General features: G+C 41.4%; 11 protein-coding genes and 2 pseudogenes across 11 annotated transcripts; 3 read left to right on the plus strand and 10 right to left on the minus strand.

The window, feature by feature from the left end:
• Positions 1–701: 701 nt before the first annotated feature.
• On the minus strand, positions 702–1,935 carry LOC137133155 (trace amine-associated receptor 13c-like). Its single transcript, XM_067516428.1, has 2 exons — positions 1,766–1,935; positions 702–1,515 (listed from the first exon to the last, which is right to left on the minus strand). Exons 1-2 carry the CDS (start codon positions 1,933–1,935, stop codon positions 702–704), a joined length of 984 nt encoding a protein of 327 aa, XP_067372529.1.
• Positions 1,936–3,296: 1,361 nt separating this feature from the next.
• On the minus strand, positions 3,297–4,652 carry LOC137133156 (trace amine-associated receptor 13c-like). The gene is made up of 2 exons (XM_067516429.1): positions 4,410–4,652; positions 3,297–4,104 (listed from the first exon to the last, which is right to left on the minus strand). Exons 1-2 carry the CDS (start codon positions 4,577–4,579, stop codon positions 3,297–3,299), a joined length of 978 nt encoding a protein of 325 aa, XP_067372530.1. The 5' UTR covers positions 4,580–4,652.
• A 4,811-nt stretch (positions 4,653–9,463) lies between these two features.
• LOC137132942 (trace amine-associated receptor 13c-like) lies at positions 9,464–10,594 on the minus strand. The gene is made up of 2 exons (XM_067515972.1): positions 10,434–10,594; positions 9,464–10,295 (listed from the first exon to the last, which is right to left on the minus strand). The coding sequence occupies exons 1-2, from the start codon at positions 10,592–10,594 to the stop codon at positions 9,464–9,466; spliced, it is 993 nt and encodes a 330-aa protein (XP_067372073.1).
• A 9,712-nt stretch (positions 10,595–20,306) lies between these two features.
• Positions 20,307–21,410, plus strand: LOC137132943 (trace amine-associated receptor 13c-like). Its single transcript, XM_067515973.1, has 2 exons — positions 20,307–20,479; positions 20,600–21,410. Exons 1-2 carry the CDS (start codon positions 20,307–20,309, stop codon positions 21,408–21,410), a joined length of 984 nt encoding a protein of 327 aa, XP_067372074.1.
• Positions 21,411–23,135: 1,725 nt separating this feature from the next.
• On the plus strand, positions 23,136–25,012 carry LOC137132944 (trace amine-associated receptor 13c-like). The gene is made up of 2 exons (XM_067515974.1): positions 23,136–23,308; positions 23,440–25,012. Exons 1-2 carry the CDS (start codon positions 23,136–23,138, stop codon positions 24,254–24,256), a joined length of 990 nt encoding a protein of 329 aa, XP_067372075.1. The 3' UTR covers positions 24,257–25,012.
• Positions 25,013–26,084: 1,072 nt separating this feature from the next.
• On the plus strand, positions 26,085–27,947 carry LOC137132945 (protein KRI1 homolog; annotated as a pseudogene).
• A 1,663-nt stretch (positions 27,948–29,610) lies between these two features.
• Positions 29,611–31,002, minus strand: LOC137132946 (trace amine-associated receptor 13c-like; annotated as a pseudogene).
• A 5,132-nt stretch (positions 31,003–36,134) lies between these two features.
• Positions 36,135–36,992, minus strand: LOC137132948 (trace amine-associated receptor 13c-like). The gene has a single exon (XM_067515979.1). The coding sequence runs from the start codon at positions 36,990–36,992 to the stop codon at positions 36,135–36,137; it is 858 nt and encodes a 285-aa protein (XP_067372080.1).
• A 1,654-nt stretch (positions 36,993–38,646) lies between these two features.
• LOC137133442 (trace amine-associated receptor 8a-like) lies at positions 38,647–39,829 on the minus strand. The gene is made up of 2 exons (XM_067517102.1): positions 39,660–39,829; positions 38,647–39,463 (listed from the first exon to the last, which is right to left on the minus strand). Exons 1-2 carry the CDS (start codon positions 39,827–39,829, stop codon positions 38,647–38,649), a joined length of 987 nt encoding a protein of 328 aa, XP_067373203.1.
• Positions 39,830–50,450: 10,621 nt separating this feature from the next.
• On the minus strand, positions 50,451–51,632 carry LOC137132950 (trace amine-associated receptor 4-like). The gene is made up of 2 exons (XM_067515985.1): positions 51,460–51,632; positions 50,451–51,273 (listed from the first exon to the last, which is right to left on the minus strand). Exons 1-2 carry the CDS (start codon positions 51,630–51,632, stop codon positions 50,451–50,453), a joined length of 996 nt encoding a protein of 331 aa, XP_067372086.1.
• A 5,330-nt stretch (positions 51,633–56,962) lies between these two features.
• LOC137133489 (trace amine-associated receptor 4-like) lies at positions 56,963–58,147 on the minus strand. The gene is made up of 2 exons (XM_067517154.1): positions 57,972–58,147; positions 56,963–57,791 (listed from the first exon to the last, which is right to left on the minus strand). The coding sequence occupies exons 1-2, from the start codon at positions 58,145–58,147 to the stop codon at positions 56,963–56,965; spliced, it is 1,005 nt and encodes a 334-aa protein (XP_067373255.1).
• Positions 58,148–62,850: 4,703 nt separating this feature from the next.
• On the minus strand, positions 62,851–64,042 carry LOC137133439 (trace amine-associated receptor 4-like). Its single transcript, XM_067517098.1, has 2 exons — positions 63,867–64,042; positions 62,851–63,673 (listed from the first exon to the last, which is right to left on the minus strand). Exons 1-2 carry the CDS (start codon positions 64,040–64,042, stop codon positions 62,851–62,853), a joined length of 999 nt encoding a protein of 332 aa, XP_067373199.1.
• Positions 64,043–65,712: 1,670 nt separating this feature from the next.
• LOC137132389 (trace amine-associated receptor 13c-like) lies at positions 65,713–66,898 on the minus strand. Its single transcript, XM_067514715.1, has 2 exons — positions 66,726–66,898; positions 65,713–66,526 (listed from the first exon to the last, which is right to left on the minus strand). The coding sequence occupies exons 1-2, from the start codon at positions 66,896–66,898 to the stop codon at positions 65,713–65,715; spliced, it is 987 nt and encodes a 328-aa protein (XP_067370816.1).
• Positions 66,899–69,012: the final 2,114 nt, after the last annotated feature.

Genomic DNA, 69,012 nt, shown 5'->3' on the forward strand with positions numbered 1-69,012 from the left:
GAAGACAGATGATACAAATGGTGTCACACTTGAGTGTTGAGGATGGCAGTGGCTATCTCCATGGTTACTTACTCAGCCCCCTGCTTAGCACATCTTTCTAGAGGTATTTGCCACGACAGTTCAGAAACACATGCAGAAAGTCTTACGCAGCTGCAGACTGCATGACAGATGTAAAACCTGCTTCCGTAAAGTTTCCGGAAAGACAGGAAATGTCAATGGTAAAAAGAAATATTCAATCTGCTCAGCAGTTAGCATCTATGCCGTAAGCCATTCTGAATTGCAAATCAATGGAACTACACGAAGAAAGAGGAAAAAGAATAATTTACTAACGTCTAATTTTTGCTACACTAGATATTTCAACATATACATGAAAACACATCATCTAATACACCTTAATAAACGTAAAAATCTCAGCACAGAGCTTCAGCAATGTATTTTAATTGGTGTCTTTATTAGTAAATCAGAGAAAATTAATGTACACTATCATAAATAACTACCTTCTTACTGTCTTCTGCTCTCAGTGTGTTGTTAAAATAAATGATTACTATGTACTAAGAGTAGTGGGACTTGTCTACACTCCTGCTGTGTCATACAATAAAAATGTTAATGATATAAACACATTAACGCATAATGATTTATTTAGTTTTGTTTCTCATTAGCACCACTTCTAATTATAATGCACTGCTCCCTGATGTTGGCCTCTACATTATTTTAGCATAACAGGAGTCAGGCCGCAGTATCTGCAGTGTAACAATGATTTTGACCGATTTTCTAAACCACGGGTAGAAAAAGGCGTAGATCACAGGATTTAGACAGGAGTTAAAATACAACAGCCAGACTCCCGAGGGTAAGTATGAACTGCTGTCTTCTACGCGCTTACCTAGAAGGGATGAGGAGTAATACGGGCAGAAACATATTAGAAACACAACTACTACCACACCAAGTGTCTTGGCTGCTTTCACCTCTGATTTCTTAGCAGTTGGTGAGTGTTGTCGTGCGACAGCTGCAATGTGGGAGTGCATGGCACGAGCCTGAGACACAGCGACTACAAAGACCCTCATATACAGAACTATGATGACTGTAATGGGAACAATAAAGGTGAAAACACAGTCAGCAATTCCTCTGATATAGTTAAGGACAACTACACACTGTCCATAACAGGGGTTTTGGGAATCATGTGGTCTCAGAAAGTCCTTTAAAATGAGACCGTTATAGAGAACAGAGCAGATCCAACATAGACAAACACACACTTTGGTTCTGTCCATTGTAACTCTGGTGGTGTAGTGCAGAGGGTCACAAATAGCCACATAGCGATCAGCTGATATGAGCACCACATTTCCAACCGAAGAAGAGGTAATTGTGAAGCTTAAAATGTAATACAGAGCACACATGAGGTCGCCCAGGAACCAGCAGGTTTCTGTGAAAAGGATTTCAACTGGTATCAACAGGAGGCCAACAAGGAGGTCTGAGAAAGCCAGAGAGAGGGTGAGGAGGTTGGTGGGGCTGTGGAGCTGCCTGGAGAAAGAAAAATATCACAATAATAATTCAAAGCAGTACAGAAGTAGTAGCAAGGCTCTTCTTAGGGTTAAGACATTATTCTGAATTGCCTGCTTTAATTATGTTTCACCACAATATCTATGACTATATCTTGGATTATTTAGAAGATAAGAAATACATAATTATCAATTTTTAGAAAGCCATCAAAAGGCATAGACATTTTTCAGTGTGCAAATGTAAGATTGTAATGCTGAGAGTGTATCTCTGCCTGAAGTAGGAGATGGAGATGATGACCAGCAGGTTAAGAGCTGCAGTGAGCACAGAGACCGAGGACAGTACAAGGGAAACAAGCGCGGCAGCAGAATGAGGCAGCGTAGGTTTCCTGCAGGAATTGTTGAGCTGTGGAAAGCAGAGTTCTGAACCTTCTGTAACCTCCATCGTATGGTAGACAGCAAGTGCCAGGTCCTGTAGGTCTTCTGTGTCACCTTTTCTGTGATGCAGCTTATGTAGCTCTCCTCCACAGGTGCCCCACCCTTCTTTCTTGCTACGTTACTGCTTTTTTTCTGCAGCAAAGAAGTCCGTCATCTCCACTTTGCTCTCTGGGGTCAGCTCAAGCTCAGTCTGACCCTATGGCCCGTGGACGACTGCCTTTACGAACTGAGGGGTGTTATTTGTAGAATTTTGAGGAAAATAATAAATTTGATCCATTTTTGAAATAAGGCTGTAACATAACAAATTGTGGAGACAGTTTAGCTCTGGGATACTTTCTGTGAATGGGAAGCAGTGTAACACGCTTTGGATACCACAAGGTAGAAAAGCGGACCATTTGCCATTTCCCCAATGCCTGATGAGTGGCTCCAGGTTTGTTAAGTTGGGCTGTTCATTTTAAATTGCAAGGTGGATGTCTATGGACAGTCTGAAGCTGTAGGCTGATAGCAACAAAAACAGTGAGGTCAAGTAAACAGCTTTCAAAAGACCTCACAGGAAACTGGAGAGGGATATAAAAATATTTCAAAACACAAGAGTCGTACTGACTGCAAAGACCCAATTGAGCAGCCTGCCTGACTTCTATAGAGTTGATTTACTCAGAAACAAAACTATTAGTGTTTTAGTGTCACACAGGTCTAGTTCTTACTAAATCGCTGGGGGATGGTTTTAAATAAGAGTTTTGACTTTGAGACCATAAAATGGAAGAAAGTCTTATTGGCTCAGTTCTTAGTTATGTACGGTCCTACATGTTGAGATAATACACACCAATGAGACATGCTATGTGATAGCATATTTAGCCTGTTGTGCTTTGGTTGTTCTATCCAGTGACACAAAGTGAAATATGTTATGTTAAGGACTTGTAATTTCCAGAGGTGTATTCAGAATATTGTAGCATGTATTACATGGTCACTTGCATTTAATATATTCTGCCCTTATAATTATATACTTTGGTACAAATCATCCACATTTCTAAATTCGTCAACACTGTCCTTTAATATAATATGTAAACAATATTAAATACACTTCATTGTAGTGTGGACTTTATTACCTTTAGTTCTGTTGTTTAAAATTATAAAGGCACAACAATTTCATTACAATATTAGAAATTTCTCTCGAGCGTTCACTCAAATGTATCCATATCCAAAGGTGGAGGTTCCTTTTAAATTGAGTACACTACAAACACACAACAAAACATTGTACAGAAACAGAGCTTTAGATTAAGTGAAAATAAAATCCTCCCCAATTGATTCCACCATTGCATTCATAATAAAACGTGTTCACATGGAGCCATGAGTAGAATGTGCACCTCTCTAGAGCATGTTGGCCTCACAGGATTCAGGTTGCAGTATTTTAAGTGTAACAATGAGTTTGATAGATTTTCTAAACCAGGGGTAAAGAAAGGCATAAATCAAAGGGTTTAGGCAGGAATTAAAATAGTACAAATATATCACAAAAGCAGCAGAGGAAGAATGCAGCAAAGTGTCTTGGCCTGTAAGACTGACAATATAATATGGACAGAGACATATTAGAAACACACCTACAACAACACCGAGAGTCCTGGCTGCTTTCAGTTCAGACTTTTTCGCTGTGACTTTCACTGAACGTTGGAGTGAGACAGCACCAATGTGAGACCTCATGGCTCGAGCCTGAGACACAGCCACCACAAATACTCTCATATACAGAACTATGATGACAGTGATGGGAAGGAGGAAGGAAATAACAAGATCCGCTAGTCCAGCAATGTAGTTAATTAAAATAACACACTCTCCAAAGCAGGAATTATACCTCCCTGGCTGTTTCAGGTTATCCTTTAAATATAAACCTGTATAGATAATAGAACATATCCAACACAGGCAAACGCAGATCTTGATTCTCCTCTGGGTAATTTCAGTTGAGTAACGTAAAGGTTTACAAATAGCCACATAGCGGTCAACAGAAATGAGCACCATGGTTCCTACTGAGACAGAGCCAATAATGAATGCTAGATACTGATAAAGGTTACACATGAGGTTACCAAGAAACCAGCAGCCATCAATTTGACAGAACATGAGAAGGCCCATAAAGAAATCTGAGACAGCCAGTGACAGGAGGAGGTGGTTGGTGGGAGTGTGGAGCTGCCTGCAGAGAAAGATCGGCAATTTATGTACCATTATTTATTATAGCAATCATATTTGAACACAAAACATTTACGTTAGACATTTTCTTATATCCTGATTTATTTTTTCAATTATTTACTTAAAGTAGAAGAGATTAGGACGTATAGTAATCAGAGACATTTATGATTTAGATTAAAGCAGATTGAACAAAGACTCAAATACATAACTATTATTTTACTATTTTTACATTATAACCCTAATTATTTTTGTACCACGACTTTTAACTGTGAGCTACCAGTTTGATTAAGTAATGGAATATGTAGATACTTGAAGTGGGAGATAGAGATGATGACCAGCAGATTTAGAGATGCAGTGAGCAAAGAGACAGAAAACAGCAGAACGTAAGTCAGCATGGTCTGAAAGTGAGGACGCTTCGGCTTCATACAGGAGGCGTTGATCTGTGGAAAGCAGAGTTCAGTTTCCTCTAAGGTTTCCATCACCAGAGAGGAGAAGCTGCTGAGCTCTGGCAGTTTTCTCTTGCACAGGTGACTTATCTCTGTTCTCCTCAGTGGCCCCTCCCTTTTCTTCGGAGGGCTCGCAAAATGCACATTTTCATCTGATGGCTACACGTATTTAAAAAAAATTATTCAGGAATTACTGAAGTTGTAGCATATTCTCCTGAGGAGGATAAGAATGTATTAATGCCTGTTTTATCAGTGGTCCATCCAGCACTTGTCGAGAGATTTCACATTTTCCACTAATACATCCACAGGATGTTTATGTTGTCAAGTATCTTGTTTCACTCCTACTGCCCCAAATGCGTCCTTGTTTGAGCCCTGTCAACCTAAAGACTTTTTAAATGTTACCAAAACCCATGGTATTTTACCCTAACTTTTTGGGAGTTTGAAAAAAAAAAAAGATTTTTTTTATGGGTCATAACGGAAAAAGCAATAGATGTTCTTATCAAGATTTTGTTTATGTATGTATCAATGTATCCAACTCACTTGACCCAGGCACTTGTTTTAAAGAATGTTTATTGTAGGTTCATCAAGCAAGCAGAATGCAGTGGTTGATGATGAAGTAGTGTTAACAAAAGCCACAAAAAAAATGTATTTGAACTTTTATTTACAACAAAATCAGCACAACACACTTTACAGATCAGCCTGTTTTGTTGCATCGAAAGCATTGCTTGGTCCAGTCCTTTTGCAGCACATGCTCATGTATGGGGGAACTGTTTGCGTTCGTGATCGTGCGAGCTTTCAGTGTAGTGCAATGGCAATATTGGTTTTAGGAAAAAATTGGATCTGGTCAGTTCTTTCATACAGGTTATGCAACTCTGCTAATAATATGGGACTATAAGGTCTTTAACATCCGATGGAGCTTGACATTTAAAGGCTTTCTATAGAAGGATGGGGATTTTAATTTATATTGTGGATCATATGTGGAGTCAATGTAGAAAAGCTAAGGAATCAGAAATATGATCTCTGTTTTGCTAACTCCAGTCAGTACTCTGTAGCACTTTAGATTGATTGGAGAATTTATAGGGAGTTGTTGAAGAGTTGATCAGAAAGGCCAGCTCAGTCCTGGGGATGCCTCAGGAAGGGAAGTTGTTAGGCAAGCTATCACTCTTGTTAGAGAATTAATCTCACCCCACACAGTAACATCTCTGAGCAGCTCCTTCAGTCACATCCCAAGTGCCTGAAGGAGCAACATCGTAGGTCTTTTCTCCCTTCTGTTGTCAGACTTTACAACCAGAGCCGCTTCCATTTACATTCACATTTAGCAGACGCTTTTATCCAAAGCAACTTACAAATGAGGTACAAGACAAGCAAAAATCTAAGTCAAGGATAAAACATCACAACAAAGTCCTATCAGTGAAGTGTTTACAGTGTTTAAAGAGTTTTGCTTGGTGTCTTCTGTGCGCCAGGACCGGGATTGTAGACCTTTATGAAGGAGTTGAGGTAAGCAGGAGCTGTTGAGGTGATCACCCTGTGGGTGAGAGACAGAGCTTTAAATCTGATGCGAGCAGCTACAGGAAGCCAGTGTAGAGATCTGAAGAGTGGTGTGACATGAGTTCTTTTTGGCTGATTAAAAATGAGGCACGCTGTCGCATTTTGGATCATCTACAAGGGTTTGATTGTGGATACCAGAGACCCCATTAACAGACCGTTGCAGTAATCAATATGAGATACGACCAGCATCTGCACAATGAGTTGGGTTTTATATTCCGTGAGGTAGGTTCTGAGCTTTCTGATATTGTAGAGGGCAAAGCGGCATACTCTAGAAACCTTGAAGTTCTTTAAAGTCCTTAAGGCTCAATTGGTCCTCAATGATGACCCCACATTTTTGGCCGACTTAGTGGGGACAATCACTGTAGATCCAATGTTGATGCTGATGTTGTGTTGTGTCGAAGGTCTGGCTTGGAAGACAAGGACTTCTGTCTTGGAGAGGTTGAGACAGGCAGAAATGCTTAATGAGACAGTGGAGTCATCCCGTGGAAAGTACAGGAAGACCTCTGTGTCATCAGCATAGCAGTGATAGGAAAGGCCACGTGAGTGGATGATAGAACCCAGGGATGTAGTATAGATGGAGAAAAGAAGAGGACCAAGAACTGAACCATGCGCTGGTAAAACATGTCCCTGCCAGGATACCTTGAAGGTTCGTCCTTATAGATAAGACTGAAGACAGGCTAGAGCTGATCCAGATATGTTCAAGTCAGAGAGTGTGGACAAAAGGATCACAGTGTCAAAGGCTGCAGATAGGTCAAGTAGGATTAAGACAGAAGACTGACCTGCAACTTTTGCAGCTAGAAGAGATGGAGTGACCCCTCTTGAAGCCAGACTGGCATCGAGGAAGGCTTTCTTTGAAACAAAGTCTGAGAGTTGATGGGAGACCTGAACATCCAGTCCTCAAAGATGATTAGAGGGGGGTCGTCTTCAGTGAAGTGGGAGAGTAGCATGTCAAGCTCATCTCAGAAGTTCCCCAGCTGTCCCGGTGGTCAATATATCACAATCACATGGACTGTAATCCTTATGTCATCATATTCCAGAGATGACTGTCTGGGAAAACTTCCATGTGTCAACGACGAGAAGTCTAGTTGCAGGCTCTGTGTTAGGACCAATAATTTTTACTTTATATATGTCTCCTTTAGGCAAAATAATTAGAAAACACTCCATAAATTTCCACTGTTATGCTGATGATACTCAGCTATATTTATCTATGGAACCAGATGAAAATAATCAGTTAATAAAGCTTCAAGCCTACGAGACATAAACGCCTGGATGTCCCACAATTTTTTACTTTTAAACTCAGACAAAACTGAAGTCATAGTATTTGGGCTCAAAAATCTCAGAGATATGATGTCCAACCATATTGTTACCCTAGATGGCATAAGTCTGGCCTCCAGTACTACTGCAAGGAACCTTGGAGATATTTTTGACCAGGATTTGTCCTTTACCTCTGTCCTTTTTTGTCCTTTACCTCACACATAAAACAAATCTCCAGAACAGCCTTCTTCCACCTACGGAACATTGCCAAAATTAGAAGCATCCTGTCTTAAAGTGATGCTGAAAAACTGGTCCGTGCATTTGTTACCTCTAGGTTGGACTACAGTAATTCCCTACTTTCAGGATGCCCCAGTAACTCCCTAAAGAGCCTGCAATTAATCCAAAATGCTGCTGCAAGAGTGCTGACTGGAACTAGCAAGAGAGATCATATTTCACCTTCACTAGCTTCTCTCCATTGGCTTCCTATTAAATCTAGAATAGAATTTAAAACCCTGCTTCTTACATATAAATCTCTGAATGGTCAGGCTCCATCATATATAGAAGATCTCATAGCACCATATCATCCCAGTAGACCACTTCGCTCTCAGAATGCAGGCCTACTTGTGGTTCCCAGAATTTCAAAAGGTAGAATGGGAGGTAGAGCCTTTAGCTATCAAGCTCTTCTCCTGTGGAACCAGCTCCCAGTTCAGATTCGGGAAGCAGACACCCTCTCTACTTTTAAGTCTAGGCTTAAAACCTTCCTCTTTGATAAGAACTATAGTTAGTTACAGTTATGCTGCCATAGGCTTAGACTGCTGGGGGACCAACCCCCCGATTCACTTAGCTCCTTTCCTCCTCTTGTCCCTCTCTCCTCTCCTCTCACCCCACAATTGTCACCACTGTATGTCATTAACTCTGTGTGTTCTCTCCCGTAGTTGTCTTTGTCCTTCTCTGTCCCCCTCTCTCTGTCCCTTTCTGCAGGTGTCCCCCGGCTTTGAAGCTGTGTGTCTTTCAGCGTGCAGCTACTGGTCCTACCAATCTGCCCGATGTTTTGTTGTTGCTTTTTGCTGCTCTGTTCTTTTCTCTCTCCCCCTTCCACTCACCCCAACCGGTCGAGGCAGATGGCCGTCCATCCTGAGCCTGGTTCTGCTGGAGGTTTCTTCCGTTAAAGGGAGCTTTTCCACTCCACTGTTGCCTATGGCTTACTCAGGAATTATGTCCCTTTTCCCATCATACATCAATACATCTGTATTGTAAATTGTATCTCTGCTGATGTTTAATCACAATGATTCTTAAACACTATATATTAATGCTTTTTATTTATAATCCCTTCAATAAAAATATGCTAAGCAGGAAAGTTATTATTATGATAAATGGATGTTTGACTTCAGAATCTAGTGACTACTTTTCTCTGTTAAGTGAGACCACAATTCTTTCCTAACCCTAAAGTACTGTGATACTATGAGTGTTTGATCATTTGTATCACAAAAGAAATGTTTGCTAAACTGCAATGATAAGAGGTTTTGCCTCTATTATCATACCCGTGTGATTTGAGGAATAAAGGAACAGCACAGTGTAGAACAGTCTTACTTACTTACTTATGGGTCTTATTACATTGCTCTTTTAAGCTCTGATACAGAAAATAAGTGTCAACGACAAACAAAGCCTGTGCTGTATTTGCTTTAAGGCCACAAGTTCAGAAATAGTTAAATGTAGCCGTCACTCTATAAATCCAGTATCAAAATCACTGCCTTATTGAAAATAAAGTGAAGATATGTTTAATTTCCCAAAACGTGTCGTACGATGTCTGTAGAAGCCACACAAACAGACTTAGTTCATCACTATGCATATATTTTAGTTTTTTAATGCTGGGAAAGCAAAATGTAATTTGAATAAGTTTATACACCAATAGAGAAGTGCATCAGTAGAGGTCTGGCAGTAAGATTAAAGCTGGGCTTTGGAAGAGGACTAAAAAAAAACAGGATTTTCTCTTCCTTACAATATGCAATACAATACAAATGGCCTTCCTTTCATTTAGCAAGTTTAATATTGATATGTTTAACATGGTTGATATATCAACAAGCTTTCTTTACTTAAGTAAAGGCCCCATTTCTATCACTCCACTGTATCTCTTAACATATTGGTGTCATGGGAACCAGGCCTTAAAATTTTAAGTGTAACAATGAGTCTAATAGATTTTCGGAACCAGGGATAGAAAAAGGCATAGACTATGGGATTTAAACAGGAGTTAAAATAGAACAAACATATTATAAAGGCAGCAGATGAAGTACTGAGCAAGGTATCCTGGCCTAGAAGTGTAGAGCTGAAAAATGGGCAGATGCAAAAAAGGAAAACCACAATAACTACACCCAGAGTCCGGGCCGCTTTCATCTCGGACTTTTTACTACATACATTCACTGAACACTGGACTGAGACAGCTGCAATGTGAGACCTCATGGCTCGAGCCTGAGACACAGCCACCACAAATACTCTCATATACAGAACTATGATGACGGTGATGGGGATGATAAAGATGAGGATGAGATCTGCAATTTGTTCAACGAAGGTGATGATTAGGAGACACTGTCCCGTACAGGAATGATACCTGCCTGGTTGTTTGAGGTTTTCCTTCATCAGGACACTAAGTAGGAAGACAGAAGAGATCCAACACAATAAAATCCAGTATCCAACTCTTTTTGGAGTGACTTTGATGGCGTAATTCATAGGGTCACAAATAGCCACATATCGATCGACTGATATCAGCATCATTGTTCTTATTGAGCTACAGGTCATAGTGAAGTCAAACACACCATACAGAGCACACATGAAGTCCCCTAGTAGCCAGCAACCATCTATGAGCATAATTTGAAACAACATTACGAGGCCTATAAAGAAATCTGAGACAGCCAGAGACAGGAGAAGTAGGTTGGTGGGAGTGTGGAGCTGCCTGGAAAGGAAAGAGAGCAACATGCTTATCATTTCTAATATCATTCCAGCCGATCGTGAAAACTGAAGGAAAACCATTTCAAAACCGTGTTTAAAGTAATATAAGTTTACAGTTTACAAATTATTAGAACGTGTCTACTTGAAGTGGGAGATGGAAATGATGACCAGCAGGTTGAGAGTCACAGTGAGCAGAGAGATGAAGGACAGAACAATGTCAATAAGAACAGAGACAGAGAGAGGACGCTTTGTCTTCCAGCAGGACGTGTTGAGCTGTGGGAAGCAGAGTTCAACTTCCTCCATCATCACAGAGAAGTGAAGCTACTGAACTCTCTGTAATAACATATATATCTTCTTTGTCCCTCCTCTAACATTTCCTCTTACTACCAAGTTAATGTTCCTCCTCCTATTCTCAGTAGATTATTGATGATATTCACAATATTTTTGTGTGTACCTGAAAAGAAACAACCAAACCTGGTTATCATCCACTACATCTGCATATTTTTTGATTTTAGTAATACAATCATAAAGTTGCACAAATCATTTTTCTCACTTGGCTACTTACTGTACCGAGTTTAATTTTACAGAACAGTCTCCTCTAGTAGTCTGTACAAGTGGGCAAAAAGGACGACATTAATATTATTTCTATTATATTATTAGACACGCAAAATTAGCCGGAGGACGCTGGGGTGGATGAATGGGTCAGCAAAGCACTTTCACGCAGGAGACCAGAGTTCAACTTCAGTGTGAAACAACTACTTGGTGCTTTGTTATAGGAAGTCATGTAACATACATTATGTGATGAAGCGGTGCTCAAAGCGCAACACTTAACCAGATTGATTTAGCACCTAACCCTGATGCCTTTGTGTCCAACCCTAAGATAAAGTGATATATCTGAACAGTTTTGATTCAGCATTGGAGTGTTTGGGGCTGAAACATTTCATGAAGCTATATATTTATTTTGGCGCCAATGGCACCCACCATTTTGGTACGTGGCAGCAAAATGAGTGCAAACGCCTGCCGAAATCAGGTGGCAGGTATCAGGAAACGTTTTTGTTGGACCCAGAAAAGAGCAGAGCATGGAGGAATTGGAAAGCAACAATAGTTTACTGGGGAACCTAACAAAGTAACACTGATTCTGTGAACAGCGGCATCCCCGGTAACACTGACTACGAGTCTTAGGACGATCTGGCAGAGGAGAACCGATGAATAGGGTTTATATGGGGGAGGCAACAGGTGAGACTGATAAGGAGCCAGGAGAGAGATAGAAAGGCAGGAGAGAATCAGAGCTGATCACCAGGGCAATCAGCCGTGAATCAGCCTCACAACTGTGACAGTGTGACTGGCAGCCTGCTAATTGCTTCTACAGACTTGTGGAGATCTGGAGTATTAAAGCCACAAATCATATAACCCAGCAAACTGATTTCCTCTCTTGCAGATGCTTATTGTCAGCTTTTCGTGTTTACAGCTGGATGCTGTTTCCATTCCCTTATTAGGAAACGGTAAAAGGAGTAAGACAAATAATTTTTTATCAACATTATATTAATTGCACATCCAGCTACTACAAGTGTTATCAGAAATTCATGTAGAATCAAACTGTCTCATTTTCTCTCTCTCACACAGGTTTGTGTATAAAGTGGATAAAATCCTTTAGCCTCCAATATCCAAAGTTGAATCCTGTGAACTGCGATTTTCTACCTTATCGTTTCCCAGACAGACTGGCCATCCTGGACTGTACAGTAAGTAGAGGGACCTGTGGCAACCTAGAAAGAGAAATCTAAATCCACCAACACACTGAGACAGAGACTCGTCCACCTACCGTAACTTGCGGAAATCTTTAACACAAGACGAGTAACCTGGTGGATGCAGTCCAATGCAGTGAGTGTGAAGAAACTAAGCAACACCCCAGGACCAGAACCAACAGTGTGCCTACATCTGAACTTTGAGAAAAAACATGTACGTATTTCATATGAGACAGGAGAACGCAGAGCTATATGTGTTCACATGGAAAAGCATCTCCACAGGAGGCATCAGGCACAAACTGTCTTGACTTTTTCATGCTGCCCTTTCATCCCATCTCAGTAATATTAGGATCACATGAAAAACCCACCAAGGATTTTATACCAAATGATCCCCTCCTAGGGGGACATAGGGTTTTAAGAGTTGTGATCATTATATCCTGATGACTCTGCCCCACTCTCACCTCCTGTTGTGTTTAGTCAAGGTGACAAAACAAGGGTCTACTCTGGAGGATATAAGTGGGTCTTCCTAGCTAATTTCCCTCAGACTGAAGAAGCGGCTTGGATGAGTAGAAACATTTTCAACCAAGAAGAAAGACATTGAAAAGACTAAACCTTTAGATAACTGAACCTGGATGACTAAGAAAATCCACTGTCTTAGTCTTATAGAAATAATTTCAACTACCTTTGGAAAAGTAAAGCTAAACAATCTTAGACAAAATGTGTATGGTTTCAGGTTAGAACTGAGATCTAATGTGTACTATGAATTCAGAACAGACTCTTTCTGAGCAGAAACCAAAAACAGAAAACGTAAGTCAGAAAATATTTTTTTTCAGACACATTTCCCGTAACTTATCCTTGTCTCAGAATTTGAAGTGTAACAATCCGTGCAATTGATGTAATTGCTTAAAGCGGTGAAAAGAAAAAATGCTTCCTTCCCCCCCGCTGCGGTCTGCCAACGAACGACGTCTGGTGGTCCCAGCACTGCACAGAAGACACCAAGCAAAACGTTTAAGCACAATGATCCCACGATGGTGGACCGAGCTACCAAACTCTGTGCGCTCAGCTGACCCTGTCCCAATATTCAAAAAACTGCTGAAAACAGAACTCTTCCACATCTTCCTATGCACTTAAATCTATTTTTTTTTAAAGTTAAAAATTCCTTTCTGCTCTTTCTCGCACTTGCATCTCGTGAACTGTGAACACTTTTCTGATAGAACTTTGCTTTGATGTTTTCTCCTTGACTTAGATTTTTGCTGCCTTGTACCTCACTTGTAAGTCGCTTTGGATAAAAGTGTCTGCTAAATGACTAAAGGTAAATTTAAAAATGCATTATCTGTTGGGACGAGACAGGACCTTAAAATGATTGTATTACAAAGGCAGCATATGCACAGCTTCACAAATAGTACCAACTGATATGAGCACCATGGTTCCTATTGAGCTCAAGCTACTAAAGTCTACAGCACAATACTGAGTGGAAAGCGCTTTGGATAAAAGTGCTGTATAAGTGGCCATTTACCTTTAACCTAGTTTGCTTCAAGTTGAAAATAAAGAACTGGTGCTTTTATTGCTTGTGTAATTGGTACAAAATATATCATCAATCACAACAACCCTCACAACAATGCTCACACTTCAGTCAGAATATTATTTCCCTGCTATATATAGTGACAAATGTTGTATTTCTGCAAGATGTACGTAATGCAGTGTCTAAATGACAAAGCAGAGCATTCACCAAAATAAGAAAAACAGTATTTGTTTCTCAGAATTATAACTTAGCCACAAGGCAACAACATATGTTATCTTTTGGTGGGATTCGGTAATCACATCCTTTGGTGAAAAAAGGATTATCTGTTGATGTGTATGAGTTATATAAAAAACTGAGAAAGTTTTGAAAGTTGTAAGAGAAATGATGTCCTCCAAAACACGACCATTAAGAGTTTACTTTGATTTGTTGGTTTTCTTTGCAATGGTTGCATCATTTGTTGGCGGTGAGGGTTGTTTTCCTACTTTAACACCTCTGATTGCAGTAGTGAGATCAGGTGATGCTAATGAAGGCAGGTGTGAAAAACTCCGAGCCACACTCAGAGGTACACAGCCATTAGCGGCAGCTAATTGGATGCACACTGAGAGTTGGTCAAAGCCCAACACACACACACACACACACACACACACACACACACACACACAGATGACAAATGACAAATGACAACATCAAACACAACAATGTATTAGCCGTCCCAAGGTAGAGTGTGTGTTTTTTCTGAATCAGGTCAAATAATAACCATGTTTGTGATCAAAATGTAATTAAAAAAAGTAAGTTTGGTTGTTTCTAACCTTTATATCCATTTGTTGCACTGCTTCAAGCAATAATGAATCACATGTTGCAGTCTTGTGGTTGCATCACAAAGTTGAAAGGTGGTGATCTTAACTACAAATTTTACTTTGAGTATATTAGAGTATCATTGCATCATATTTCAGTGCACTGATGCTGCATCAAGTGCCCTGATGAAATCATCTGACACTAACGAAAGCAGGTGTAAAGATGCGAAACTTAGCAGCAACTAAAAAAAACTACACAATGTTCAATTTAGGCAACTTGAATATGAAAAGAAGCAATAAAAAAATCCCCAAAGAACTAATAACTCATGTGGCCTAGAAGTAGGTGCACACTGAGAGTGCGTGCTGTGTGCCAGCACAGGCAAGTCTACATGGTCAAGGGACCACAAGCTAATGTAGCTGGGAAAAAATGCACGTCTAAGTTAAAAATTAGTAATCAAACAGGACACAAAATTTAGACCCCATAAGCATCGCAATCAACATTATTAACACTTTTGCTCTTATGTTACAAAACCGCTCCAGAATTCCCTTGCAAAAGTATTAGACCACTGCATGGAATCTGAGGAAGATGAAAAGCAGATTTAAACCAGTTGGTTTTTGAAAGTTTGAAAACCATCATTTTCTTTTCACTTCACAACTATGTGCCACTTTGTGTTGGTCCATTACATAAAATCCCAATAAAATAAATTTATGGTGGTAATGTGACAAAACCTAAAAAAAAAAAAGTTCAAGGGGATACTTTTGCAAGGCACTGTAAACTTATCAACAAACTCAAGAGGGGGAAATTCAAACTCCTGTGAATAAAGATGGACAAGGAAACATAACTAAACAGCGGAAGGTCCAACGATCATTCACCGTACTGCATTGATGGAGGTTAGTGACTAGGTATAAAATCTGAAGAATCTTTGGAGTCCAACGACGAGTACGAGCAAAAATGGCGTGTAGCAAGTGATGTAGAGTAGACGTCTGAGTCCAGTGGTTAGTGGGAACAGGGGTCACATGCAGCAGCCAGGGGAGCTGAATTGGTTTTTAGAGGCTTGGTCTGTTGGTTAAACTGAGGAGATGTCAGAGTCCAGCGTAGACTACAAAAGAACCATTGTGAAACAGGTGGGTGGATGAGAGGACTGCAGGCTTGGTGAGTGGAGAGGCAGCAGAGTTGTGTAAATGTCGAGCAGGTGAGTAGGGAAGGTGTTAGAGTCAGACAGGTTAACAACAAACTGTAGCAGGGGCCCTGTGATCTCAGAGCGACTGGTCAGTAGTGTGAAATCTGGGGCCTGTTGGTCGGCACAGGCTCTCTGTCAGCCGGCTCACCTCCTCTTTGGGGGAGGGGGGAACTGCTGGGGTGAATGCCAGCCGGGGTTGGATGGGGTCAGGTTACAGCACAATCGACCAGGTAAAGGTGTGGACTTAGAGGACGTATGGTGGCTGGATGGAGAAAAGCTTTATTACACAAAGCTGTGGGATGATGACGGTAGTAACCAACTTTAAATAAATAATTTCACTATTGTTATTATTTTACAAGGGATGTTTTTACGTCTAATGGAGCAATTATTCACAATAATGTGACTGATTATTTCAGCACAATGCATTTACATAAAATCTGAATATTTCAGTTATTCGATGTACTGTCATGAAAACAACCATGTAGTTTTTGTAATAAATATCATAAAGATTATGGTTCTAAGGAAAACTGAGCAAACAACCACAGTTTTGTATCAACAAAAAAAAAGTAACTTATACCTTCAATCTGTGAGTGAAAGGGCAAAAAGTACAACGCTGGAAGTAGAGGCGGGAAAAAAAGGATGAAAATAAGGACGTGATGCAATTAGCAAGAGGCAGCGACATCAGCGGGGGGGGGGGAGGGCGGTCGGTCGAAGGTTAAGGCAGAAGCTATATATATGTCGGTTGTCTGACATGGATTTAGTCAGAAGCTGCCAGGGCTGCAGCTTCTGCTCCTCCTCTGTCTCAGGATGGAGGACCAGAACAGAGAAGAGCTCTGCTTCCCGCTCCTCAACGACTCCTGCAGGAAACCAAAGATCAGGCAGCCGGAAGCTGTCATCATGTATTTGCGGCTGTTCATCTGTGCGCTCACTGTGGTTCTCAACCTGCTCGTCATCGTCTCAGTCTCACACTTCAGGCAGAGATCAACTCAGCTACATTTACAATTGATTGTGTTTCATGACTGTGAACAATCTGATGCAATTAACTTCACATCTTTACACTAGACGTATTTTATACTTTGCTCACAATGTTTTTGAATGTTAAATGTCCAGATGTGCCACATGTAAAGCATGTCACTCTACATCACTGTCTGATATTCCATGAAATTTCTTTGTCTCCCTGCAGGCAGCTGCACACACCCACCAACCTCCTCCTCCTCTCTCTGGCTGTGTCAGACTTTCTCTTTGGGCTCGATTCAGTGTTAAACGCTTACAGCCAAACAAACTGTTGGTTTCATGGTGACCTCATCTGTTCTCTGCGTGTCTATGCCAGCTCAATGGTTCTCGGTGTCTCAATAGGAAATATGATACTTATATCAGTCGACCGCTACGTGGCCATTTGTGAGCCTCTGCATTACGCCACCAGAGTCACTGTGACAAGAGTTAAAATGTGTATTTGCATGTGTTGGATGTTTTCTGTTGTTTACAATGCTCTGATTCTAATGGACTTATTTTCGAATCCAGGCCGTTATAGGCCCTGTTACGGACAGTGTATGGGGGGCACTGATAGCATTGCGCAAATATTTGATGCCGTTTTCTCATCTATTGCTCCAATCACTGTGATCATAATTCTGTACACGAGAGTGTTTGTGACGGCCGTGTCTCAGGCTCGCGCCATGCGCTCTCATGTCGCAGCCGTCACACTCCAGCGTTCACGGGCTGTAACGACCAAGAAATCCGAGCTGAAAGCAGCCAGGACTCTGGGGATTGTCGTACTTGTGTTCTTGTCGTGTTTCTGTACATATTTCTTTCTGGCTTTTGTACCAGATTCCGATGTTGGCCTTTTACCTGCAAACATTGGTTTATTTATGTTGTATATTAGCCCCGGTCTGAACCCTGTGATCTACGCCTTGTTCTACCCCTGGTTTAGAAAAGCTCTCCGACTCATTTTCTCTCTTCAGATACTGCAGCCTGGCTCCCGTGAGACCAACATGCTGTGAGCAGACACTGTGCATTAGCTGAAATGTGATCTGCGCTATGGACAAAGAGATTCAGTTGTCCGTGGGTTTTAGTGACTGAATTCACAAATCCAAACAGTGAAATTTCTGCAGTTCCTAAAGTTAATCTGTTATATTTTCTCATGATTGAAGCGATGCCTTATTATTTCCAGTGTAACCAGACATACACACTCCCTGCTGCTGATATCTAACCTGTGTGTTTCCAGTCTGAGTCTGTCCTGTTTCTCATTCAGCTTCTGGTTACACACTGTTTTTTCCTCTGTCTGTTTTCACACTGTTCTGTTACACAAAACAAATAAGAATTAAACTTTAAAAAATGACAACTGTGATGAATGTGTTCCTCATATGTGCACATGAACAGACCCTTACTGAAGATATAAAGTGAAGTGAAATGGAAGCAGACGGTAACAGACTGGGTGGTTTAATGTAGGCCAATTCGAAAGAAAGGTGGCAAGACACAAAAAGGAGCAGGAGACTGAGAATGAGTTGTTCAGTCAGATGATGAAGCAGAGGTTGAAGACAGGAAGGACTGGTTTTCTTTACTTTAGAATTCAGACTTATAATAATGACGATAATAATAATAATAATAATAATAATTTCTGTTTGATAACACGCAGTTTGTTTCTGTGGTAACTATTGTGTTAAACAGAATTGTTCCAAAACTATACTTGAAGAAACACACTTTCCTGCTAAGGACCTTCAGCCTGAAATCATTTTGGAGGTAAAATGCATCTGTGTCTGAAATTGGTCATTAGAATCTGCCTGTGGTTTCAGGTCAAATTTCCAAAAAAGTAAATACGTTTTAATTCGATTTTTTTTAAAGCATGAAAAACTACTTCTAGGGGAGGAATCATATTTAATGGAGGTGTGCGACTTATAAATGAGAGTGACATTGAGCAACTTATTGACTACAGCTAGTTTACTGACAAGCACATTATTATTCTTTTCTCTCAGCTTTGAAACCAGTTGATCTTTGCCTTAAATACAGAGTGGAAATGTAAAACTAATAGTGGTTTGACTGAGCTAGTGTAGGACGTGTTAATCGGCTCAAAGCACAGAAGAGCAATAAGATTATTTACAACTTCACTTCAAGAGCCGTACCAGACACTCCACAAATGGTTTTTAATAAATGTGAGGACACCTTTTTTGAAGTTTACGGGTGGATATACACTGCTTGAATATAGCATTGACTTCTGGGGCATTGATCTGGTCACTTAAGTAGAAAAGGTGGTTGTTAATCGGTTTCAGCTGCTTTGGTGTTTAATGAAATTAACAACAGCTGCACTAGGTTCAAAAATATTACGTGACATGTCACAGAGTATAGCAGCTCCCCATCAGTGTGTGAGTGCAAATGGTTAAATAAGAAGCAGTGTAAAGGGCTTTGAGGGCCAATAGGTAGAAAAGTGCTCTAAGTGCAGACAATTTAGTCTTTGTTTTATATCATTCCTACCAGACTATGGGACCAAATGTTATCGATATTAGATTTCCTATATGATGGTATTAATAAATGAACACAAGTTCCAGAAAAATTGGTAAATTTTCTAAAATTCAATAATTTTAAATCTACAAAAGCAAAAAGGTGAGAATGTTTAACACATTTTATTGGATTATCCACGTTCTCATTTTATGATTTAAAGAATTTAAGTCATTCAGTATGCTGAGTACAAATTATTGTAAAAAAAAAAAAGAAAATTCAAGGCATCTTGGGAAATGCATATGAACCAAGGTTTGGAAACTTTGGCATTTGGTGGCATCATTCTTTCGGGTTTTATGGCTCCCTACACCCCTGAGAAGCCTAACGCTGCCATTTCTCCCTCCTTTCTAATCATGGACAGTCTTATGGTGGATGGATTTCTCATCACCCATTTCTCTTAGCTGAGCATGGCCTCTCTTTTTGGAAGTATATGTGTTTTCCTGGAGCAGAAATGTCCCCTTTTGTTGATAGTTATTCACAGGGAGGAGGCAAAATGATTCAAACCAATATTCAAAACCTTAATGAAATGGCAACTTTAAAGCAAAGCCACTTTTTCCGGAGTAGGCAGAGTTTTACAAAAGTGGTCAGACTTTCTTTCCCCAACACCTACGAGACTGAGTATAAAGGTGCATTTTGTGGTGTAGGCATGGCTCCTGGCATTTATGTCATTAGACCATAACACAGTGGTAGGAGAGCTGTAGCCGTCCCCCTTGTCCCCTTAATGTCCAGATTGTGGCTTTACTTTGCCCCAGTTTGTGCCTCTTATGTATTACGTACATTCAAATCACACAGATAGCCCTCAGGACCCTGAAAAGCAGTACACGCCGACCCCGTTCTAAATTATTAGTGGTTTGAGAACACTCAAGGGTTTGCGGGAATGACTATTTCATCTCAACAGAAATAAATGTGGTGACCGGAAATGACCTTGACTGGCTTTTATAGCCTCTTTTTGAAGGATAAAAAAGTAATGTGATAATGACACTGGATGCAGAGAAATTTTGACTATGAACACAAATATAAATGATAATGAAAAAATTCCCTCCACCTTCAAAAAACAGGAAAATTAAATACATGTTTGCGAGGCATTAGAATAATAACTGCCAAGGTGAACTGAAGGGAAAGCCCTGATGAAGAAAGATGAGGTAATTAAACCCCCCAAAAAATCAGTCACTGCTGCTGAAAGAAAAGTGTCTAGAGACGAGGAGGGAGGAGGGACGTGGACAAAAAAAGGAGATAAAGTATCTGACAGAAAGCTGCTAAACAACATCTTATCTCCTTTTCCTGATGATGGATCCACTCAAGGAAACTGAACTCTGCTTCCCACATCTCCCCAACTCCTCCTGCAGGACGGCCATTGGTTCTTACTCTGCATCCCTGCTCACTTACATCCTGCTGTCCTCCATCTCCCTGCTCACTGTGACCCTGAACCTACTGGTCATCATCTCTATTTCCCACTTCAAGTAGACACATTTTTAATAAATTTTTAAGAAAGCGCCTGAATAATGTGTGTACTGTTTTTATCTACTGAATTATTCATTTCATTAATTTGAATGACTCTATTTGCTGCTCTTTCTCTCCAGGCAGCTCCACACTCCTACCAATGCCCTACTACTCTCGCTGGCCGTCTCAGATTTCTTTATCGGCGTCCTCATGCTCTTTCAAATTATGCTCATAGACGGCTGCTGGTTCCTCGGGGATGTCATGTGTAGTCTCTATTGTGTTTTGGACAACATTATTGCCTCTGCCTCAATAGGCAACATGGTTCTCATATCCATTGATCGTTATGTGGCTATTTGTTTCCCTCTGCATTATCCTTCTAAAGTTACGCAAAAAAGAGTTCAGTTCTGTGTTTGTGTGTGTTGGACATGTTCAGCTCTAAGTAACAGTCTGTTGCTCAAGGATAACTTAGAAAATCCAGGCAAGTATAACTCCTGCTATGGAGAGTGTGTGCTTATAATTGATTACATTGCTGGACGTGTTGATCTGTTTTTGTCCTTCATCGGTCCTGTCACTGTCATCATAGTTCTGTATATGATGGTATTTTTTGAGGCTGTGTCTCAGGCTCGAGCGATGAGGTCTCACATTGTAGCAATCTCACCTCAAAGCCCGGTGAACGCTAAGAAATCGGAACTGAAAGCAGCCAGGACTCTTGGTGTTGTCATTGTCATATTTCTAATCTGTCTCTGCCCTTATTTTTGTGTTACTCTTACAGGCCAAGACACTTTGCTGAGTACTTCATCTTCTGCCTTTGTAATATGTTTGTTTTATTTTAACTCGTGTCTAAATCCTGTGATCTACGCCTTTTTTTACCCCTGGTTTAGAAAATCCACTAAACTAATAGTTACACTCGAGATAATTCAGCCTGACTCCTGTGAGGCCAAAATAACCTAGGTAGAAAAAATCTTAATGAATTTTTGCGTCCTCAAAAAGGGGTTTTTATTTCCATGCCAACATCCAATAAAGATAATTGTATACGCTGACATTTTCATGTGAAGAGAAATAATGTTACGTAGTTATGTCACTGACTTACAAAATCAAAACTATGTTTTAAAAACAGTATAGCCTTTATTTTTATCTAAAAGTTTACTTATTCAATTTACTATCTGTTGAATTTTCATCTATTAACTGGACCTCAGACTTTAAATGTAACTCAGAGTCCTGCTTGAGGATTTTCTCTGTGGGGTGTATTTACAGCGATGGAAAGCTTTCCTAAAAACCCAGAGCCAGCTGTATTTTCTGCAGATATTTGTCAGTGATGGACAGGAGAAGTGATGAGTATGACTAGTAGTTGAAATATTAATATATAATAATACTATCTGATATATTACATTTGACCAGAACAACTACACCTCCATTAGCCAGGGTGTGTCACAGAAGACCTGAATTCATGTCAAAGGATTTCAGGGGACATAAACGGACTGACAGCAACCAGGCTATTTTATTTACAGTTAAGCTAGTATGATCTTTTCAATAATCTTCTTATAAAGGGCCTTAGGGTGGTCTTCAAAAAAATAAAAAATAAAATATGCCCTCAAAAAAGAGCAATATTACTATAATATAGCAAAGTTTTGCATGTGGATGATATGGAGCAATGCTTTTGAATCGCATTGTCTTTGGTGCTGCTGCGTGCTTCTTAGTGCATTGTCAGGCCAGTGTCAGTGCCCCCAATTCAGAGAGCTGACCCTGCACAAGCGTGTTTCGATGTGCATCATAAATTCACTGCACTAGGGAGACGACATAAACAACCTTTTTAGAGGTTTTTGACAGTATTGGCAGACAAGTGGTAAGTTGGTGCAACAGTAGCTGTTCTTATCTTGTTTCTTGCAACCACTTGCTGCCTGTTGCGACAAACTAAACATAATCATAATCTCCAAGAAATAAACACAGATAAGAAATAAAAAGGACGTTTAGAGAAAGAAATATCACAGGATCCTGGTAAATGCAGACAGGGAGTTGCTTCCTACTGCAGAGTGGACTAATTTGTGGCTAGTTACTCTCTAAGTCAGTGGTTAAGCCAAGTGCAACTGGCTGTGGTTCAAAAGAACAGTGAAAATTTCAAAGGCTGCTGCTTATTACCCACGACATGAAGGGAGATCCAGTGGCAATGCTGGATGTCTGTTGGGACCCCAGGCAAAAATTGACAGGGTCCGAATTTCTTTGCATCTAAATTTCATCTATATTAGTGATTGCTTCCTCGTGTGTTCTTCCTCAGTCGAAATCTTTTCTAGGTCTATCATCTCCCCCACCTCTGTGCACCTTCTCAACACAAGACATATTGTTCAAGCACTTTTAATTTATTACAGATAAATCTACATGTCGGCACTAAAATTATAGATCCAACCTAAAAACCACAACCAGTAGCCAACAACTTTTGCATGGTGGTAGAAAGTTACAGGGTTGTGTCCCTGACAATAATTTTAATAAAATAAAAAAATCAAAATGGAATAGAAGGATAAACCTGAGAATAACAAATGCAGAACTTATTAAAAATGGTATGAAGACATTTGTCACCAGAGGGAAAAGGGGAGGAGGGGTGTGGAGGATATATCAAGCAGGTAGTGCACTGTTTCTGGGAAACGCTGACACAGCTCAGCAGTTTCTCGTGTCATTCGGCTGATGGAACACGGTGAGGAAGCAGAACTCTGCTTTCCACAACTTCCCAACACCTCCTGTAGAATAGCCATGCGTTCTTACTCTGTATCCCTCCTGACTTACATCGTGCTGTCCTTCCTGTCTGTGCTCACTGTGACCCTCAACCTGCTGGTCATCATCTCCATCTCCCACTTCAGGTAATCACACATTTGTATTTATTATAAAAGCTGTTGGGTTTCTAAATGATGTCTTATATATTTTTCATTTATGGCTTTTATCTGCTTGAAATTGTTGAATGGTGAATTGTGTTGCTGCTCTTCATTTCCAGGCAGCTCCACACCCCCAACAACCTCCCTCTCCTTTCTCTGGCTGTCTCAGATTTCTTCATCGGCGTCCTCATGCTCTTTCAAATGATGACGGTAGACGGCTGCTGGTTCCTGGGGGACCTCATGTGTAGTCTGTATTATGTTATGGCCTGCATTAGTACCTCTGCCTCATTAGGAAACATGGTTCTCATATCCATTGATCGTTACGTGGCTATTTGCTTCCCTCTGCATTACCCTTCTAAAGTCACTGAAACAAGAGTTAAATTCTGTGTCTGTGCATGTTGGATGTGCTCAGTTCTAAGTAACATTGTGATTCAGATGGATAACCTTGAAAGCCCAGGCAGGTATAACTCTTGCTACGGAATGTGTGTTACTGCTATTAACTATGTAGCCGGACGTGTTGACCTGTTTTTGTCCTTCATCGGTCCTGTCACTGTCATCATAGTTCTATATATGAGGGTGTTTGTGGAGGCTGTGTCTCAGGCTCGTGCCATGCACTGCCATACGGTAACACACTCAACTCGGGGCTCAGTGAAAGTATCTGCTACAAAATCTGAGACGAAGGCAGCCAAGACGCTCGGTGTCGTTATCGTTGTGTTTTTACTGTGTCTATGTCCATACTTTTGTGTTACAATTACAGGCCAGGACACTTTACTGAATACTTCCCTTTCTGCCTTTGCATTGTGTTTGTTCTCCTTTAATTCCTGTCTAAACCCTGTGATCTATGCCTTTTTTTACCCCTGGTTTAGAAAGTGTGTGATAAAAATAGTTACACTACAGATACTGCAGCCCAACTCACGGCAGGCTAATATAAAGTAGAGAGTACGGAGCCACAGACATAAAGGGACTTAGCATTTGTGATTCTATGTGGATTTGAAAACCCCACAGAAACACTACACGCAGAAGGCAGATTTTCTATAATCTGTGAGGTGAAATCCAATGTGACAAATCCACTATTCACTTGCTGATCACTGATCCAAATGACCCTATCACCAGTTTTTATCACCTTCTCTCATCTCTCAGCTGAACCTTGATGGCATTGGAAAAGGCAGAACACAGTCTGTGATTTAGGCCAGAAGGGGGAAACAGGCAGTGAACTGAACCATCAAGACAGTTCGTCATTTGCACCACAGATGATGTATCTTAATGTGAATGTGTGGCAAATATTAAATCAAATATGAGATAATCCCTAAATACCCCTGGGGTTTTCTTTAACAGCTTGTACAGATACATATTCATTTAGATGAAAAGCTTGAGTGTGAAAATCAACAGTTTTTATTTAATCCCGTAACGTTAAATCCACAAAACGCAGTACAGTAGTAGAAAGAGCTCAAAGTTGGGATGAGTTACCTACCTCAGCAGCTCATTCTCATCCCACAGTGTCAGATAACGACGCTTTGTAAGGCCTCAAACTGCACCACTTTTTAATCCTTTGGCTTATCATGATGTCACAGGTATCTTTGGGGGTCAGTATTGAATGTTCCAGTAGAGCCACCATGTAATCAAGTATGGATGCCCTTATGTTTAGTGTAGTTGTACTGATGAAATGTGCTCATTGTGCTTGTGCAGGATGTTTCACGGGGATGTTGTGACACTTGGAGTGATATATATGTTTTTGAGCTGAGGAGTGCATATGGGGTGGGGGGGAAGAATTAAATCCATGTTTGACACGTTAAGACTTTAGAACTGCACTGGACGGATGCTTGAAACTCTGTTGCTGCACTTCTCTCCTGCAAGAAAATAAAACCCTTAAAGACATTATGGATGTGGAGGTTTCTTTCTTGATTACACTCGAGTTGTCTGTTACCAGTAATTGTCGTCTGGGTCTGGAATAATCAACTGCTGATCTCACAGTCAAATCCGGCTCCAGGGCAGAATAAAATGTTACATTTGTAACTAATAGGTTTAAGCCCTTCTTATTTGGTTTACCTTAAAAAAAAAAAAAAAAGAAAAAAAAAAATATATATATGCAGCATATTGCTGTGGATTCAGTCAACGGTTATCTGCATCACCACAGCATTTATTTTTCTATATAAGGGCAAAAGTCCCTGCCAATCAACTCGATAAAATGCATCACACTCATATTCAGCTGACTCAGTTCAAACCTCCAAATGCTGAAAGGCCCAAAAATGTACGAAACCTAGTTTTACTCTGAAGAGTACATGTAGTTTATACTGTATGACTGGAACCGTTGTGAAAATGGATTTGTATGACACACTTAGTATCTGCTTGTAAGAAAACACATCACCTGGCTCAGTATTTCAGGTGAGACCCAACAACTGGATCTCAGCAGTAAGCACAGGTGCCAAAAGCAACAGGATTAACAGGATTTCTCATGAAACTCACGAGACCAAATCGATCTCTTGTCACGCAGAATAATTTGAGATATCACAGTAGGTGAAGCACAGGTGGAAATTAAATTAGAGTTGCCTGGTATTTATTAGCTGCATTTTTCAGGTATTGTCTTTGCTGATGTGAGCATTTGAATTGGTGACATGATATAGTAAGATAAGGTAAACTTGTATTTATCCCCCAGGGGGCGATTCAGGTGCTAGAGCAGCAGAGTGTCACCCAGTGTGTGACTGTGAGAGGCAACATTTTCTTGCTATGACAAATAAAAAGTCCTGTTCGAAACAGCTTTATCATAATGATTTGTGGCATGTAAGTACTGCTGTTTACATATTTGCAGTAACTATTTTATATGGTAGAGCAATAAACAAAAACGAAGCAAATAACCAAATGTCATATGCAGCAAACCTTGGCTGATTTATTCATTTTTTTTGTCTTAATTCTAGTTAAAATCATGTTTAATTTCCAAGTTTGCAATAGATTTCTGCCTCTTTAAGACAAAATGGCCTGTGCTTTAGTATTTTTGGTTGATATTTAATTCCAGTTTTTTAATGGCGTGCGTGCAGATTTTTGAAGCTTCCCTGCAGTCTGCACATTGATCCGACCACGGACCACTCTCCAGCAGAGCCGTGCACAGGCAATTTTGAGGGCAGGTGTTCGAGATACAAATAGGACACTAGACTTAATATACACCACTTAAGTTAACTTCAGAAGCACGTTTTTGAATATTTTTATAAGAAGAAAAGTTCTACTCAGAAAATGTGTCCACCAGTGATGAGAAACCTTCAGTCTCTAAGAAAGTAGCAAAACTGATGTACCTCAAGGACTGTGAGCTTAAAATCATACTGGAAAACAAAGGAAAATATGAAGATGATAATGAGGTGATGATGAGGAGGCAGCCAAGAGAAGAGAGAGAGCGGGTTTCTGAGTTATATCCAAGACCAAACGGAGCAAAAAAGAAAACTGTGATGATGATGAAGGCGGTGAGGAAGACAGGGGATCCCAGCTGTTGCCCACGAGGGTCAAAGGTTGAAAGGCTGGATGGCCTAAAGATCAGGCCAAGCTCGAAGGCCCAGAGGAGGTGAAGGACATGGGATACTCGGGAGACTACTGGAATGACCCAGAGCTGGATGAGAAGAAGCTCTTTCTCAGAGATTGTGTATGTAAACAAGGCTTATCTGGATGAACAGATCCACACCTACAATGAGGCAATCCAGGATGACTTGGAGGATTCAGAAGAAGAAGGGGAGACTTTCTTCGAGAGGTAAAAGAAGTTTGAGAGAAGCTACAACGTGAAGTCGCTGAGAAGTGCCTGACGCCCAGCAAATCAAGACCCACCCCTGCAACATCGCCATCCTGGTGCGCTCCAAAGACGACCACAGAAAACTCAAAAGACAGGAAGTGAAAGCAAGGAAGCAAAAATAAAAAAGAGCAGAAGAGGGAGCACCTAAAGCTGAAGAAGCTCCAGGAGCTGCGTGGAAATGAGCAGTTCACCTTCAGTCAGACCGACCTGGACAAAGACTTTGATGACCAGCTGATACAGAAACTTTTTGGAGATGATTAATATCTAGACAAAGATGATGAACTTGATAATAGAAGGAACAAGAGGACAACTACGCCTATATAGAAGAAGAGTATGAGGGAGAGGGAGCTGATGCTGAGGAAGCACATTGTAAGGACAAAGACTTCATTATGGATGTAGTCCAGTCCATCCAGTATGACTGCAGCTAGCATTCAATCTTCAAGAAGAAAAAGAAAGGAGAGGAAGAAGATGAAGAACGTGGATAACAAATGACCAAGGAGAGAAAGAAATCCTACTCCAGGAGTAGGATTTCCCAAAAAAAAAAAGCCTCTGTTTGACCCTCAGGAAAATGACAGGAAGGAAGAAAAAAGACATCCCGAGTTCTGTATTTTCAGAATCAGACAAACGAAAAGCACAGGAGGAGAAGGAGAAACAGAAAAACAAGACGTGAGATTGGTTTCCACTGCCATAAAACAGTTGATTTTGTGTTTAGAGTATTAAATGGGTCCATTCTATAAAGTTTGTAGAACCGTTCAGTACAGTGAGGCGTTGTCAGCAATGTCTCGAATGGAGTTAAAGAGCCGCATGACGTTGGGGAGGAACGACCTCCTGACCTCTGTCAGTGGAGCAGGCCAGTGACGGTGCCTGGAGATGAAGCTGTGCAGTGGATGCAGTGGATTGTCAGTGTTTGACGTCAATCTTGCTCAGTAGCGAGTTCACATTTCCTCAGCATCCTCTCACTCTCCAAGATCTTGTTAAACAAACTAGTCAGAAACTCTGCTGCCACCTCTGCTAGACACTTCCATACCTCCACAGGTTTGTCATCAGGACCAACTGCCAAACGTCCTCCTCACTTCACTCTTACTAATCTTTGCTACTTCACCTTACGCTGCATCTCCCTGTGCTCCTGTCTACTCTCTTCAGTCCTCTCAGTGTCCCACTTCTTCTTAGCTAACCTCTTTCTCTGTATACACTCCTGAACTTCCTCGTTCCACCACCAAGTCTCCTTGTCCACTTTCCTCTTTCCAGATGACACACCGAGTACCCTCCTACCTGTCTCCCTGATCACATTAGCTGTAGTAGTCCAGTCATCTTGAAGCACCTCCTGACCACCCAGAGTCTGTCTCAGCTCCTCCCTGAAAACTACGCGACATTCTTCCTTTTTCAACTTCCACCACTTCGTCCTCTGCTCTGCCTTTGTCCTCTTCATCTTCCTCACCACCAGAGTAATTTTACACACCACCATCCTGTGTTGTCTGGCTACACTCTCCCCTACCAATACTTTACAGTCACTGATGTCTTTCAGATTACAACGTCTACATATGATGTCGTCCACCTGAGAGCTTCTACCTCCGCTCTTGTACGTCACCCTAAGTTGCTGCCTCTTCTGGAGGAAAGTGTTCCCTACAGCCATTTCCATCCTTTTTGCAAAGTCAACCACCATCTGTCCTTCTGCGTTCCTGTCCTGAAGACCAAACCTGCCCATCACATTCTCATCACCAACACGTCAATTCAAATCTGCTCCAATCACCACTCTCTCACCTCTGTTGATGCTCTGCATCACTTCATCTAACTCACTCCAGAATTTCTCCTTCTCTTCTAACTCACATCCTACCTGTGATTCATAACCAATAACAACATTGAACATCACGCCTCAATTTCCAGCTTCAGACTCATCAACCTGTCTGATACTCTTTTCACCTCCAGAAAGTTCTTCACAAACTCCTCTTTCAGGATAACTTCTACTCCATTTCTCTTACTATCTGACCCATGGTAGAACAACTTGAACCCTGCTCCTAAGCTTCTAGCCTTGCTACCTTTCCTCCTGGTCTCCTGGACACACAGTATATCCACCATCTTCTCTGCATCATGCCAACCAACTCTCTAACTTTCCATGGAAGTCATGATTCACATGTTTGATGTGGTATATGTTTAAAATATTTTTTATAATGATTTGTCTCGACTTATATTTTTCCATAACATTATCTATTTTGTCATCATTATACAAATGACCTTACATCTGAACAGTTTCCTTACATACCGTACACAGACAGCTCTTTTTTCACCTCCCTTTTTATCCTGTTCACAAATAATAATTCATGTCTTTCCAGTTCTATGTCCACACTTATTACATAATTTGTTTAAGATATTGCAATGATGTTAAAACACATTTAAAAAAAACACAGAAATTAAAAAAAAAAACTAATGAAAATAAAAACTTGTTTTTCTACTTGAGGGTCAATTTTCAACTGTGTGACTACTTTACTTTAATTGTGTGTAAGAAATTCTAAAAGGGAACTGTGTTATACTGTAAATGTATCTTCCGTTAACAAATACAATATGCACTACTCTTCATTTTAGCAATTACATGTAAAAAGATGTTTTTGTGTTCTTGTTAAGATTGTAATTCAGATATTATGCAGTGTCTCTCTACAACATGTTGGCATCAGAGGAGTCAGGCTGCAGTATCTTAAGTGTAACAATGAGTTTAACAGATTTTCTAAACCAGGGATAAAAAAGGGCATAGATCAGAGGGTTTACACAGGAATTGAAATAGTACAAATATATAATTAAAGTTGCAGAAGTGTCCTGGCCTGTAAGGCTCACACAATAAAATGGGCAGAAACACGTAAGAAACACACCTATAACAACACCGAGGTTTCTGGCTGCTTTCATTTCAGATTTTTTAGCTCTTGTTTTCATTGAATGCTGGACTGTGACAGCTGCAATATGAGACCTCATGGCTCGAGCCTGAGAAGCAGCCACCACAAATACTTTCATATACAGGACTATGATGACGGTGATGGGGATTACAAAAGAAACAACAAGATCTGCAAGTCCGGCAATGTAGGTAATGAAAATAACACATTCTCCAAAGCAGGAATTGTACCTGCCTGGCTGTGCCAGGTTATCCTTCAGATAGAGACCCTGATATATTACAGAACAAATCCAACACAAAAAAACACATTTCTTGACTCGTTTCTGAGTGATTTTGGTGGAGTAATGCAGTGGATAACAAATAGCCACATAACGGTCAAAAGATATGAGAACCATAGTTCCTACTGAGACAGAGCTAATTATGTATACGAGATATTGACACAGAATACAGATGAGGTCACCCAGAAACCAGCAGCTATCGATTTAAAAGAGCATGAAGAGGCCCATGAAGAAATCTGACACAGCCAGAGAGTTAAGGAGGAGGTTGGTGGGAGTGTGGAGCTGCCTGGAAAAAAACATCAGCAAAACATTTATCATTATTTATGATTTAAATTAATATTCCAGCAGATAATAAATATAAGAGGGAAATTGAGTTCATGACCAATGGGTTGAATATCACATTGAGCAGAGGTTAATTTGTTACATTAGTTATCATTCTGATTAAAGCAGATACAGCGAAATACTATCGTACTGTTTCTTCAATTATTTTATCTACCAAATCCATGAATTAAAACACATTTAGATACTTGAAGTGGGAGATGGAGATGATGACCAGCAAATTGAGAACTGCAGTGAGCAGAGAGACGGAGAACAGCAGAATGTAAGTCAGGACGGCCTCAAAGTGAGGACGCTTTGTCTTCATACAGGAGGTGTTAGGGAGCTGTGGGAAGCAGAGTTCAGTTTCCCCAAATGTCTCCATCACCAGAGAGGAGAAGCTGCTGAGCTCTGGAAGCTTATGGAACAGGTTTTCTGTCATACGTTTGACTTATGTCCATTTTCTCTACTCGCTCCTCCTCTTCCCTCCCCTCTGTGGCTGTTTTCTTTTTGTAGACATTGAAAGACTACAGCATGCGTTATGTGTTTATCTGTTTCACTGGTGGGTGTGGCTGTGGTCTGTGTCCACCTCCTTTAGCCATCCACCAGTCTGCAGTTCAAGTACAAAGTTCTGGGGAAGATTCCTCAAGGTGATGTCCCTAAAACTAACTCCCTACAACGGTTTTTGTCCAAAAGGACATACTGTCTATGAACGGAGATGATTTGGTACTGCTTTCCAAAAACAATGTTGCAGTGTACCTAAGGTTTACCTAAGATCATCCTGACATTCAACACCATTGGAAAAATTTTGTGGACGTAAAGACCACTGATTGTCTTTCCACATGAACATGTTGAATGAAATACAGCTCTGTGGGACACGTTAGCACCCTTCAAAAAAGAAGATAACTAGAATAAAGAGAATAAAAGGGAGAAAAGAGAGGGGTAATAAAAAGCACAATAAGTTTTGACAGTTAAGCAGTGACGGCTTCACGTATTGTCCCCAATGGATGACATTCTTCTGTCCACTAACATGACTCATTAGAGGAAAGTGGCCTATGCCATTAAGACTCTACAGCATCTGGGAACAAAACTGTTCTGCAGTCTAGTTGTTTTAGATGCTGCGGAGCCTTCTGCCTGATGGGAGGGGGAGAAACGGGCTAAGTGCTGGGTGAGTGTCATTCATTATGATGCAGGAGGCTCTTTCGAGGCGCCTGCTGGTATAAAGGTTAAGGATGGTGGGAAATCCACCACAGCACACCAGTAGAAAGAGGTGAGGACTGTAGATCCCAGTCCAGCCTGCTTCACCTTCCGCAGGAAATAGAGATGCTGGAGAGGAAACTGGATTTTCAAGTTTATCAAGGTGTCCTAAAGAAGATTCAAGCAGTTAATAAAACACAGTTGCCATTGCTTTTTCCATCATGACTTTGTATCTTTTAATAGGTGTGTTTAATAAAGACATGAAAGATCGTGACTGTTTGTGTTTTATCAGTTCAGAAATATTATGTTAACTTACTATTTGCTGCTTTGATGATTATAAAATCCCATTTCGGGACCAATTGTTGCAGAAAAGCCAGGAGTTGCAAACAAGACTATTACTTTTTCTTGTGAATGTCGATCACACAGAACCTCAGAACTGGTAACTGGTAACTGGTGTCTTGCATTGGTTGTTACATAGCCGTGTTGTTTAGCTTGTGACTCAAGTTTCACTTTTTGTCAAGTCAATTCAGGTTTGTAACCAAGCTTCTTTTATTTGGCTCTGGTGTTTCTGTTTTCACTGGCACTGTACATATCCACTTTGAGACCCCTCTAAAGTCATGTAACAACAAGGGCATCTTTTTCTTCCCAGTTCTTCAAATGTTTTGTCTGAACAAGTTAAAATGACAGTTGTGTTTGGTTTTACTGAATGCAAAGTAAATTACATCCACAGACAGACTTGTTGACTTCACGCGTTAGTGATGCGCTGTTTCTGGGCTTGTGTAATGTGGCCAAGATGTTGACACTTCTTTATTGCTGTGGCATCAGAGGCCACTAATATGTTCTAGACACTGTTCTGCATTGTTTAAAGCTAATATTCCTCATGCCATCTGTCATAATATTTTATATGTGGATATAATCTGCATGTAAAAGTACAACACAAAGGTTACAGATTTTCACTTTATACAGACATTGTAGTGGTCTCATTTCAAGTCTTTCAATATTTCCCTACAGTACACTGGCCTGGCGGGAGTCAGGCTGCAGTATCTTAAGTGTAACAATGAGTTTTATGGATTTTCTAAACCAGGGGTATAAGAAAGCATAGATCACAGGGTTAAGACAGGAGTTAAAATAGTACAAACACAATACAACGGCAGCAGATGAACCATTTAATAAATTGTCTTGGCCTGTGAGAGCCACACAATAATATGGGCAGAGACATATTAGGAAAACCACTATAACAAAGCCAAGAGTCCTGGTGGCTTTCAGTTCTGATTTTTTTGTCATTTTAACTGAACGCTGGACAGAGACAGCTGCAATATGAGACCTGATGGCTCGAGCTTGAGACACAACCACAATAAATACTCTCATATACAGAACTACAATAACGGTTATGGGAATAATAAAGGTGAAAATTAGATCTGAAATGCCCCCGATGTAATTGATAAGGAAGACACACTCTCCAAAACAGGAATTGTACTGACCTGGTTGCTTTAGGACATCCTGCAGATTTAGAGTCTGAAACATTACCGAACAAATCCAACACAGACAAACACAGATCTTCACTCTGTTTTGTGTGATTGCAGTGGAATAATGGAGAGGTTTGCAAATAGCCACATAACGGTCAACAGATATAAGCACCATGGTTCCTGCTGAGGTAGATGTAATAACATATGCTAAATACTGATACAGAGCACACATGATGTCACCCAGGTACCAGCAGCCGTCGATGAACATAATTTGAAAGAACATGAGAAGGCCAACAAAGAAATCTGAGACAGCCAGAGAGAGGAGGAGGAGGTTGGTGGGAGTGTGGAGCTGCCTGCAGAGGAAGATCAGCAAAATATTCACTGTTATAAATAACATCATTCACATGAAGGCAACAGCATAAACACGGAGATATGAAAACATTATGTGATCATTTTACTATTTTCCTCGAAATATCAATATTACTATTTTCTTTGTAAAACAAACATTTAACATTTATTATTATGAACCATAAATTATAAATTTGGTCAAATGTAAATACTTGAAGTGGGAGATAGAGATGATGACCAGCAGGTTGAGAAAGGCAGTGAGAAAAGCAATAAAGTAAACCAGAACGTAAGTCAGCATGGTCTCAAAGTGAGGACGCTTAATCTTCACACAGGAGGTGTTGAGGAGCTGTGGGAAGCAGAGTTCAGTTTCCCCAAAGGTCTCCATCACCAGAGAGGAGAAGCTGCTGAGCTCTGGAAGCTTATGGAACAGGTTTTCTGTCGTATATTTGATTTTATGCCTATTATCAATCCTCCCCCCTCCCCTCTGCTGCTGTTTTCTCTCTGTAGAGACTAAAGTACTACACCGTGTGTGTTCATCTTTTTCAATGGCGTGTGTGGTCTCCTCTAGCCATACACCAGTCCAAAGTCCGAGTACATTGAGAAATTCTTGTACTGCCCTCATTGCAAACATCGGTTTTTACTTATTCAAAAGTGCAAATTTCATTCCCTACACATCTTCTCTATTTAAGTTTCAAAACTCATAGATCTGCAGTTTATTTATCCCCATGGAGAAATTACTGCTGGACAGCTGCATCTAGATGATGGTGCTACTACTACAAGACTTGTCCAAGAAAATTTAGACGTGTCCCCAGAAGAAACCAGGAATCTAACCACCAAACCTGAGTTAACGGACAACCAACTGCACCACAGCTGCCAACAAATTTAAACAGCTTTTGTACCAAATGAATAGGGTTACCTAGCATCCACACCAGATAGAGAACTAAAGGCAGCGGTGAGAGTCCAGGGAGAGGTTAAAAACGTAGTCAGTCCAACAGAAAAAAAATTCCCAGAAGGATGAACTGATTTTAGTGGACATCATCCTCTCACCCACCTCCTCCACAGTCTAGCGGGCAGCCCAGGACAGAGCCTGTCCTCCTTACCAGCTTTCTCAGTCTCTTCCTGTCCCTGTCAGTGCTGCCCACAGCCCCGGCAGACAACCACCACAGAGTCATAGGATGTCCTTAGCAGAGGCCTGCTTAGTCCAAAAGAGATCGTTCGTTCTCCTCAGAAGGTGGAGGCGACTTTGGCCCTTCTTGAATAGGGCATCGGCATTGTGAGACCAGTCCAGTTTATGGCTGATGGCTGCGTTTGAAGGAACCATAAAGTCTGTGCACCACAGATGGTGTGGGATCAACTAGATTACATGTACCATAAAGATTACCTGTCAGACCAGATGTGTGTTTGCAGTAAATTTTTATTTTTCCATTTTTATTTTTTGTGGTATGGACCATCTCAGACAGATTAACTGACTGACATTTTATTTATTCAAATGTTATTAAAGAGCAGTTTAGTGTTTTCCATGTTTGGCTGAAGTCCATTTGGTATTAACAGTTCCCTGTAGTGAGTCTAGATTCTGGCTTGGCTAGAAAGTAGTAGACAGCACAAGACGCTCAGATCAGGTTTCCCCCCCCCCCCCCCCCCCCCCCCAAGCATTATTGTTGTGCTCTATGTAGTATGTCTTTCTTTTTTACTTTACCTTTAAATTACCGAGCTTTTCAGGGCAACATGTCAACGTTGTGTCACAAGAGAAGTGTAGTGTGCGCACCGTGTTCCCTCGTGCACTGGAAGCATTTTGCAAAGAGCCCAGAGAGGAGCCAACAGGAACAAAGCTACCTGAATGTGGGCATCGTAGATTGTGGGCATCGTAGATTGTGGGCATCGTACAGCCAGATTCATTAAAAAAGCGTATTCATTGCAGCTGGCGTGCTTCAGGTGTAGACACAGTGCAAGTATCTGCCAATGCCATGATTTCAGTCACGTATAAAATGAGGTAAATTATGGATATAAACATGTTCAAAATAAAGCCATAAGCGGTACTTTAATCAGGATCTTTTCAGATACACTGTGCTTGGATACACAGGCAGCACAACTTAAATATGTCATGGTGATAGTGATGCTGCTTTGGCTAAAATAATGAACAAGCACAGTGTAAATATGCATACATGTACAGTGGTGAGCCAAAACAGTATGACTTGGCTGGAGTATGGCATGAGGGACCTGTGCCTACAGCATGCTGCCCCACGCAAAGCGCAATGAGATGCACTGGTTGTAGTGACACATCAGAGATGGTTTGACTGTTAACAGAACCACAACTACACATTACTTCATCCAACACGTTGGCACAAGAACCAACTGTTCAGTCACCGTCACCATCCAGTCCATGTCCCACAACCTGGCGTGCATTGATTAACCAATTTTACAGTGTTATTTTGGTTTTCCTTTAAATGGTCAGTATCAGTTTCAGCTCATGTATATCATCTGGATTTGTTCCTCTATCACCATATTCTAAAGTATTTCTCTGATCATGGCCAGAACCTTATTTTAGGAACAAAGTTGTGTCTCTCTACAGTAGATTGGCTCTGTAGGATTCAGGCTGCAGTATCTTAAGTGAAAGAATGAGTTTCATTGATTTTCGAAACCAGGGGTAAAAAACGGCATAGATCACAGGATTAAGACAGGAGTTAAAATAGTACAAACATATTACAAAAGCTGCAGAGGATGCATTTATCAAGATGTCTTGACCAGTAAGAGCCACACAATAATATGGGCAGAGACAAATTAGAAACACAACTATAACAACACCAAGGGTCCTGGCTGCTTTCAGCTCCGATTTTTTTGTCACTTTCACGAAACGCTGGTGTGAGACAGCTGCAACATGAGACCTCATGGCTCGAGCCTGAGACACAGCCACCACAAACACTCTCATATACAGAACTATGATGACAGTGATGGGAAGAATGAAGGTAAAAATGAAATCAGAAACTCCAGCGATGTAGTTAATGACAAAGACACACATTCCAAAACAAGAATTAAACTTGCCTGGTTGTTTCAGGACATCCTGCAGAAGAAGAGTTTGCAGGATCACGGAACAAAGCCAACAAAGAGAAATGCAAACCTTGACTCTGTTATGTGTGATTTCAGTGGAGTAAAGCAGAGGATAACAAATAGCCACGTAACGGTCGACACATATGAGAACCATGGTTCCTACTGAGGCAGATGTAACAATGTAGGCTACATACTGGTACATAGTGCACATCAGGTCACCCAGGAACCAGCAGCCGTCTATAAGCATAACTTGAAAGAACATGAGAATCCCGATAAAGAAATCAGAGACAGCCAGAGAGAGGAGTAGGAGGTTGGTGGGAGTGTGGAGCTGCCTGCAGAGGAAGATCAGCAACATATTTACTGTTATAAATAACATCATTTATGATTCACATGAAAGCAAACTAAGCAAAAGCTGAAATATGAAATCATTTTGTGAAAAGAAAACCTTTTTCTTCGTAATTACTATTTCCTATTTTCACAAACTGTAACTTTTGAGAATTTCTAATTTGTAAAAAAGGTGAATAGTTGATGAATACTTGAAGTGGGAGATGGAGACGATGACCAGCAGGTTGAGAGATGCTGTAAGCAGAGAGACAGAGAACAGCAGAATGTGAATCAGCATGGTCTCAAAGTGAGGACGCTTTGTCTTCACACAGGAGGCGTTGAGGAGCTGTGGGAAGCAGAGTTCAGTTTCCTCAAAGGTCTCCATCACAACAGAGGAGAAGCTGCTGAGCTCCAGCAGCTTTTTGACTAAATCTTTCTATCATGCATCTCATTTATTTCTATCCTCCTCCCTCCTCCTGTCCACTGCTGTTTTGGTGACATAGCCTAACCCGTCATTTGTTAGTGTTTAACCGGACTCCAGTCTTGCTCTAACCCTAAACAGTTACCTCTGACTACTGCTGAGCTTTGAGCATCTTCATGTTGTTTATGACAAAGTCTGTTCACATAATCATTTCTGTTATGTTGTATTTGATGCACATGAATTTTTCTCAAAACACTTGGTTCGCCAGCAGCTTTGAAAAATTAACACCAGAGCAGCTTTAAACTAGCTGTTTTTTTTTTTAAAACTGTTTTCCTCCTTTCCTACTCTTCATGTTACCTATGTTAACTCCTACATGAAATCTGAAGGACAGGTTGGCACATCCAAGTCCATGGAGCTGCTTTTTTCCCCACGTAGCCTCAGCAATGGTCTTCTTTTCCCCTTTCTCGCAGATGTCCTTGCATTTGTCTTCACTCAAAAATCAACCACATAAAAACATGACCTCAGTTCATGGGATCGCAGTTTTGGTTTGCTTGTCCGACACTGCTCACTTTTCCCCGGTTTTCTCCCTGTCTTCATGTTTAACGTGCAAAACATTTCGTGTCACTAGAGCACAAAATTCACTAGATATTTTAACAGTTTATTGGTTACATTTTTAAACCGGTACCTTTAAAATAAAACCAATCTATTTAACAGGAAACAGCTTGAAGCTTTAGATTGTAGCTTTTTGTAGGGGTTTGCTAATAAAAGAACATGTAAAGTGCTATTTTCTGTGGGTCACAGATTTCAGTGACTGGGTACAAATTTCCTTCACTGCTCTTCTAATATACGTATAGATAAAAATGCCTTCAAATTTCAGCTAGAAGTGCAGCATGAACCTTAATTTCTTTTTATTTATGTTCTGCTTCCTTAAGTTGTTACTGTGGCCAAAAGACTGTGAATGAGAACGAACAAACCCCAAATACAACACAAATTCTGTGAGAGTATTATCTTGTAATATGCACAGTGTAAATGCACATACGTGTAAACCGATGAGCCAGAACAATGTGACTTTGCATTGGTACTCTGTCACTGGCCTGTGTTATGCAGCACTACATTTCTCCTTCATCAAAAACATTTACTCAAAGAACTGATTATCTGTGTCTCAGACTTTGAGATGTGCTGGTTTTATACAGTCATGTAAAAGTGTTTATGTAAAGGCTAGATGTCGTCATTTTACCAAACCTTTTTAAAGTTCATGGTGTAAATACACATCCCTGATCACAATCTAGAGCATGTTGGCTTCACAGGAGTCAGGCTCCAGTATCTTAAGTGTAAACATGAGTTCCATTGATTTCCTAAACCAGGGGTAAAAAAAGACATAGATCAAGGGATTTAGACAGGAGTTAAAATAGTACAAACATATTACAAAGGCAGCAGATGAAGCGTTCATCAAGTTATCTTGGCTTGAAAGAGCCACACAGTAATATGGACAGAGACATATTAGAAACACGACTACAACGACACCGAGAGTCCTGGCTGCTTTCAGTTCAGACTTGTTAACTGTTACTTTCATTGAACCCTGGAGTGAGACAGCTGCAATGTGAGACCTCATGGCTCGAGCCTGAGACACAGCCACCACAAAGACTCTCATATACAGAACTACGATAACAGTGATGGGAACTATGAAGGAAAAAAATAGATCTGCAACCCCAGCAATTTCATTTATGACAAATATACAGTCTCCATAGCAGGAATTATAGCGACCCGGCTGCTCCAGGTTATCCTTCAGAATCAGAGTTTGAAAGATCACAGAGCAAATCCAACACAGACAAACACAGATCTTAACTCTGTTTTTTGTGACTTTGGTGGAGTATTGCAGAGGATCACAAACAGCCACATATCGGTCAATAGATATGAGAACCATTGTTCCCACTGCAGTAGAGGAAATAATGTAATCCAGATATTGATACAGAGCACACATAAAGTTCCCTAGGAACCAGCAACCGTCAATGAGTATAATTTGATAAAATAGGAGAAGGCCCTCAAAGAAATCTGAGACAGCCAGAGAGAGGAGGAGGAGGTTGGTGGGAGTGTGGAGCTGCCTGCAGAGGAAGATCAGAGACATGCACATCATTCTTTTCATTATAAACTATCACTTAGATAAAAGACAAACAATTAAATGCATAAACATATACATAGTTTTTGGAAAAATTACCACTTTCTTCTGTATTTTTGATTAATTGATTATCATTTCATTACCGCAAACAGTTTCAATAATTTAATGAAAAATGTGAATACTTGAAATGGGAGATCGAAATCACGATCAGCAGGTTGAGAATTGCAGTGAGGAGAGCGATGGAGAACAGCGCGGTGTAAGTCAGCACGGCCTCAAAGTGAGGACGCTTTGTCTTCATACAGGAGGTGTTGAGCTGTGGAAAGCAGAGCTCAGTTTGCCCCACGATCTCCATCACGGACAGTCAGAGATGCACCTTAGCTTTCTGCCTTGTGCCTTTTTTTATCTCTATCCATCCCACCCACCACTCCTCACACCTCTGTGCCAGTTTTTCTCTCCATAGAGACTGATGCCTCTTGTTTTTATTTTCATCCATTTCAGACTTTGTGGTCTGTGTGTTTTTATCTGCGGCTGTGGTCAATGTTGGCAGGAATAAATCCCTAAAAGTGGTCCAACCAGTCATTCTCTAATCATTCAGGGTTGTACCAGGATTATCTGTGTTGCCTTACTTCTCTGCTTCAGTATGAACTTGTCTGGCGTATTGTCTGTATCACTGCATGTGTGTGTGGCCATTCAAATATGTCCCCTTTAGGTTTAGTGTATCTATTAAACTGCCATTAGGATGGAAGCAGTTCTCCAACATATCATTCAAAACAACGTGTCTCTCTCTAACATGGAGTAAATGCACTATATCTTTACAGGATAGAATTATCTAGATAAACTTACAAGGTTAATTCTACACAGCTTCTAAAAGACCAAAATATGTACAGGGGTAAAGAAAATGGGGCCGCTCCCTTCCTGTGTTAGTCTGGTTCTACTGCTGTACCCACACAAAACCTCCTAAAGCCCCTATCTGGTTTCACATTATAAGCCCATTTAAAACATTCATTCAGAAGCATTAATGTAGTGACTTTTCTATGGAGGTCACATGTTGTTTAGGGTACATCTGCATACTCCAGGACTTCATGTTAATCCTGTTAGATGTACCCCAGCTAACACAGGGTAGCACATGCTACACATCTCTGTGGCTCAGCACACAAAAAATGTGGTGCATTTAACAGACGTCAGAAAGGTTTAATCCTAAAATTATTTGCTTTAGCGAAAATACATGGGGGTGATGAAATCACACATCACAACACCACAGATCTTCACAGCAATGAAAATGGGAGTATTTTAAGGTTACATGTGAATACACATACAGACAATATATTAATAAGCCAAAAAGTTATGACTACCAGGGCTACAGTCCAAAGGTCCATTTTATTACCCAGCAGGGTGAAATATTTCAGAGATGTGACATAACCATTGTGTACTTTGTTGTGCACTGGATCTTTGAAGTGGCGTTTTAATTGACAACAAAAGTAATTTGGAATCTTGTTAAAGGTTGTTTATACCTATGCCACAGTAGTTTTTATGTTGGTTTGGATTTGGTCTATTTGTAATTTGTTCCACCTCGGATGATTGCTGGGAGAACCCCACAAGCTGTTTTGGAAGTCTACCAAGGTTTCTAGATGATATTTTGTAGCCCTTCACAATATTACAAGTATCCATCCTTCATTCAACGTGGTGACTACTTAAACTCCAGTTTATCTCAGACTTTGGCATCAACATTCTGTTGTAAAATAATCTATGGGATTTACATAATCTCAGAGTGGCCATAATTGTTTGACTCATGTACATGATCTCTATTGTAAAGTTTTCATTCATTTACTATACTTGTCACCATGACCGAGAACATTCACAGTGTCTCTGTACATTATGTTGGCGTCACAGGAGTCAGGCTGAAATATTTTTAGTGTAACGATGAGCTTAATTGATTTTCTAAACCAGGGGTAAAAAAGGGCATAAATCACAGGGTTTAGACAGGAATTGAAAGAGTACACACATATTGTAAAGGCGGCAGATGAAGCATTCAGCAAGTTGTCTTCTCCTGTGAGAGCCACACAGTAATATGGGCAGAGACATATAAGAAACACAACTATAACAACACAAAGAGTCCTGGCAGCTTTCAGTTCAGATTTTCTAGCTGTTACTTTCATTGAATGCTGGGAGACAGCAGCAATGTGAGACCTCATGGCTCGAGCCTGAGACACAGCCACCACAAACACTCTCATATACAGAACTATGATGACAGTGATGGGAACAATGAAGGAAATAGTAAGATCTGCAACCCCAGCAGTGTGGTTAATGAAAAACATACACTCACCAAAGCAGGAGTTGTGCATGCCTGCTTGTAACAGGACATCCCTCAGAATCAGAGTTTGAAAGATCACAGAACAAATCCAACACAGACAAACACAGATCTCAACTCTTTTTTGGGTGATTTTGCTGGAGTATTGCAGAGGATCACAAACAGCGACGTAACGGTCAACAGATATGAGAACCATGGTTCCTACGGAGACCGAGGAAATAATGTAATCCAGATACTGATACAGAGAACACATGAGGTCACCCAGGTACCAGCAGCCATCTATGAGCTCAATCTGAACGAACAAGAGGAGGCCAACGAAGAAATCTGAGACAGCCAGAGAGAGGAGGAGGAAGTTGGTGGGAGTGTGGAGCTGCCTGGAGAGAAAGATCAGGAAGTATATGTTTCGTTATTTACAACATAATGTATCATTCAGGTAAAAGCGAACATTAAAAAAGTAAAACAGCATTTGGACATAACTACAATTTTAAATAATCTTTTTTTCACAAATCACTATTGTTTTTACATTCACGACCTACAGTTGAAAAAATCGTTTGAAATACTTGAAGTGGGAGATGGAGATGATGACCAGCAGGTTGAGAAACATGGTGAGCAGAGAGATGGAGAAGACCAGAATGCAAATAAACATGGTCTCAAACTGAGAATGTTTTGTCTTCATACAGGAAGCATTGAGGAGCTGTGGGAAGCAGAGTTCAGGTTCCTCATAGGTCTCCATCACCAGAGAGGAGAAGCTGCTGAGCTCTGGCAGCTTTTTGACTAAGAGCTTGTGTCATACATCTTATTTATCTCTATCCTCCCTACTCACCCCTCCTGCTTCCTCAGCTCGCTGCCATTTTTCTCTCTAGTGAGACTGAAGTTGTACAGCATGTTTTCTCATCTTCCTGTGGTCTGTATTATATCCATGTCTTTGGTTGACGTGGGCAAGAGATCATTACATTTTGTTATCCCAGCAGGTACTAGAACTATCCCAAACACTGTAAATGACATGGAATGTTAGGCTAGATTTTACAGTGTCATGACCATTTAAAGTGACCGTGTAAATCAAACTTTAACTTTAAATCATATTATTCTAAATTTTTTTTTTGCCGCTGAGCTGGCAGCACTGATCACGACTGGCTCATCGGGCTTGACAGCAGGGCACTGTTTGATTGACAAATTATTGTCAAATACTGCTTTTGTGTAAGAAGGGGGCAGGACACCTACAATTTGATTGGATATACATGTGGGTTGCTTTGCAAAGTGACCACTCAAATTTGACTAATTACTAAAATGTATGTAGGATTCATCAAGCCTTCGGTATCTACTTGCAAAATAACATGTTGGAGACCCCAGCTCTAGTCTATGTCATGGCCAACACAGAGAGACTTACAAAGGCAGACAACCATTCACGCTCACATTAACACCTACCAGCAATTTAGAGTCACCAATAAACCTAACATGCACATCTTTGGACTGTCCTCGAAAACCTGAGGAACTAAACCCACTCAAGCACGAGGAGGACATGCAAATTCCACACAGGAAGTTGAAACTAGCTGGGGATTTAAACTGAGACCTTCTAGCTGTGGGGAAGCAGGGCTAACAACTCCACCACCATGGTGCTCAAGGAATTTCATGGTAACATGTATGTGTAACATGTATCAATAAGGACAATAATGATTCTATTCTGTTATTCTGTTCTTTAACAGAAAACAAGTCCAAAACTGGCTTTTTTAAATTTGATGTTGCAGCCCCACACTACAGATTAAAAAAAAAAAAGTTTTCATTGATCAATGATCTCAGTACCCCACCCCACCCCACAAGGTGAAAATTCAATTTTAGAAATGTCTGTAAATTTATTCAAAATTAAAAACCTGAAATATCACATATACATAAGTATATAGGCCCGTTGCAAGAAAAATCTGAATTTAGCTCAGGTGCCTTCCATTTCTCTTGAACGTTGCTCAATGAAAACATGTTCCACAGTCCTGAGGACCTCAGACTGGACTGGAGGTTCACCCTCCAACATTACAACAATCCTAAGCATACAGCCAGGACACTGGAGGAGTAGCTTAGGACAACTCTGAATGTCCTAGAGTGTCCCAGGCCGAGCCCTGACACCAGTCCCCATCCAACCCGACTGAGGTTGAGAGGATTTGTAAAAACAAAAATCCAGGTGTGCATAGCTTGTTGCATCATACTAAAAAAGACCCAAGGCTGTATTTGCTGCCAAAGTACTGAGCAAAGAGGGGTTTTTTTATTTTTAATAAAGCTAAAAGTATTCTGTTTTCACTGTGTCATTATAGGCTGCTGAAAGAAAAGTGGTTTAAAAGATTACAGTGGTTCTTAAAAGTTTTTCTCTGTTTCTGCATATAAGTCCTAAAACTACATCAAGGTAACCCAACAAACCAAATGTAGTTACATAACATTACTTATTGTGGAACACTAATCTAACCGTAAACCTCAATATTTAAATATAAATCGGATCAGATAGATCATATTTGTGCAAAAATAATTATAACAGATTCATAAGATTTCAAGCAGCTTTCCATAGTCATTTCTACAATGTTTCTAGATAATGACCGTTTGAATATTTTGTGCCAGCAAGGTGTGGAAAGACACCTCAGCTACTCCTTTTTACTTTATGATAATGTAAAGGGTGGACTGGACAAACTTAATAGTATGTTGGGCATCTGAAATTCATTTTAAAATATTTATTTCTCCTTTCTGGTGCCCCTCCAGTTAAAGTTTAAAACAGCCCTGCATTTGCCGCGAGCAAATACTTTTGCAGTGTGTTTACAGTATGTTGGCCTCAAACGAGTACGGCTGAAATATCTGGAGTGTAACAATGAGTTTCATTGATTTTCTAAACCAGGGGTAGAAAAAAGCATAGATCATAGGGTTTAGACAGGAGTTAAAAGTGTACAAACACACTACAAAGGTATACGAAGGAGATGAAGTGTTCATCGAGTTTTCTTGGCCTGTAAGAGCCACACAATAATAAGGACAGAGACACATGAGGAAAACCAATATAACAACACCAAGAGTCCTGGCTGCTTTCAGTTCAGACTTTTTAGCCGTTACTTGTGTTGAACCCTGGAGTGAGACACTTGCAATATGAGACCTCATGGCTCGAGCCTGAGACACAGCCACCACAAACACTCTCATATACAGAACTATGATGACAGTGATGGGAACAATAAATGAAAAAGTAACATCTGCAAGTCCAGCAATGTAGTTAGTGACAATAACACACTCACCAACACAGGAGTTATACCTGCCTGGCTGCTGCAAGTTATCCTGCAGAATCAGACTTTGAAAGATCACAGAACAAATCCAACAGAGACAAACACAGATTTGAACTCGTTTTTGTGTTACTTCATTGGAGTAATGCAGAGGATAACAAATAGCCACATAGCGGTCAACGGATATGAGGACCATGGTTCCTACAGAGGTAGAAGTAATAATGGCTGCTAAATACTGATACAGAGTACACATAATGTCACCGAGGAACCAACAGCCATCTATCAGCATGATTTGAAAGAACAAGAGAGGAGCCACAAAAAAATCGGAGACACCGAGGGACAGGAGGAGGAGGTTGGTAGATGTGTAGAGCTGCCTGCAGAGGAAAAGCAACAACAAGCAATGTATCATTATTTATAATTATTAATGAAATTAAAGACAAAACAGACCAAAATACAAACATTCTGTGGAAACAAATGCTGTTTTCCTTCTACTTTTGATTAGATGGTTCCAATTTGTTTCATCAGAAAGAACTCTTATTTAACAAGTTTTGCAAGTTGAAGAAAGTTTTAGATACTTGAAGTGGGAGATGGAGATGATGACCATTAGGTTGAGAGATGCAGTCAGCAGAGAGACAGAAAAAAGAAGAATGTAAGTCAGCATGGCCTCAAGGTGAGGATGCTTCTGCTTCATGCAGGAGGCATTGAGGAGCTGTGGGAAGCAGAGTTCAGGTTCCTCCAAGGTCTCCATCACCAGAGAGGAGAAGCTGCTGAGCTCCGGCAGCGTTTTGACCAAACCTTAATGTTACACATTTAATTTATCACTATCTTTCCTACGCTCCCCTCCTCCCTCCCCCATTCTGCTACCGTTGTTCTTTCCTTAGAGATTGAATTATGTCATCCTCACTTGTCTCCCTCTTTGGCATGGGGGCTGTGGTCTGTCATATGTCCACCTCTGCCACGTCTGTGGTTAAAATTTGCAGCTCGTAAAAGCTGCTCAGCGTGGGAGACCATTGTTACTTTTATCATTAGATGTTTCATTCAGATTATAATCCACAGCACATCACATGCAAAGTAATGCTGACAATGTTACCTGTCCATTCAATTTTATTCCATTAAAAAATCCAATTTCAAAAAAAGTTCAAAAAAATGAATTATTTTTTCTAAAATGCAGTATAAACTTCAAATCAAATCAAGTTTGTGAGGAATGTTCTAGAGGTGAAAAGAGTATCAGAAGGGGTGATGAGTCTGAAAATTGATGAGGCTGGAAATTCAAGGCGTGACGTTCAATGTTTTTAGTGGTTAGTTGATGAGAATGTGATGGGCAGGTTTGGTTTTCAGGACAGGAATGCAGAAGACTTTGCAAAGAGGATGGAAATGGCTGTAGTGAACACTTTCTTCCAGAAGAGGGAGGAACATAGGGTGACGTACAAAAGCGGATGTAGAAGCACTCAGGTGGACTACATCTTGTGTAGACGCTGTAATCTGAAAGAGATCAGTGACTGTAAACCATTGGTAGAGGAGAGTGTAGCCAGACAACACAGGATGGTGGTGTGTAAAATGATGCTGGTGGTGAGGAAGAAGAAGAGGACTAAGGCAGAGCAGAGGGCGAAGTGGTGGAAGTTGAAAAAGGAAGAATGTTGTGTAGTTTTCAGGGAGGAGCTGAGACAGACTCTGAGTGGTCTGGAGGTACAGCTAATGTGATCAGGGAGACAGGTCGGAGGATACTCGGTGTGTCATCAGGAATGAGGAAAGTGGACAACGAGGAAGTTCGGGAGTGTATACAGGGAAAGAGGTTAGCTAAGAAGAAGTGGGACACTGAGAGGACTGAAGAGAGTAGACAGGAGCACAGGGAGATACAGCGTAAGGTGAAGATAGAGGTGGCAAAGGCCAAACAAAGAGCATATGAGGACTTGTATGTTAGGTTGTACAATAAAGAGAGAGAGGTGGATTTGTACAGGTTGGTGAGACAAAGAGATAGAGATGGGAAGGATGTGCAGCAGGTTAGTGTGATTAAAGATAAGGATGGAAATGTATTGACAGGTGCCAGGAGTGTGATGGGAAGATGGAAGGAAACCTTGGAAGAGTTGATGAATGAGGAAAATGAAAGGGAACAAAGAGTAGAAGAGGTGACTGGTGTGGAGCAGGAAGTAGCAAAGATTAGCAAGAGTCAAATGAGGAGGACGTTGAAGAGGATGAAGAGTGGAAAGGCAGTTGGTCCTGATGACAAACCTGTGGAGGTATGGAAGTGTCTAGGAGAGGTGGCAGTAGAGTTTCTGACTCGTTTGTTTAACAAGATCTTGGAGAGTGAGAGGATGCTGAGGACTGGAGGAGAAGTGTACTGGTGCACATTTTTTGTCCAGATGTGTTGGCACAGTGTACAGTGCCATGGAAACGGCATCCTCTGTGCTCCTATTGCTGCGGTAGGCAAACTGGTGAGAGTCAATTGTATGGATGGCAGAGAGTCCTTCAGGTGTGCCAGGACCAGCCGCTCAAAGCACTTCATGACAATAGGTGTCAGAGCTACAGGGTGGTAGTTGTTCAGACAGTTTGGGGTGGAGTGTTTTGGCACAGGCACGATGGAGGTGCTTTTAAAGCATGTCGGCACAGCTGCTTGGGCAAGAGACAGGTTGAAAATGTCTGTGAAAACCCCAGCGAGCTGCTCAGCACATGCCTTGAGTACACAACCAGGGATGTTGTCTGGTCCAGCGGCTTTGTGCACACTGATCCAGCTCAGTGTGCTGCAGACGTCTGTCGTGGAGAGTGTGATTGGTCAAGTGAGGGTTTGAGCTTGATATCGGTGTTTTGTCTCCCTCAACGGGTGCATAAAAGCCATTAAGCTTGTTTAAGAAGAGGACATCAGTGGCTGTGGGGGTTAAGTGGGTGGTTTTGTAGTCACTGATGGCCTGGATGCCCTGCCACATGCATCGAGGGTCGGAGTTGGAAAAGTGCTCCTCTATCTTTAGCTTGTAGCAGTGCTTGGCCTTTTCGATGCCCCTCTTCAGGTTTGCTCTGGATGTACTGTAGGCCTGTGCATCCCCTGATCTGAAGGCAGTGTTGCGTGCCTTCAACAGGAGGAACAAAGAAAGGTGATCTGACTGTCCTAGGTGGGGGAGGGGGGTTGCGACGTAAGCTCCAGCCATGTTTGTGTAAACATGGTCTAGGGTTTTGTTTCCTCTGGTGTAGCAGGAAACATGCTGGTGAAATTTGCGAAGCACTGCCTTTAAGTTTGAGTGATTAAAATCACCAGCAACAATAAACGCAGCATCTCGGTGAGTGGCCTGTTGTTTACTGATGGCTGCGTGAAGTTCTTTCATAGCAAGCCTGGCATCAGCATCCGGGGGAACGTAGGCCCACGTAGGCTGCTGTTATAATGTTCGAAGTGAACTCCCGCGGCAGATAAAACGGTCTGCATTTAACAATGAGAAACTCAAGGTTGGCTGAACAATGAGTCATGACAATAACAGAGTTCATGCACCAAGCTTTGTAATCGTAAATGCACAATCCACCACCTCTGGTCTTGCCGGAGCCATCTTGTGTTCTGTGTGTGGCATCCTGCCAGCTCGATGGTGTTGTCCGCTGTGCCGCTGTGTAGCCACGTTTCCATGAAGATAAAAACATTGCAGTTCGAAAGTCTCTTACTGTATGTGATGTTGAGTCGAATCTCCTCCATTTTGTTCACCAGTGATCTTACACTGGCGAGGAAAATGGAGGGTAACGGGAGCCGGTGTGGCGTTAGCTTTAGCTTAGTTCTTATTCCTCCGCACTCCCCCAGACTTTGTGTACAATCTCCGCGCCACCTGCGGGCGCTTCCGCCCGGCTGGGTAGAGTGAATCGCCCCAGGTGTTCGAAGGTTGTCGAAAAAAAAGTCTGGAATTCGCAAACCAATATCCAAAAGCTCAAGTGGGGTGTACGATGTTAAGGTACAGCTGTTCTGCACGAGCAGACCCAAGATGAGCAAGAGAAGTAGTGCAAAATTGCAGAATCTGGAGAGACCCCGGGCCCCATCGAGGCGAGCAAAACATAATTAATGTGCGGCACAAGTTCCCTCCTTTCTGCCACAACATCATCCCCAGACTGTTAAAACCAGCCCCTATGTAAAGGTGAGTGCAAAACAGTCTGTGGAGGGTTTGAGAAGGGGAAACACAAAAAAAGACAGTTGGAGCGTGATAATGATCAATGTACACACAACTCTTCACATTTGTGCACATGAGTGGGAAATTTAGCCTTGTGAAATATTTTTTACCTTCTGTTTATGCACACTCAAATTTTGAATAACACATGACGCCATAAAGATGCCTCTAAACTTACCTAAACTGCCATGTTATTAGTCGGCCATTCTTGTTTCTCATACATCCACCCACCCACCCACTCCTGTTTCTGGTTGTTTCTCTCCATTCTATTGTTTCCATAGAGCCCGAAGGTCTGTCGTGCATAGAGTAATAAAACCAAATCCTTTCCAAACTAAGCTTGTTCTAGTCCATGGTTTCCAGTCATTCCATCCTCCATCACTGTTCCTATTCAGCAGAATAAACTCTTGATCCAACTAATACTGATAGTAACATAGTTATCAAGCCTTTTTCCCATGACACCTTTGTGTGAGAGTCCAGACTGAACACTGGCCACGAAGATGCTTGATAAAACTTGCTGATGTGGGTCCAGTGTTAACTCACAGCCCACCACTTCCCACATGTCTGTTAGCATTCACGAAGCCAGACACCACTTCTGTTCGGGATGAGTGATTTGCTCTGGTTCTTTCTAGCTTTGGTCTAAGGTGCTCAGAGTGATATGTTTGCAGTGATTATTTATATCCTGTAATGACTGACAGCTAGACAACAGGTTCACAAATGTAAATCCATGTACAAATGTTTATACAAAGTTTTGATGTTTTTACTTTACCCACACTTTTATATTATCTTCCTGTACAGTTTTATGCCCTATAGGAAAAGAGGCCACTGTTGGCTCTGGCATGAATTCTACTTTAACAAGTCTATACTGTCTCACTTTTTAGGTTAAAACTATGAAAAAGGTGATAATTCTACCATGTGTTTTGTATTGAGGTCAAATTGGGTAGTGGGGTTGTATTGGAATGCAGAAACTGAGAAATGATAACCTTTTAAGTAGAATTCATGGCAGAGTCACTGTATTGGATTGCATTAAATTGCCCGGGTGGTCGTAATGTGGTGCCATCAAGTCATTTTAGACACGCTGCCTTTGTTGTTGTAATACTCTTGTCCATCACACCTTCTTTTCTTATGGACACACTTTTTTAAAAATGACTGAAGAATCTCTCTTAAAGAGGCTTGAAGGAAGAATTCTGGTTTTCCACAGTATATGTTTTACTTTAAAATTTGCTAGCATAACTGGGGAAAAGCTTGAAAACACAAAGTATAAAAATGCTCTGGATGTCCTTGAATTGTACCGCTGCTCTATAGAATGTTGGCCTTACTGGAGTCAGGATGAAATATCTTAAGTGTAACAATGAGTTTAATTGATCTTCTGAACCAGCTGTAAAACAATGCATAGATTAGAGGGTTTAGACATGAATTAAGAGTGTACAAAGATGATATGAAGGCATATAATCCAGATGAAGCATCTATCGAGTTATCTTGGCTTGAAAGAGCCACACAGTAATATGGACAGAGACATATTAGAAACACAACTATAACGACACCAAGAGTCCTGGCTGCTTTCAGCTCAGATTTTTTTGCTGTTACTTTTGTTGAACGCTGGAGTGAGACAGCTGCAACGTGAGACCTCATGGCTCGAGCCTGAGACACAGCCACCACAAACACTCTCATATACAGAACTACAATAACAATTACAGGAATAATGAAAGAAAAAATAACGTCTGCAAGTCCAGCAATGTAGTTTGTGACAATGACACACTCACCAATGCAGGACTTATACCTGCCCGGCTGATGAAGGTTTTCCATCAGAATCAGACTTTGAAAGATCACAGAACAAATCCAACAGAGACAAACACAGACTTGAACTCGCTTGTGTGTGACTTCAGTAACGTAATGGAAGGGATAACAAATGGCCACATAACGGTCAACAGATATGAGTATCATGGCTCCTACTGAGGCAGAGGTGACAACAGCTGTTACATACTGATATAAAGAACACATAAGGTCACCAAATAACCAGCAGCCATCTATGAGCATAATTTGAAACAGCAGAAGAGGAGCCACGAAGAAATCTGAGATGGCCAGAGAGAGTAGGAGGAAGTTGGTGGAACCGTGGAGCTGCCTGCAGAGAAAGATCAGGACATATTTATTATTATTTACAATATAAATCATCATTGAGATAAAAGCAAAGAGAAAAGATGCTGGAAGATGATAAGAAAATGCAGAAAAAATATGAATCTATATATAATCTACATAAAAACTTTCTTGCCTACAAACACAATAATAAATTGACAGAATATTTAGATACTTGAAGTGGGAGATGGAGATGATGACCAGCAGGTTGAGAAAAGCTGTGAGCAGAGAGACAGAGAACAGCAGAAAGTAAATCAGCATGGTCTCAAAGTGAGGACGCTTTGTCTTCGCACAGGAGGCGTTGAGGAGCTGTGGGAAGCAGAGTTCAGTTTCCCCAAAGGTCTCCATCACCAGAGGAGAAGATGCTGAGCTCTGGCAGTGTCTTACCAAAGCTTTTGGTCACACAGCTGATTTATCTCCTCCCCAACACACTCCCAGCTTCCCCCACCTCTGCTGCTGTGTTTCTCATCCAAATGAGATTCTTCTAACTTTCTGGAACGCCGCTTCCTTTCTAACTTTCGTGTTGCCTGTTTTAAGTTGCGTGTTTGCAAACTATACCATGGAGATCACCTCTTCTGGTTTACTGCCTTATTTTTTTAGACGGGCATTACTATTGAGTATTGTACGTAGTGAGGCTGCAGAATTGTCAACAAGATAATCAACTTGTGCAGGAGTAACATTAAAGGTGGCTACTGTCCATGGTATTGACATATGGGGAAGCAAATGAGGAAAGAAAAATTTCTTTAAATTTGTTGACAGCTTTTTCACTTAAGCATCTGCTATAGTGGAATTTTTCCCCTAACTGCTGTATAGTCCGTTATTGTAAATTCAAATGTTATTAGAAAATGGTCAGACAGAAGAGAGTTGTGAGGAAATATGGTTAAATTATCCGTTTCAATTCCATATGTAAGGACAAGGTCTAAGCTGTGACTAAAACAATGAGTGGGTTTATTTACATTTTGGGAAAAACCAATTAAATCTAGTAATAAATTAAACAGTGCTGAGACAGTTACTGTCAGCATCTACATCAATGCTAAAGTCACCCACTATAATGACTTTATCTGTACTAAGCACTAAATCAGACAGAAAATCAAAAACTCTGAATAAGGGACTGGAGGACGGTACACGATAACAAATAATAGTGTTTTTTGAGTTTTCCAGTTTGGGTGTGAAAGACTAAGAGTCTTCTTTCTTCTTTTCCTTTCGGCTGCTCCCTTTCAGGGGTTGCCACAGCGAATCATGTGCCTCCATCTAACTCTATCCTCTGCATCCTCTTCACTCACACCAACTAACTTCATGTCCTCCCTCACTACATCCATAAATCTCCTCTTTGGTCTTCCTCTAGACCTCCTGCCTGGCAGCTCCAACCTCAGCATCCTTCTACCGATATATTCACAGTTTCTCCTCTGAACATGTCCAAACCACCTCAATCTGGCCTCTCTGACTTTATCTCCAAAACATCTAACATGAGCTGTCCCTCTGATGTCCTCATTCCTGATCCTGTCCATCCTCGTCACTCCCAAAGAGAACCTCAACATCTTAAGCTCTGCTACCTCCAGCTCTGCCTCCTGTCTTTTCTTCAGTGCCACTGTCTCTAAGCCGAACAACATTGCTGGTCTCACCACCGTCTTGAACACCTTTCCTTTCATTCTCGCTGATACTCTTTTATCACACAACACACCTGACACTTTTCTCCACCCGTTCCAACCTGCCTGCACTCGCCTCTTCACCTCTTTTCCACACTCACCGTTGCTCTGAACCGTTGACCCTAAGTACTTAAAGTCCTGCACCTTCTTCACCTCTGCTCCCTGTAACCTCACCATTCCACCTGGGTCCCTCTCATTGACACACATGTATTCTGTCTTGCTGCGGCTAAGCTTCATTCCTCTGTTTTCCAGAGCAGACCTCCACCTCTCTAGATTTTCCTCCACCTGCTCCCTGCTCTCACTACAAATAACAATGTCATCTGCAAACATCATAGTCCAGGGAGATTCTTGTCTAACCTCATCTGTCAGTCTGTCCATCACCAGAGCAAACAAGAAGGGGCTCAAAGCCGATCCTTGATGCAGACCCACCTCCACCTTAAACTCCTCTGTCACACCTACAGCACACCTCACCACTGTCTTACAGCTCTCATACATGTCCTGCACCACCACCATACTTCTCTCCCACTCCAGACGTCCTCATACAATACCACAGCTCCTCTCTCGGCACCCTGTCATACGCTTTCTCTAAATCTACGAAGACACAATGCAACTCCCTCTGACCCTCTCTGTACTTTTCCATCAGCGTCCTCAAAGCAAATACTGCATCTGTTGTACTCTTTCTAGGCATGAAACCATATTGCTGCTCACAAATGTTCACCTCTGCCCTTAGCCGAGCTTCCACTACTCTTTCCCACAACTTCATTGTGTGACTCATCAGCTTTATTCCTCTGTAGTTGCCACAACTCTGCACATCTCCCTTGTTCTTAAAAATTGGTACCAGTACACTTTTCCTCCAGTCCTCTGGCATCCTCTCACTCTCCAAGATCTTGTTAAACAAACTAGTCAAAAACTCTACTGCCACCTCTCCTAGACACTTCCATACCTCCACAGGTATGTCATCAGGACCAACTGCTTTTCCGCTCTTCATCCTCTTCAATGTCCTCCTCACTTCACTCTTACTAATCTTTGCTACTTCCTGCTCCACACCAGTCACCTCTTCTACTCTTCGTTCCCTTTCATTTTCCTCGTTCATCAACTCTTCAAAGTACTCCTTCCATCTTCCCATCACACTCCTGGCACCTGTCAATACATTTCCATCCTTATCTTTAATCACACTAACCTGCTGCACATCCTTTCTATCTCTATCTCTTTGTCTTGCCAACCTGTACAAATCCACCTCTCCCTCTTTAGTGTCCAACCTAGCATACAAGTCCTCATATGCTCTTTGTTTGGCCTTTGCCACCTCTATCTTCACCTTACGCTGTATCTCCTTGTACTCCTGTCTACTCTCTTCAGTCCTCTCAGTGTCCCACTTCTTCTTAGCTAACCTCTTTCTCTGTATACACTTTTGAACTTCCTCGTTCCACCACCAAGTCTCCTTGTCCGCTTTCCTCTTTCCAGATGACTCACCGAGTACCCTCCTACCTGTCTCCCTGATCAAATTAGCTGTAGTAGTCCAGTCATCTGGAAGCACCTCCAAACCACCCAGAGTCTGTCTCAGCTCCTCCCTGAAAACTAAACGACATTCTTCCTTTTTCAACTTCCACCACTTCGTCCTCTGCTCTGCCTTAGTCCTCCTTATCTTCCTCACCACCAGCATCATTTTACACACCACCATCCTGTGTTGTCTGGCTACACTCTCCCCTACCAATGCTTTACAGTCACTGATCTCTTTCAGATTACAACGTCTACACAAGATGTAGTCTACCTGAGTGCTTCTCCCTCCGCTCTTGTACGTCACCCTATGTTCCTGCCTCTTCTGAAAGAAAGTGTTTACTACAGCCATTTCCATCCTCTTTGCAAAGTCAACCACCATCTGACCTTCTGCGTTCCTGTCCTGAACACCAAACCTGCCCATAACAGTCTCATCACCTCTGTTCCATTCACCTACATGCCCATTGAAATCTGCACCAATGACAACTCTCTCACCTCTGGGGATGCTCTGCATCACTTCATCTAACTCACTCCAGAATTTCGCCTTCTCTTCTAACTCACATCCTACCTGTGGGGCATAACCACTCACAACATTGAACATCACCCCTTCAACTTCCAGCTTCAGACTCATCAACCTGTCTGATACTCTTTTCACCTCTAGAACATTCCTCACAAAATCCTCTTTCAATATAACTCCTACTCCATTTCTCTTCCTATCTGACCCATGGTAAAACAACTTAAACCCTGCTCCTAAGCTTCTAGCCTTGCTACCTTTCCACCTGGTCTCCTGGACACACAGTATGTCCACCTTCCTTCTCTGCATCATGTCGATCAACTCCCTAGCCTTCCCTGTCATAGTACCAACATTCAAAGTCCCTACTGTCAGTCCTAGATTCTTAGCTTTCCTCTTCTCTCTCTGCCTACGAACACACCTTCCTCCTCTTCTTCTTCGTCTTCGACCAACAGTAGTCCAATTTCCACCGGTACCCTGTAGGTCAACAGCACCGGTGGCGGTCGTTGTTAACCCGGGCCCCGACCGATCCGGTATGGAAGCCTTTGTCACGATTCGCATGTTTGATTTGGCATGTGTTTTACGTCGGATGCCCTTCCTGCCACAACCCTCTGCATTTATCCAGACTTGGGACTGGCACAAGAAGACACTGGCTCTCAAGGCTCTCAAATGAGTTATAACCATGTTTAGGTGTAGGGTTTATTGATAAGCTAGAATGGAAGATTGCTGCTACTCCTCCACCTCGGCCTGTGCTTCTAGGGACATGATAATTAATATGACTAAACTGACATATTCTTCCTGCTGCAACCAATTTTCAGTGAGACAAAATAAATCGAATTGACGATCACCTATTGAGATATTTAATGATCCACATTTAATAGTTTTGGGTTTGAGTTCTGTAAGAGGAGTAGTCTTACCCTTTCTTAGGTTATCATGATTAACTCCTTGTGGTTGTTTTGGGGGTGGTTGTTTTTATATTAATGCTTTTGTGCCACAAATTGTGTAAAATAATGGGATTCTGGAAATAATAAGGTTTTATATAAACCTATTGCATAATTTAACTGATAAACAGGTAGACATATAAACTATAGTTAGAGTCATAGCTAATAGCTGGCTTAATTATGAGACCACTACACTGAATTTATTCCCATCACTATATTAAATGCGTAAAATTGATCAGTAGATCAAATTCACGCTGGTTTTATCTGAACAAATACTTAAATGGAAGGAAAATATAACGAAACCGTACATGGAGTTACTATGGTTATTGTCACAAATAAGTTTTACCCTATTCCACCTCTAAGTGTTGACACTTTATTTACCTCACTGCACTAATTATTATTGTTTTCAGTAATAATAGTTATTGTGAGTATAAATCTCTCGGGATAATTACCTTGACATTGCACTGTTTTGTTTTATCTTGTCCTTCAGCATGTCATATAGCTGAAGGTTTAATGTTTTATACAGTGCAAACAGGTGAAAGTGCTTAAATTTCCTTAGGGCATCAATTTCAGGATGTAGATCATTGTTTTCATCATTGTGATCTTTCTCTTTGATAACCCACTATCTTACCACAATTAGACAGCAGTTGAGGTTGCACATGTACAAAGTGAATGAATGAATTTTATTTTATGATGCATACATCAAGTAATTCAGTGAAGAAAAAACGTATAACCTTTATGGTCCTCCACAAGTTGTTTGCATTTGTCCTGCTGTGGTTCTCATCTTAATATTCACATACATTACTAACATGTGATTCTTATGCTGATTTGTGAGCAAATGAACCACAGGGTCACAAAATAAGCAGCAGCTAATGGGCAGTGGCTGCACCAATTGTAGGCCTGTAGTCTTTTCTCACTGTCAGACTAAGTGCTTCCTTATATTGTTAATGTGTTTTAACGGCTGCATTGGACAAACCTAAAGTATCAAACTATTGCTACGACACCCCTGTGGGGGCGTCCACCTAGCTCGACTATGACTACAATATTCCTGCAATCACCATGAGCAAAAATATGTGCAGTGTCTCTCTACAGTATGTTGGTCTCACAGGAGTCAGGCTCCAGTATCTTAAGTGTAACAATGAGTCTAATAGATTTTCTAAACCAGGGGTAAAAACAGACATAGATCATGGGGTTTAGACAGGAGTTAGAACAGTACAGACATAATACAAAGACATACGATGCAGATGAAGCGTTCATCGAGTTATCTTGGCTTGAAAGAGCCACACAGTAATATGGACAGAGACATATAAGAAACACGACTACAACGACACCGAGAGTCCTGGCTGCTTTCAGTTCCGATTTTTGAGCTTTAGCTGTAACTTTCATTGAATGCTGCAGTTTGACAGCTGAGATATGAGTCATCATGGCTCGAGCCTGAGACACAGCCACCACAAACACTCTCATATACAGAACTACAATAACAGTGATGGGAACTATGAAGGAAAAAGTAAGATCTGTAATCCCAGCAGCATAGTTACTGACAATGACACACTCACCAACACAGGAGTTATACCTGCCCGGCTGTTGCATGTTATCCTGCAGAATTAGACACTGAAAAATAAAAGAACAAATCCAACAGAGACAAACACAGACTTGAACTCGCTTGTGTGTGACTTCAGTAACGTAATGGAAGGGATAACAAATGGCCACATAACGGTCAACAGATATGAGTATCATGGCTCCTACTGAGGCAGAAGTGACAACAGCTGTTACATACTGATATAAAGAACACATAAGGTCACCAAATAACCAGCAGCCATCTATCAGCATGATTTCAAAGAGCAAGACAGGGGCCACTAAGAAATCTGAGACAGCCAGAGAGAGAAGGAGGAAGTTGGTGGAAGTGTGGAGCTGCCTGCAGAGACACATCAAGAAATATATTTATCAGTATTTTTGGAATAAATATCACATCAGACAGAACAAAGACTGAAATACAAAAACATTTTGTCAGAAAAAATTACATTTTTTCTCTTAGATCAGATGCTTAGCTGGCATTATCTCATTTTCATAAATTCAATATGAAATATTTAGATACTTGAAGTGGGAGATGGAGATGATGACCAGAAGGTTGAGTAAAGCTGTGAGCAGCGAAATAGAAAACACCAGAATGTAACTCAGCATGGCTTCAAAGTGAGGACGCTGTGGCTTCAGACAAGATGCATTGAGGAGCTGAGGGAAGCAGAGTTCAGTTTCCCCAGAGGTCTCCATCATCAGAGAGGAGAAGATGCTGAGCTCTGGCAGCTTTTTGACCAAAGCTTTATATTATGTGTTTTAGCTCTATCCTACCCACTCCCCCCTCCGCCCCCCTCACCTCTGCTGCTGTTTTTTCTCTGTGGACATTAAAGTAATAGTATACATTTTGTAGTTGTCTAGTTCAATAGGAGGGATTTCTGTGGTAAGATTAATGTTGACCTTTGTCTGTTTGCCACATGTTTCTGGTCAGGGAGAAGGTTTATATGTTGCCCTAAATGGGATACTAGTACCTGGTTTGTTCAATGTGGTGAACGGTGGTGAGCATGGGCACTTTGACTGCTTTATGGATGCACAGCCATGGACTGAACATTTAAACCAGGTGGTGGTAATGTTGTGACTTTTTGGTAGAGTTCCGTCTTTATTGGGGTGTTATTGACCCCTTAACTGACTTACTGTCAGGATTTTAGTATAAGGACAGACCCAAGTGAAGAGACGGCGAGAGAAGGTGAACTAATAAACAGGTTTATTAGTCAGAAAAACTAAAGAACTAACATAAAATCGCTCCTGAGAGGAGGACAGGAAAAAAGCACGACAGGTAGCAAAACATTAAACCCGAGGATATAAGGCTGAGATAACAAAAACAGGCGGTTAAGACCATGGCGTGGGGCCCGGCATCTGTTGCGGAAGCCCCCCAGGGGCCAGGCAGGATGGCTGGAACCAACCAGAGGAGAACCAGGTGCTGGAATTGAAGGGACATCGGCTGACCCAGGAACACTGACTGTTGCTGCTTTGGTCAGCTGGGAAACAGGAGATGCGATGGTCACCTCCAGAAGAGGGGAGGCAACCACCTTGGGACCAGCAACAGGTGAGATGTCAGCCAACCCGGAGGCAGGAGCAGAATCAGAACCAGGTCGGACAACGATCAACCCAGAGGGAGGAACAGGAACATAGTCAGGAGATGGAGAAGCGTCAGTGGACTCGGAGAAGGGAACAGGAACAGTTTCAGGAGCTTGCGAAGCATTGGTGGACATGGAGATAGTAAAAGGAACCGAGTCAGAACCGGACCTAGTGTTTACCCGTCCGGAAGTAGAAGCAGAAACAGGCCAGGAGTTGACTGACCTGGAAACGTGAACAGGAACCGAACAAGGCCAGGCGTTGTGAACAGCAACAGGAACAGGAGCAGAACCAGGCCAGACCTCGGCCGACCCAGAGACGTTAGCAGGAACAGCACCAGATGTTTGAAGCCCTCCGGGGGCCCGGCCTGGAGGTCTGGCAGGTGGTGGTCGGCGACTGAGGCCAGAGCCCTCCGGGGATCTGAGTGGAGATTGGGGGTCTGGCAACCCAGTGGCAGGCAATGAACCCAGCACCTGTGGACCAGGCGCTGGACCCGAAAGGACCTCGGCTGACCTAGGAACCGAGACTGCCGCTGTGTCAGCCAGATGGGAACAGGAACAAGTGATGTGATGGCCGCCCCTGGAGGAGGCGTGGAAGCAGGAACTGGATTAGCGACATCCAACCTCGCCGCCAGAGCAGGAACTGAACTAGCAGGAACTGGATGAACAGGAACTGCACGAACAGGAATTGGACGAACAGAAACTGGATGAGTGGCAGCCAATGTCGCCGTCGGGACAGGAAAAGGACAGACAGGAGAAGGATCTGCACAGGGTGCGTCGATCTGTTCCGAAAGCTTAACCGAAGTCACAGCATGTACCTGGGCGAACCCTACAGGACCACCGGTGGCAGGAGCTGGTGTGGCGGCATCGACCTGCCCAGGTAGTGACACGGGTCAGGTAAATCGCGATTTACTTCTTAAAAATGGGCACCAGTATACTTCTGCTCCCGTCCTCAGCATCCTCTCACTCTCCAAGATCTTGTTAAACAAACTAGTCAGAAACTCTACTGCCACCTCTCCTAGACACTTCCATACCTCCACAGGTATGTCATCAGGACCAACTGCCTTTCCACTCTTCATCCTCTTCAACGCCCTCCTCACTTCACTCTTACTAATCTTTGCTACTTCCTGCTCCACACCAGTCACCTCTTCTACTCTTCGTTCCCTTTCATTTTCCTCATTCATAGACTCTTCAAAGTTCTCCTTCCATCTTCCCATCACATTCCTGGCACCTGTCAATACATTTCCATCCTTATCTTTAATCACACTAACCTGCTGCACATCTATCCCATCTCTATCTCTTTGTCTGGCCAACCTGTACAAATCCACCTCTCCCTATTTGGTGTCCAACCTAGCATACAAGGATGGTGGATTTCTCTTCTTATCTGACCCATGGTAAAACAACTGGAACCTTGCTCCTAAGCTTCTACCTTTTCACCTGGCCTCCTGGACACACAGTGTATCCACCTTCCTTCTCTGCATCATGTCAATCAACTCTCTAACCTTCCCTGTCATAGTCCCAACATTCAAAGTCCCTACTGTCAGTCCAACATTCTTAGCTTTCCTCTTCTCTCTCTTCCTACGAACACACCTTCCTTCTCTCTTTCTTCGACCAACAGTAGTCCAATTTCAATCAGTACACTGTAGGTCAACAGCACCGGTGGTGGTCGTTGTTAACCCGGGCCACGACCGATCTGGTGCGAAAGTAATTTCGGTGTGAAAGTCATGATTCGCATGTTTAATTTGGCAGGTGTTTTACCTCGGATGCCCTTTACAGACCGGCACAAGAAGACACTGGCTTGTGTCCTCTTGCGGTAGCATTTGGATTGTCACAGTCAAACAGAGAAAAAAAAGTCCATAATCCCCAACAAGATCTAAAACAAGATGACCCTTGTTGGTAAGCAAGCGGATGTTGAGCAGCCCGAAGGAGACGATGCTGGTGGAACAAACTTCGCACTGTGGTCAGCTGTGCATCTGTCCTGCTTTCGCGGTGGATGCCTGTAAGATGATCACAAGGAAGGTCTGGGGTACATGCCTCTGTAGATGTACCTATGACAAAGAGGAAGATAACGGATGCTGAGGTGAGGCAAGAATGCCGGTGGAGAAGTTGCGTGTAGTTGAAGTTGTAGAAGTTCTGCTGCCGATTACTGGAGCTATGATGTTACAGGATATGGCAGTGATAGGGGATACCAATATCCACACTAGCTTTCTCCATTGTGTCTGTAGGTGCAGATGCCAAATGAAAATATGCTAGTGGTTGGTGCAGCAGCCAGGTGTAGGCAGGTCAATGCACATATGTCGTCAGGACACAATGAATTATCAAGCAGTAAAAATCAGATTATATGAAAGTTAAAAGTGCATTTTAGATAATCAGTAATATCAGTGGAGGGAGCAGAAGCAGCTCATCGCCCCCACGCAGTGTGAACTCTAGGGGGGTGGACGCAGGGATCTCACCTTGCTGGGTCCGTACAGCTCATGGGAGTGGAGACAAAGGGTTGGTGTGACTCAGGAGGTAGAACAGGACATCCACTAAACATCAGTCAGCCATTTTATCCCCATCTCTTTCAGTCCACAGATTGAAGTGTCCTTGGGCAAGACATTGAACCCTAAGCTGATCCTGCTGCGTTTATTTTGACTTCTGATGAAGCTCCAAAATGACGTGGACAACCTTTTCAGGAATATCACTCTAATGACAATTAGATTCAACTTCCAAACAAACCCTGTGAACAAAATTTCGGTCCAATTTCAGTCCCAAACTGAGTCCAACGACAGTAAACAGTTTATTCAATTTGATGTAGACATCACAGCATTAAATGAGTAGTTTGTTAATTATTTATTTGCATACAACGACCAGATTCAGTGATTAGATGTTTTTAGCCGAATGGTAATTTACCACATCTAATGTACACACACTGTTTATGCATATTAATGTTTTTATGCCAGTTTGGTTATTGTCACAAAGAAGTTTTCCACTCCTCCATCTCTAAGTGTTGATACTTTCTATTTATTCACAAGTTTACACAAAAACATAACAGATTTCACATGTGATCCCAGATGTTATTAACCTCACTGTATCAATTATTAGTGTTTTTCAGTCACTCTAATGAATAATGTGAGTGTGAATCTGTTGTGAAATTTACTGGTATTGCATAATTACCTGGAAACTTTACTGTTTTTTTTTTTGTTTGTTTTGTTTTTGTCACTCAGCAGGTTATTGGCACTTACTACAGGTTTCTGCTGCTGCTGTCCAAAACAAATCCCACAAGTGCCTACATTTCCTTGACTTAGGACATCAGTTTCAGGATGTATATTATTGTTTTCTTTTTGTTAACCCACTAACTTACTACAATTGGATTTCAGTTGTGGCTACACGTGTGCACATAGTATCCATAGTGAATGAATGAATTTTATTTTATGATGCACACAGCCTAGGAGCCCTGACAGTAATACAGTGAAGAAAAACCCAATACTTATTTCCTTTATGGTCCTCCACAAGCTGTTTGCATTTGTCCTGCTGTGGTTCTCATCTTAACATTCAGATACATTACTAACATGTGATTCTTATGCTGATTTGTGAGCAAATGAACCACAGGGTCACGAAATAAGCAGCAGCTAATGGGCAGTGGCTGCACCAATTGTAGGCCTGAAGTCTTTTCTCACTGTCAGACTAAGTGCTTCCTTATATTGTTAATGTATTTAAACTGCTGCATTGGACAAACCTAAAGTATCAAACTATTGCTACGACACCCCTGTGGGGGCGTCCACCTAGCTCGACTATGACTACAATATTCCTGCAATCACCATGAGCAAAAATATGTGCAGTGTCTCTCTACAGTATGTTGGTCTCACAGGAGTCAGGCTCCAGTATCTTAAGTGTAACAATGAGTCTAATAGATTTTCTAAACCAGGGGTAAAAACAGGCATAGATGATAGGATTAAGACAGGAGTTAGAACAGTACAAACACACTACAAAGGCATACGAAGCAGATGAAGCGTTCATCAAGTTATCTTGGCTTGAAAGAGCCACACAGTAATATGGACAGAGACATATTAGAAACACAACTACAACGACACCGAGAGTCCTGGCTGCTTTCAGTTCCGATTTTTGAGCTGTTACTTTCATTGAACACTGGAGTGAGACAACGGCAATGTGAGACCTCATGGCTCGAGCCTGAGACACAGCCACCACAAACACTCTCATATACAGAACTACAATAACAGTGATGGGAATTATGAAGGAAAAAATAACATCTGCAATTCCAGCAACATAGCTGGTGACAATGACACACTCACCAACACAGGAGTTATACCTGCCCGGCTGTTGCATGTTATCCTGCAGAATTAGACACTGAAAAATAAAAGAACAAATCCAACAGAGACAAACACAGACTTGAACTCGCTTGTGTGTGACTTCAGTAACGTAATGGAAGGGATAACAAATGGCCACATAACGGTCAACAGATATGAGTATCATGGTTCCTACTGAGGCAGAAGTGACAACAGCTGTTACATACTGATATAAAGAACACATAAGGTCACCAAATAACCAGCAGCCATCTATGAGCATGATTTCAAAGAGCAAGAGAGGGGCCACAAAAAAATCTGAGACAGCCAGAGAGAGAAGGAGGAAGTTGGTGGAAGTGTGGAGCTGCCTGCAGAGAAACATCAAGAAATATATTTACCGTTATTTGTGGAATAAAATATAATTTAAATAAGAAGACAGAGAAAAAAGACTAAAATACAAAAACATTTTGTAAGAAAAATACTATTTGTCTCTTAAATCAGTTGCTTGACTTGTTTTATTATGTATCAGTTTCACAAATTCTATATGAAATAATTAGATACTTGAAGTGGGAGATGGAGATGATGACCAGCAGGTTGAGAAAAGCTGTGAGCAGCGAAATTGAAAACAGCAGAATGTAAGTCAGCATGGCTTCAAAGTGAGGACGCTGTGGCTTCAGACAAGATGCATTGAGGAGCTGAGGGAAGCAGAGTTCAGTTTCCCCAGAGGTCTCCATCATCAGAGAGGAGAAGATGCTGAGCTCTGGCAGCTTTTTTGACCAAAGCTTTATATCATGCATGTGAATTATCTCTATCCTCTCAACTCCCTCCTCTTCCCACCACACCTCTGCTGCTGTTTTTCTCTCCATGGACATTAAAGTAGTATAGTATGCATTTTGTACTTTTCTAGATCAATAGCAGGGATGTCTGTGGTCATGTTAATGTGGACCAACAGATTTATTCACTACAAATCACATCTGTCCAGTCGTTTGTGATTATTCACAAATTTGTTGCACAGGTTTTATCTACTCAGGATTTACAGTAAAAGGACATATTTAATTGTTGAAACTCTTAATGAGATAGGTGTGGACACATGGTACCGATGAAAACTGCAGAAAAGCAGAGCTTGCAGGTATCTCACCCTGCTGCCTCCTACCCAGATTCTTATATCAGGGGCTTAACATTAACACCCTTTGGCTAGTTAAATTAAACTAATAGTCTAAAATGCCATCTGAAATTATTCCCAATGTGACATCATGACACTACAACTCCTATATGCGCCACCTGCACACAGTGTTTAAACATTGGTCCATCATAAATCCCATCGCCCTGCGCCTTTATGCAAGTGACCGAAGACACAAAACACTGTAAACAAGAAGTCCCAGTGGATAACATGGTGGAGATGTAAACCAGAGGAGATATGTGGTGGCACACAAAACATGCACCAAGGTGCAGGACTGTCAAAATGATGACTTTCTTGTGTTATTGTACAATGTGTGGACATGACTTTCATAGTTGCTGACCTTGATGTTGTGTGTGCACAGCACCCTAAGCTGAAAGCAGCGTGACAGATGCTAATCAGCTAGTTAATCAAATATTTATCTGTACCTTAAACTCAGGATGGTGTCACAGTCCTGTCCCTGTGTTTAGTTGTCTAGCTTTATTTCCTGTTTTTGGCTTTTATTTTGTTGCTCTTCCTGTGCCTCTTCCTGAGAGTCTGTTTGGTTTCTTTACCTTCCTCGTTTTGTCCAGATTTGTTTCACCTGTTCCCTTGTCCTTACCCTGCTCTCCCCACTGTTCTCTGCCGAGATCGTTGTGTATGTATGATGGCATCCCGCATCCCACATCCCACATCCCGCATTTGTACACTGTATATAAGCTATTGCTTTTGCATGTACCAACTGAAATTGTTTAAGTTAAAAGCACAGTTAAACAGCTGTGTATCCATATTTAATAAGTGTACTTTATTGATTAGAGGATAGACGACAGAGCTGATACAGTGATCAATCAGGCAACACAGGAAACCCCAACAGCTTACTTCCATTCATATCCTCGGACATGTTTATGAAATATCCTTGTGTGCATCACGTTGTAATATTTCAGTGACTCCTAAGGAAGCTGGTTAGCAAAATGTGACTTAGACAGATTAACATTAGAGTGAGAGTTCAACCCCCGGAGAGAACTGCAGTCCAGTCTGCCTGTAGATTTCTGTCAGTATCAGGTAACCAGTGCAGCTTGTGAGCCCACGTTGTCTTATTTTCACTTGAACAATATAAGGGACGCACATACTGTTAAATTTAAAACGGCCATTTGCAATTAACTTCCAATTATTTGTCACAGTTGGTGGCACAATGAGTGACGGACCAAATGTCCCTGCAAAATCATAAGCATTAACATTTGCAGTTTCTCTCTACATCATGTTGGTCTCACAGGAGTCAGGCTGCAGTATCTTAAGCGTAATGATGAGTTTCATAGATTTTCTAAACCAGGGGTAAAAAAGGGCATAAATCACAGGGTTTATACAAGAGTTGAAATAGTACAAACATATTGCAAAGGCAGTTGACGTAGCACTCATCAGGTTGTCTTGGTTTGTTAGAGCCACACAATAATATGGACAGAGACACATTAGGAACATGACAACAACAACACCAAGAGTCCTGGCTGCTTTCAGTTCAGATCTTTGAGCTGTTACTTGTGTTGAATGGAGTGAGACAGCTGCAATGTGAGACCTCATGGCTCGAGCCTGAGACACAGCCACCACAAATACTCTGATGTACAGAACTACAATAATGGTTATGGGAACAAAGAAGAAAACAACTATTTCTATAACTCCACTGATGAAATTAAGGACAAGGACACATTCTCCAAAGCAGGAATTATACCTGCCTGGTTGTATCAGAACCTCTTTTAGATTTAGACCTGGGGAGATCACAGAACAAATCCAACACAGACACACACATATCTTAACTGTTTTCTGTGTGATTTTAGTGGAGTAACGTAGAGGATCACAAATAGCCACATAACGGTCAACGGATATGAGAACCATGGTTTCTACTGAGACAGCGGTAATAACATAGGCTAGATACTGGTATAGAATGCACATGACGTCCCCCAGAAACCAGCAGCCATCTATGAGCATAATTTGAAAGAGTATGAGGAAGCTGATGAAAAAATCTGAAACAGCCAGAGAGAGAAGGAGGAGGTTGGTGGGAGTGTGGAGCTGCCTGGAGAGAAAGATTAGTCATGTATTTGTCATTATTTATAATAATAATGATTGAATTATCATTCAGATAAAAACAGGCAAAGACTAACAACAAGAATTGCATAATTACGTTGACATAACATTATCATTTCTTTATCACATTGTATTCGATGTTTCTTTTGTAAAATCAGTTTCATTAGTTCATTGTAATATTTGGATACCTGAAGTGCGAGATGGAGATAATGACCATCAGGTTGAGAAAGGCTGTAAGCAGAGAGAGGGAGAGAAGCATTATATACGTCAGCATGGCCTCGAAGTGGGAATGTTTTGGTTTCATACAGGAAGCATTGAGGAGTAATGGAAAGCAGAGTTCAGTTTCCCCCAAGATCTCCATCACCAGAGAGATACTGCTGAGCTCCGGCCGTTTTTGTTGTAAATTTATCTCTATCCTCCATACCAAGCCCTCGTGCCCCCTCCCCTCTGCTGCTGTCTTTCTCCTCATGGTGACTGAAGTTCTGTGCCATCTCATTAGGTGGTAGCAATGACCAATGGTGTTTTCCCAAGAATCCAAAGGAAGCTACGCTTCCTCCCTTTTTTTCTTTTTAAATAAAAAGAAACAATTTCTGTAGTTATTGATTTCTGTCTGGATCTTGGCATGTGTCCTCGACGTGAGATAATCATTTTGCATTTAGTCTTTTTGAGGCTTTCGCCCCAGGCAACGCACACTAACAAGCACAAGGGGTTCAATATATTTAGCTTAGTTGCTGCTTGGAAATGTTTAGTTTGCCACTCAACTTTCACTTTGTGTCAAGGTAACCACAATTCCGTCGTTCATACCTAGAATATGACGTTAGGTCATTGTAATGGCTGCGACACAACAAGCTGACCACTGGCACCAGTTAGACGGCGTTGTGGAATCGGGATCCGTCCTGTCGGTGACAGAGACCACTCTGACTGGCTGTTCAGATTAGCAAATCAGTCCACAAAAAGAGCCCATGGTAATAAAAGTGTCAGTATAATTTAATTCAGCAGACCTCTTTTTAACTAGAAAGGTATAAACCATGGTTTGCAAGAGTGATGTGATAATGGCAGTCATCCCCAGACCTTCTGTTCTCAGTGGTTGGACACCTGGTTCCCCCTGACTGCATGTCAAAGGGTCCTTGGGCAAGACATTGCACCCCAAGTAGCTCATGGTGAACTAAGGGAGCACAACTGTTGAACCTTGCAATTGGTGGACAACCTGCTTTAACTCTGATTGATACGGTATCAAATTACATAATACTGCAATACTTAATTGTATTGCCATTTTTTTCACACCCATAGTAGCCGCAGCCAATTGGTGAAAAGGTTTTGTCTCAAATATGTTCTGGCTATGTTTCGGCTTCAGTCTCTTTCTGTTGGTTGCGTCCTTTCAGCAGCGTCTCTGTATTAGTTTGTGTTGGTATGAACACTAGTCCCTACAGAACATAACCTTGTTACCCCATTATCAGATCATCATTGATATGTGCTTTGTGCTTACAATTCATCTGACTGCACTTTATGATCCAAAAAAAAAAAAAACTTTCACTATACAACTTACAGTGCAGAATAAAAAAGGTTTGACATGACAACGACATAACCGATCTGAAAAAAGAGAATATAGTGTACATTTGATTATATAATACAATGTTATACAACAATTATTATTATAGATGTTGCCAGTCGGAATCTTTACCTCCTCAGTGACATTAACCTGGGTTAGAGGCTGTAATGTGTTTACCTCCAAAATGTCATCGAAACAGTTGCCAAACAATCACATTATAATATAATTTACTGCTCCTACTCTTGAAAAAGAAGGTGAATTTGGGCAGTGTTCTCTTTTAGATATTAGAGAGAGAGAGAGAGAGAGAGGGGGGTGTTTTTCACTGAACGTATAACATTTACTTCCTGATTCATACTAAGAGCTACCTCACTAATGTCATGTCTGGGTGTTAATCACATTTTGATAATTAACTAAATCTTACACAGGTGTGTGTAGGATTGAACTGCATTGTCAACAAATGAGCAGCAACCATCCTATGTGACCACTTATGTCAACTGTGCCTCAAAACACCCTGCAGTTACCATCACCAAATACTGTATATATGCAGTGTCTGTCTACAGCATGTTGGCATCACAGGAGTCAGGCTGCAGTATCTTAAGTGTAACAATGAGTTTAAATGATTTTCTAAACCAGGGGTAAAAGAGTGCATATATCATAGGGTTTAGGCAGGAATTTAAAGTGTACAAACATATTAAAAACGTATATAAAGCAGATGAAGCGTTCACCATGTTATCTTGGCCTGTGGGAGTCACGCAGTAATATGGGCAGAGAAATATTAGAAACACAAGTACAACAACACCGAGAGTCCTGGCTGCTTTCAGTTCAGATTTCTTTGGTAACACTTTCGTTAAACGCTGGAGTGAGACAGCGGCAATGTGAGACCTCATGGCTCGAGCCTGAGACACAGCCACCACAAACACTCTCAT

Source organism: Channa argus, chromosome 9 (assembly GCF_033026475.1).
Source record: "Channa argus isolate prfri chromosome 9, Channa argus male v1.0, whole genome shotgun sequence".
Classification (NCBI taxonomy): Eukaryota; Metazoa; Chordata; class Actinopteri; order Anabantiformes; family Channidae; genus Channa; species Channa argus.

What these genes read in the sequence shown, in the direction of transcription:
- LOC137133155 (XM_067516428.1), bottom strand. Translation starts at nt 1,935, where the DNA reads ATGGAGGTTACAGAAGGTTCAGAACTCTGCTTTCCACAGCTCAACAAT. An exon ending in ATCTCCATCTCCTACTTCAG is followed by an intron (nt 1,516 to 1,765) that starts GCAGAGATACAC and finishes TTCTTTCTCCAG; the next exon opens with GCAGCTCCACAGCCCCACCA.
- LOC137133442 (XM_067517102.1), bottom strand. Translation starts at nt 39,829, where the DNA reads ATGGAGATCGTGGGGCAAACTGAGCTCTGCTTTCCACAGCTCAACACC. An exon ending in ATTTCGATCTCCCATTTCAA is followed by an intron (nt 39,464 to 39,659) that starts GTATTCACATTT and finishes CTTCCTCTGCAG; the next exon opens with GCAGCTCCACACTCCCACCA.
- LOC137133489 (XM_067517154.1), bottom strand. Translation starts at nt 58,147, where the DNA reads ATGATGGAGACCTCTGGGGAAACTGAACTCTGCTTCCCTCAGCTCCTC. An exon ending in ATCTCCATCTCCCACTTCAA is followed by an intron (nt 57,792 to 57,971) that starts GTATCTAAATAT and finishes GTGTCTCTGCAG; the next exon opens with GCAGCTCCACACTTCCACCA.
- LOC137132943 (XM_067515973.1), top strand. Translation starts at nt 20,307, where the DNA reads ATGGATCCACTCAAGGAAACTGAACTCTGCTTCCCACATCTCCCCAAC. An exon ending in ATCTCTATTTCCCACTTCAA is followed by an intron (nt 20,480 to 20,599) that starts GTAGACACATTT and finishes CTTTCTCTCCAG; the next exon opens with GCAGCTCCACACTCCTACCA.
- LOC137133439 (XM_067517098.1), bottom strand. Translation starts at nt 64,042, where the DNA reads ATGATGGAGACCTCTGGGGAAACTGAACTCTGCTTCCCTCAGCTCCTC. An exon ending in ATCTCCATCTCCCACTTCAA is followed by an intron (nt 63,674 to 63,866) that starts GTATCTAATTAT and finishes GTTTCTCTGCAG; the next exon opens with GCAGCTCCACACTTCCACCA.
- LOC137133156 (XM_067516429.1), bottom strand. Translation starts at nt 4,579, where the DNA reads ATGGAAACCTTAGAGGAAACTGAACTCTGCTTTCCACAGATCAACGCC. An exon ending in ATCTCTATCTCCCACTTCAA is followed by an intron (nt 4,105 to 4,409) that starts GTATCTACATAT and finishes CTTTCTCTGCAG; the next exon opens with GCAGCTCCACACTCCCACCA.
- LOC137132950 (XM_067515985.1), bottom strand. Translation starts at nt 51,632, where the DNA reads ATGGAGACCTTTGGGGAAACTGAACTCTGCTTCCCACAGCTCCTCAAC. An exon ending in ATCTCCATCTCCCACTTCAA is followed by an intron (nt 51,274 to 51,459) that starts GTATCTAAATAT and finishes CTTTCTCTGCAG; the next exon opens with GCAGCTCCACGGTTCCACCA.
- LOC137132948 (XM_067515979.1), bottom strand. Translation starts at nt 36,992, where the DNA reads ATGTTATTTATAACAGTAAATATGTTGCTGATCTTCCTCTGCAGGCAG.
- LOC137132389 (XM_067514715.1), bottom strand. Translation starts at nt 66,898, where the DNA reads ATGGAGATCTTGGGGGAAACTGAACTCTGCTTTCCATTACTCCTCAAT. An exon ending in ATCTCCATCTCGCACTTCAG is followed by an intron (nt 66,527 to 66,725) that starts GTATCCAAATAT and finishes CTTTCTCTCCAG; the next exon opens with GCAGCTCCACACTCCCACCA.
- LOC137132942 (XM_067515972.1), bottom strand. Translation starts at nt 10,594, where the DNA reads ATGGAGGAAGTTGAACTCTGCTTCCCACAGCTCAACACGTCCTGCTGG. An exon ending in ATTTCCATCTCCCACTTCAA is followed by an intron (nt 10,296 to 10,433) that starts GTAGACACGTTC and finishes TTTCCTTTCCAG; the next exon opens with GCAGCTCCACACTCCCACCA.
- LOC137132944 (XM_067515974.1), top strand. Translation starts at nt 23,136, where the DNA reads ATGGAACACGGTGAGGAAGCAGAACTCTGCTTTCCACAACTTCCCAAC. An exon ending in ATCTCCATCTCCCACTTCAG is followed by an intron (nt 23,309 to 23,439) that starts GTAATCACACAT and finishes CTTCATTTCCAG; the next exon opens with GCAGCTCCACACCCCCAACA.